General features: G+C 39.6%; 3 protein-coding genes across 3 annotated transcripts; all 3 read right to left on the bottom strand.

Moving 5' to 3' along the window:
* Nucleotides 1–8,530: 8,530 nt before the first annotated feature.
* On the bottom strand, nt 8,531–9,279 carry cmlc1 (cardiac myosin light chain-1). The gene has a single exon (XM_081365927.1). It carries the CDS (start codon nt 9,238–9,240, stop codon nt 8,650–8,652), a length of 591 nt encoding a protein of 196 aa, XP_081222053.1. The 5' UTR covers nt 9,241–9,279; the 3' UTR covers nt 8,531–8,649.
* Nucleotides 9,280–11,335: 2,056 nt separating this feature from the next.
* Nucleotides 11,336–24,731, bottom strand: ak5l (adenylate kinase 5, like). The gene is made up of 8 exons (XM_081365922.1): nt 24,632–24,731; nt 16,370–16,556; nt 15,206–15,391; nt 14,827–14,999; nt 14,158–14,271; nt 13,666–13,857; nt 13,411–13,497; nt 11,336–13,323 (listed from the first exon to the last, which is right to left on the bottom strand). The coding sequence occupies exons 1-8, from the start codon at nt 24,689–24,691 to the stop codon at nt 13,303–13,305; spliced, it is 1,020 nt and encodes a 339-aa protein (XP_081222048.1). The 5' UTR covers nt 24,692–24,731; the 3' UTR covers nt 11,336–13,302.
* A 4,341-nt stretch (nt 24,732–29,072) lies between these two features.
* On the bottom strand, nt 29,073–40,444 carry gpsm1a (G protein signaling modulator 1a). The gene is made up of 3 exons (XM_081365926.1): nt 40,169–40,444; nt 30,039–30,369; nt 29,073–29,917 (listed from the first exon to the last, which is right to left on the bottom strand). Exons 1-3 carry the CDS (start codon nt 40,342–40,344, stop codon nt 29,732–29,734), a joined length of 693 nt encoding a protein of 230 aa, XP_081222052.1. The 5' UTR covers nt 40,345–40,444; the 3' UTR covers nt 29,073–29,731.
* Between the last annotated feature and the right edge of the window lie 25,407 nt (nt 40,445–65,851).

Genomic DNA, 65,851 nt, shown 5'->3' with positions numbered 1-65,851 from the left:
ATATAGAAATTACTAAAATCCATTTCAATTAAAATCAAGATTATTCTAGGGGAAAATGAAATCCGATACCACATTAACAGATTTATGCATCTGAACAGCTGGCTAATGAAAGGTCTGTAATCTGGATCTGTATAAAAGGTGTTTATTGTGTTTGAACTGGTTTTGAGAATGACACACTTGGCATTTCTCGAGGATCTGGCGAGAGATCCGGCATATGTTTGACGAGAGTGATGAAAGGCTGTAAAGGAACGGTTCTGCGGAAAGCCCTTATATGAAGATGGTTTGGACATGATTTATGCAAATGACTATCCTTGTGCAGGTAGCCGCTCATTTAAAATACTACAAATTCACCAACATTAGAACGATATTACGAATAAATTCATGTGCGTAAGTGTAAGCACGTGTTAGGCCGAGATTTTTCATGAGAAGTTCTCCTGTGCGTACAAATACGAAATAATCCACACAATTATTAGTGAATGAGACCCAATACCTGACAGATGTGAGTGAGAAGATATAGAGATCCCTTGTCCACCCTGATAGAGGTCAATCAATGATCTCCCTCGCTCATCCTGAAGGTATTGTTCATGACGCTTAGTCAATGGGTTGAGGTTGACATCAATAAATGAATTAATTTTACTGCAAATTGCATTTCAGGCCGGTATTTATATGCACTTTTACTCCTCCTGAATACTTTGCATCCCAGCATTACGTCATTTTTGTATGCCAAATTGTGATACGTCGTGCTTGTTTAAATGTTGCTAGCTACTATATGTTTCCAGCACCCTGCTTTTACGCAAATTTTAAAGTACTGCATCAGAAACAAGTGATGGAAACGCCAAATTTAAAAATAAATAAATAATCCACAAAAAAGTTTTTAACGCTCGCTTGAGGTGGTTTTTGACTTGTGCGAAAAATAGTTAATGCGAAAAGATTTGCATCACATTTGGATGAAAACACAGCTACTGTCATTTTCCTGCTAGTATTGGTAGCTTTTGATTCATTATGTGATTATCTATACAGCTATAAAATCAGGGGACTGCTATTCTCCATTGTTTCTGCTTCTACGTTGTTCTTTACATTTAATGCTCAAGGTATTTACCCCAGGTGTTAAACAGATATTTGACTCAAATGTAAACATTTTATCATTTACTCACCCTTATGTTGTCCCAAAAATATATTTACTTTCTTCTGTGGAAAACAAAAGATATTTCAGTAAAAAAATAAAATTATATATATATATATATATATATATATATATATATATATATATATAACAATGTTTTGGACCCAATTGACTTTCCTGTATGGACAAAAACAGAAAGAAAAAAAAAAAAAACTTCAAAATATCTCTTGTGTGTCCCAAGAAAGTAATACATGTAAACGATGAGTAAATGATGCCAGAATTTTCAGTTTTGAGTAAACTATCCTAAGATGTGAAATCAATGTCTCAAAAATTACTCAATCTTGTGGTGACAGCTCCAACCCTCCACCTCATCCCATCGTCAACCTCCCAAGATGCTCCAAATCCCCTCCTCCACTCTTCCACTGACTTCAGACATCATACATCCATTCAGGTTGACCTCTTCAAATTGATTCTTGTCTTTCTTTTGTGCTGGAACTACTTTCAAATATGGCTTGGTGTGGGCAACAGCAACAATGTTCAAGCTTTGAGTACTAGACCTTATCATATTTTAAACCATCCACAAAGTTCACTCTTTGATATAATTAATGTCTTAGCAGAGAACAAATGCAATCAAATATATAATCTTTTAAAATTAAAACATTTTAAAAAATGTCACACTAAATTTAAATCAATTACATCAGATGGCCATGGATTTTTATACTCATTATCCTATAGGCCTCCTCTTATTAAGCTTCTATACTTTGTTGAATATATGGTATGTGATTTTAAATTTTTGGATTAAAACTTTAATTTATCCAAGCGTCTGGATTGTTGTTGTCAATGTTTCTCCATATTCCAGGATGTTTTGATGTCTCCATAGTTACTCCTAGATTGCATCCTAATTTGCCAGGCATTCTCATGAGACCACCCACTTCAAACACCCCCCTTCTGCATTTTTCCAGAATATTGACCCCTGTGCCCCACTCCTCCATGTTGGCCCCTTCTCTTTCCATACCCCCATTACCTTCCGCTCAGACATGAGGCTTGACATGGGATGTCTCATTTTCAAATCAATGGTTTCTGGCCCTGCCCACCTTTAACGTTTGAAACAAATGCATGAAAACAGGGGTTCCCCTCTCCCACACCCTAAAGCCACTGATCAAAACAAGGCCTTCAAAGTATTGTACTGCCAAGGCAGACTAAATCCTAACAAGTGGCTGAAAGTGAGATTTTTTTCTAGCTCCAACTTTAGTAAACATTAATTTCTTGGCTTAACACCATAAAGGGATAGTTCACCCAAAAATGAAAATGCTGTCATCAATTACTCACCCTTGCCTTATTCCAAACCTGTATGAGTTTCTTTCTTCTGTTGAACACAAAATAAGATATTTTAAACTTAAAGAATGCTGGTGATGATCAGACAGTTGATGGTAGACATTTGCCTTTCAATTGTATTATTATTATTATTATTATTATTATTTTCCTATGGAAGTCAATGGTTACCAACATTCTTTAAACTATCTTCTTTTGTGTTCAACAGTGAATTTTTGTGTTCAATCAATTGTGAATTGTTTCCAATATGATATCAGCAAATAGTTTTTTTTTCTACTTTTTCTACGTCTTAGTTTTCTAATGCCATCAACATCCTTCAAAATTTGACATGGTTATCATCACACATACTATGTTATTGGTTTTCTGTCTGTCAAAAAAGAAAATACAATTCTGACTGACACTGAAATATGAAACTAAATAAACAATACAGACAGAAGACTGATTCCTTAGAAGCTGTACTTCCTTGTCCATGTTAAAACTTGAGAAAATTATATGTAATGATTAACAGGAAGAACAAATAACAGATTTTAGGATAGAAAAACAACTTGTTAGAAGGAACATAAAAATATTAAATTACAAATACATCTGATAGGATGACTGACATCTACATTAATTAGATTCTTAAAAGCTCTTAGCAAGCTAAACTTTCTGGCTAGCTGTCGGCTGGAAAATATTGCTCAGCTTTCTGGAATGAGGGCTAATTCAAGTTCAACCAAAAATTCTGTCATCATTTACTCACTCTCATGTCATTACAAACCTATTCGAATTTTCATCTTCTTCAAAACAAAAGTAACTGTTATTATTTTTAATAATACCTGAGAGATTTCTGTGCCACCATTGAAAGTCCATTCTACTAAAGCTTTGACGTTTCAGAAAGAGGCATGATCCCTTTATATGATTTAATTTAGGAATTTCTTCACAAATAAACATTGATAAACGCACATACATAGAACACATCAAATAATGGTAAATGGAAGCTTTGAGCTTTTGCTTGAATGTGCATTGATCCATGTTTAAAATCCTAAATGAAATCTGTTCATCATAAAAAGTGATCGTGCCTCTTCAAAAGACTTTTTGAAGCATTCGCTGGATCAGACTTTTCAATGGCGGTTAAATCTCTCAGATTTTATTAAAATATCTTAATTTGTGTTTGAACAAAAGTCTTATGGGTTTGGAAAGTTTGGGGAGTAGTTAAATATGACCATTTTCATTTTTGGGTTAATTATCCCTTTAAAATAATACTCAGTTTTAGTTTAAATGTCTCTCAATATCAAATTGCAAGGTTTTTCACTAACCCCACTCTGGACTGCTTCTACAACATCATAGTAAGCTATCAATCTCGTGCTGCTTGTGTGGGATATTATGTCATTGAGGATACAACACCTACTAAACTGGAAGTCCACATATGGTTTGGCTTAGGGGGTAAAATAAACACTGTGATCTGTTCTTGATCTCCTGTGAACATTAATTCACTAAACTATATCCAAATAACCATATTCAGCTGGCATTTACTGTAGGTGGGGTCCCATATCAAATAAAAAGTGATGAATTACTCTAACAAAAAAAAGCTAAAATTGCCACTGAACCTGCATCGGAGGTGGTCAAAACCGCCAAATATGCTACGCAAAACAAGATTAAACAAACTTTAGCATAAAGCAAAGCTTGTTCATCCATCATTCCCCTTTACCTCAAGCACAGGAAGCTCAATGAAGCAGCTGCACCATCATATCTGTTTAAGAACTGACTTTGACCCCCACCCAAACCTGCTGAAATGGCACAGCGGGCTGGAGAAACCTGTTTCATCCTGGATGGTAACATAACATATCGATTGTTCTGGGAGCAGAGTGCATTGGCGGTGAGCTGGAGGACCGTGTGTAGAGAAGCAGAGGAGACACCTGACTGGGGAAGATTTTAATGGACTCTGGCAGGTTCCTGTGGCCATGTCATTGTGCATAAAGTCAGCCTGCCGAACCGCTCATCTCCCCACAGGAGCAACACTAGACTCCGAATCTGACTGACTTTAACCATCGCTCTGTGCAGTCTTCAAATGCTTGATTCATTATGCTCTGTGTGGCTTTTATCAATTGGCTGGCCATAATTTCTTCAGGGTTTGAACAGAGCATCTCAATCATGATACAATGAGTCCTAGCAAGTTCCATATACATGACAGTGAATTTATGTAGGTCATGACCAGGATGGTCTACCAAGAAACTGTAAATCTTGGTGCAAATGCTCTGTAGCCCAGGTTGTAGCTCAGCCTGACCGAGCATCTTGGTTCAATAATTTTAATTCTGGTAACCAGATGCCTGAACTAATGTAGAACATGTGCATGTATGATTACTGACAAGTTACACAATGGATATTGTCAGCACAATCCCAGAAGTTATGTAGAGACAGAGAAAGAAATGTTTTGATATTGATGCCCCCTAGTGATGCTCTAACAAGTAATTGTCTGGTACTACAACATTGACATTTCAGCTTCTTAGTGCTGTATTTCTCTAGCTACCGATTAAGGAAATGATCACATATTCTGTATTCTGCTGTATATTGCTTATATAAGAAAGCATCTGCCGAGTACGTACACTATCATACATACATACATACATACACACACACACACACACACACACACACACACACACACACACACACACACACACACACACACACACACACACACACACACACACACATACATAGACACAGTAAGTGTTGGGGCAGTAATGCCCCCTAGTGATACCACATGCCACCACATCAATTTTAACACCGAATACGTGCGTCTTCAAAGTGTAAATGGATGTTTGTTCTTGTTTGTATCACAATATTAATAGTCGAATTTGGCTGCAAGTCATTCCTCACGTGGTTATTAGAAAAATTTCGACCATCTTACAAAGCAAAATCTCTGCAACACACAAGCACAGCACACAACTCCAGCCGATGATGTCATCTTTCACTGACCCATCCCCCATCAGTGAAGAAGATTCAGTGCAGATCTGAGGGCTTGTGCACTGAGATGCCTCAATAGTACTGATTAAGGTAGGCTGGGAACATCCTCTCCTCATTTTCACAGTAAAAGGGGCCCAAAAGGCATTTATTTTAAAAAGACTGAGGTGTATGTCGCTTAAAAACAGAGCTCTTATAAATGACTTTTGACATTTTATTTTGACATATTAATGTAAAATATGCTAAATGTCATAAATATGAATGTAAAATATACTGTATATAAATATAAGATATAATATCAAAAGACATTTGTAAGACAAGGGAGGCTTTGATTCCATCTAAGCTTTCTCTCTCATCTCTCTCTCTATATATATTTTTTTGTTATTTATTATATTATATATTTGTATTATAACCCTAACCCTAACCTCATGTCTCTCTTTGGGCCGTCTGAGGAGAAAGTCTCGCCCGTGAGGGGTCTCTGCTAAAGGATCCTTTTGTTATTTCTCGGTGAACCCATGCGCTCTGAAAGAATAAAATATACGTCTGGACATCAATGAATAATAAACTGTTGTTTGAGATAATAAAGATGCTCGAGCTCAGTCTTGAAGGCCACCATTCCTTGATCATGTGCCAAACATCCCCCAGAATCGACTACAGTTTCATGTCTATAGGTTTCTTGTGAACTTAAACTCTTCTGCCATATGTATATCCCAATGTGAACCTACGTATATCCACATACACACACAAAAAGAGTCATTAGTTGTTCAGACGTTGTCTTTGGATCCAAACTCAGCTAAAACTGTTATCTCTGTCAGTGGTCTTTATATCTTGAAAGAACATATAAAAACAACCATACACATCTCTAAAATAAAACATACTTTGTCTCTTAGGGATGAAACGAGACAAAGCTGGTTATAGCTCAGTCCAGCCAAAGAAAACAGCCTTTGTGTGTGACAGATTCACTTTTGGGCCTATAGTCCAACCTAGAGAATCAAACTCTGCTGTTCAAATCTGGATAGATTTGTCAAAATGACAAACTATTTCATCCGAACTATTCGACAAACAAGAATCAAACTTTGAGGTTTTGTCTCACACTTTGGAAAACTGGCCACCTAGAAGCGAAATAAACCAAATGACTCACAGGATATTTAACATGAGAGATGTGGCATATGAAAATGGAAAAGGACACATGCCTGACAGACATAATGTGTGTGGTGACAGGAATGAGTATCTGATTGATGGGTGGCTGCTTTTCCTGGGTTTGTTTGGGATGTAACAGAGGGGAAGTACAGATGTGGTGTCAACCGGGCCTGCCAGGGCATTACCTGTCACCATAAACAAACTCTCCTCTCATAAACAATGAAATAAAATCCTTCCTTGGACTTACCTGCGGTTCTGTTTTTGCTCTCCTGATTGAGCATAGATGGGGAAAATCCAGTGAGCTTCAAGCTGCCAAAGCTGTAAGCAAATGGGGGTTGGTAAGCTGCCATTATAACTGCAAGCAGATATAAAAATCGCACGAAAGGCGAATCTCATGGATTCACGAGCATTTGAATCTTGGCGAAACTTCTAAGCATCTAAATTACTCAATAAATGCAGTTATAGATCATGAAGAATGTAGTTATGCAGAGAACATCACAAAAATGTCAGATATGGGAAGACCGTAGAGGAATCCCGCCAAACATAATGTTATAATATGAACGGCTTGTGTTTATTTTCACAGCATCAATATAATGAGGAAAAGGTGGATTTACAAGAACAAGATGCGTGACAAACACAAGGAAAATGGCTCAGGGATTTTTATGAGGTTCAAAGCCGCAAAATCTGCCTTCTTTATCGCTCATAAAGTTAGTAATGACCCACTCGCCCCCCTCCCAGGAGTATTACACACTCATACAGATTCAAGTGCAACATGTACAACATGTCTATCACAAGAGTGCTGTTTTCCGAATATTGGTTGTGATAGCCAACACTGCGACAAACAAACAGCCGTGGTGCTAATACAACAGCAGCATGATAGCAACTGTAATCTTGTTTATTTTTTTTACAATGGTTAATTTTTTTTTTAAATGTTCGTTAACTTACCTTTTAGACACAACAACAGTGCCAGTAACTTTGACTGTTTCCCTCCTACAACTGCGTTGTATCTTCAAGAAACACGGGTAACTTCACTAAATGAATCAGTGTTTTTTTTTATTCAGTGATTCATTCATAAAAGCAGTCGCCTGTTGAATGAGTCGACGAATGAATGATTTTTGCTATTTATTGCACTTTGTTATTCTTCTAGTTATTTACCTATAGCATCTAATCGCACATTCACAGAAAAAAAAAATAAATAAAATAAAGTGTAGCCTATTTGAAGGCCCGCACATGACGAATTTGAACAATTTCCCTAAATTAACAAGTGGGAACGAATTTGTACAACTTGGCCACGATTTAGGCTACCTAAAACGGGGAACGAATTATTCAAAGAATTCTTAAAGGGATAGTTCACCTACATATGAAAATTCTGTCATAATTTACTCACCCATATTGTTCCAAACCTTTACGAGTTTCTTTCTTCTGTTGAACACAAAATAAGATATTTTAAAGAATGTTGGTAATAAAACTGTTGATGATCAACTGTTTTGTTACAAACATTCTTCAAAATATAAAAATATAAACTCATACAGGTTTAGAACAACATAAGGGTGAGTAAATGACGACATATTTTTTTTTTTTCTGGGTGAACTATCCCTTTAATTCATGACCACAATATGTTTTTGTTTTTTTTAAATCTGTTTGGCATGTAAAACAACAACAACAAAAAAACAGACAAGCTGAGTAATACAAACAGTATCCTAATGTTAGACTTGATATCTCCTTGAACGCAGCTCAGCCAATTACATTTGAAGTAGGCCTAACTGTTGCATAAGGTTTTTAGAAATGCTTTTAGAAAACTAAGAATAAATACTTTGCAAAGGGCATCTTTGCCAAAACTCCTTTTTGCTCTTTTCTCCCTCCTTTATTTTTAAGGGTATACTGTAGAACCAGTAGTTAAAGCTGTAACTTCCTTCTCTATAACATCTGAATTTGACAACTCTACAACAAGATTTACAGAACAGAAAAAAAAAATCTCAGACGAAACAAAATTTGGATGCTTTTTATTTGATGCTTTCCAAGACATACAGACAAGACATATTTTCTTTCCAGTGTTTTGACAGTTGCCATTTAGAGTTCCAATTTCATTCAGCAATCTTTGCAGCTTCAGCTCACCCAGAGAGGATGTGCTTGATGAAGGACGTGTAGTTAATGCAGCCGTTGGCGTCTTCTTGTCCGGCCATCAGACGGTCCACCTCATCTTCTGTCATTTTCTCCCCAAGTGTTGCCAAGACATGACGGAGCTCAGCACCCATCACTGTTCCATTTCCTTCTTTGTCAAAGACTCTCAGACCCTCAACAAAGTCCTCAAATGTCCCCTGGTCTTTGGCTCTTGAGATATGCTGCAGCATGGGCAGAAACGTCTCAAAGTCCAGGTATTTGGTGTTCATATCTTCAGCCTTGGGCTTCCCCAGCACGGTCAGCACGTCAGCATTGGTAGGGTTGTGACCCAGGGCCCTCATCACGTCTCCACACTGGGAATACCTTATCTTCATCTCGCCCGTTGGCGTCTCATCAAAAAGAGTAAAGGCATCCTTGAACTCTTCGATCTGGTCAGCGGTAAATTCCAGTGGGAGACTCTTCAGGTCCAACTCGGGCTCTTTGGGTGTCTCTGGAACCGGGGCAGGAGCTGGGGCTTCTTCTTTCTTTGGCTCTGGTTTTTTAGGCTCTGGTTTCTTGGGTTCAACTTTTTTCGGTGCCATAATGCCGATGCTGAGAGTGGAGATGGGAAAAGCTGGGAAATGTGTTGTAACAACCCCTTGTTGGGCTTTTATACTGACATGTCAGAGAGTGTGATAAGGCTTATCAGAACTGGAATAGTGGCAGACTATATAAGGAAATGAACTGGGTTAGGGTTAGTGTTACTCATACCATGCTGAAATGCCTTTGTCCAGTAGATAAGACCAGACGAACCACCCCTTTACCCCAGTAAAAATGAACAAATGCCTTAAATGTTCTTAAATAGAGCAGGAAAATGATGTTAGCTTACACAGGAACAGACTTCAAAGTAATGGTTCAACTAAAAATGAATATTTGTTTATTCACATATGATAACTTTATGTGAGGAACAGACCAAGATGTAAGTCATTGTTCTCTGATAATGTTCACTTTCAGGTTGTTGACCACTGGATGTGACTGGATTGAGTCAATGAGTGAGTTGAACTTGAGAACTGGATAAGTTTGATTCGTGATTAACGAATCATTCTGTTCAATTTTGATAAAGGGATAGTTCACCCAAAAATGAAAATTCTGTCATCATTTACTTTATTTGGAAGAGTATGGTTAACCAAACAGTTGATAGTCCCCATTGATTTCCACAGTATGGAAAAATAAATAAATAAACAAACAAACAAACTACGGATGTCAATGGGGCCCATCAACTGTTTGGTTACCGACATTATATAAAATATCTTATTTTGTGTTCAGCAGAAGAAATACATTCATTCAGGTTTTGGAACAACTTGAGGGTGAGTAAATGATGACAATATTTTAAATTTTGGGGTAAAATATCCCTTTAACTAGATCAACCAAAAAGATTAGTCTAAAAATATTCATAATCAATTTCATAATCATGCCAAATTCAGGGTGAATGTCAAGTTTTTCAGGAAATACCAACTTAAAAGCAATCCAACCTATTAAATGATAACAGAGTTTTCATGTGTGGGTGAACTAACTAATCAAACAGTTTTGGTCTGATCATTGACATCAATTGTATGGAATAAAAGCAGTGTGACATCTCTCAAAATATCTTCTATTATGTTCCACAGAAGAAAGAAAGTGTGCAAAAAACAAAACAAAAATAAAAATAAAACAAAAAAATAAAAACACTTTTAAAGGAGCGTTATAGTCTCAACCCTATTTTAGAGGAAAGTTCAAGACCTTTAAAGTGGATAAGAATTTTGAGAGTAGAGAAACATACCAAGGTTTCAGTGTTCAGCGACAAGAACAACATTCAGAACACAGTGCATTTATGTCATATGATGCAGAATTCAAAGCTGTACATTTCAAACCTGAAGCATGTATTTGTATATGGAGGAGTCTCCAACTCGTGCCACTAAGAGCTGCAAGAAATTTGCCAGACAGGTGATAAGCTTGAATCTATTCTGAGAGCCAGCACATGCATCACTCCGCCACAGTGATGCTGTTTATAACACAGTATTTTAAGCACACTAAAGATACCATTTTCTTTTTATGGTAAATGTTATTAAGTCTAGTTTAAAGCATCCTCAAAGCTCACGTTTTTTCCAAGCATTTTTTATAATATTACAAAGCTTAAAAATTCAAAATATTAATTTGTTAAAATGAAATAAAGTATTTTTGCAAATGGCTATGACATAACTTTCCAACCAGTGAGGATAATGAACAAATGATTTTTAAAGAATAAAAGTCTGCCATCTAGTGGCTTAAATGTTATTTAGTTTTTTTAGCCAGAAGTGAGTGTAGAGATTGTATTGCTATTAAATGATACTTAACTTTACCACTTGTTATTCCAATGTGAATCATCTTTCAATAAGCGTGTTTGAATTCTCCTCGGTATTTAAAGTAACAGCGTTTTGGCACTTGGTCAAGGTCTGTCAACAAGGGCAGAAAGTCTGTATTCACTGAGGTCCCACTGTGAGAATGTGGCACAGCTGGATTGAACATCTATTAATGAGAACACAGCCTGAGGACACGTCTGTTGCATCTCTATTATTTGTCTCTGTCCAGTGCGTTCATACTGTGGTGTAAGATGAAACCATGTCCTCAGAACAGCAGAAACACTTTTATTTATTAATCAGTTGTCATTTAACCCATTTTAATGCTTGTTGTAGGAAAAGGTGAGGTAATTTGTTTGAAAACAGTTGATGTTGTTGCATTTGACATTGATATTGTATTTTACTTTGGTGCATTTTTTAACAACTCACATTATTTCTGGCTTGACCTCTAAATATACATTAATAAAATCAGGTCAAAACAACAAACGTCTCTGCTTTAAAGTCATTACTGCAAAAGATGTACAGAGAAAATTCACAGTGAAATACAAAGAGAGGCAACAAAATAAGTGTAAGTGTCCCTCAGAGCCAATCCTGTCCTCCCTGGGGCCCTAAGCAAAATTCTGTTAAGGGGCCCTCCTACCTGACCCATGAGCCATGTAAACCATTTGCCATTGCCACACAGTCACACCTGACACCACAGTGCTCACGCTACAATCCTCCATCCTTTAACCAGTACTAATGAAAATGCAATTTCTGATATCAGAAATATACATATTTTATATTAATATCAAGAATTCACATTTTAAATAGTACAAATGTAATTATTGATATCAAAAATGCAACCTGTGAATTAATAAAAAGCTAAAATGGCTTGCCACTGCATGTCACTGTGTTTTAATTGCAATAAAGCAATACTTGATACTTGATGGCTATTATTTACTGAGGGATGTGCATCCATATTGACCAGTTTGTCCAGCCAATCAACATTTTAAATGCAATATAGCCTATAAATCAATAGTCAATGTCAATGCATTGCTTTCCATCTTGCTTTATTGCAGAGTTGTAATTAAACTGACTTGGAGACTAGATCATCATAGTCTTGTTTTAAAAGTATGTGCGCCTATAATGAGGAGTGCCATAACGCCCATATTGTACTAGTCCCCACCGATGTTTTGCTGGAAAGACGCAGTTATCTTTTCCGAGCTGCAGGTTATAAACAAAAAAACGTTGCCCTTTGTCGTTTATCAAACGTAATAAATAGTTGTATTTAACTCTCACTTTGTTTTTCGTCAGACACAAAGTCACAGAACACAGCCCTGAAAGTGGCAGGAGTTGTGCCGAATTTTGACCCCCGCCAAATTATTACCCCCCTAGCATTGGTAGGTTTAGGATTAAGCCGCTTGTCCACCAGCGTCCGATCAATTTTTGTTCCGACGCTACGCCTGTGACGTTTTCGCTGCTTGCTTAAATATGAAACCATAGCAACGTCCATACACAAATTCTCGCCGCCGAGTTTCCATTGGCTGCTGCCCCGCGTTTTGACGCTCTCATTTGCATAAAGTATCCACCGAGATACTTTTTTGCAGTGCCGCTGTTGACCAAATCGACGCGACGCGACGCGACCCATCATGCTTTGCGGGGGCGTTTTTGCTGCCTGACGTAGTTCCATAGGAAATGAATGGGCTTTGGCGTCGCGTCAGAAATCGAGACGCTGGTGGACAAGCGGCTTTAGTTGTGGGGGAGGGGTTAGGATTAGGGGTGGGGTTAGGATTAGGCAATCAGTTACTGACTTCAAATTTGGCAGGGGGTCGAAATTCGGCACAACACCAGAATTAGCAAGCAAGACACAGAAAGACCAAAAGATACACTGCCCAGCTAGGTTAGACAGACTAGAGATAGATGCACATCAACTTAACTTTACTGTTCTTTGCTTACATCAAACTTGGAGAGGAGAGAACACAAGTCTACCTGATTGCTGTTCCCGCAATTCACTCTCATGGTGTTTTGTTCTCTCTTTTCGTGACCAGAAGTATAGTTCCGCTTAATTTTCTCAACCATGTTGTAAACTTTGATTGACACGCTTTGACACGAGGGGAAGGCGGGGCCATGAGTAATTTGCGGGGCCCAACGCATCTTCTGTAGTGTGCGTATAGGGCTGATCGGCTCTGGTGGTGTCCCTTTTCACTGATTCTGACCCTCGAGTTTATTGATGAAAAATAGTGGAAAATTTTGAAATTACATTTAGGATTTAATAGGAGCAACTGTGGGTTTGGATGTGTAGACGTCCCTCTAAAGATCCTCAGTACTGCTCTGCAGGAAGAAAATAACTTTTATGAAGCAAAAACAAAATTTTAAAACAAATTGTAGAATATAGTGTAACTTTTATTCAAAACCTACTGCATTCGTGTCACTAGGGAACAATCTTTCCTCTACAATGGCACAAATATCTGTGAAAATATCGTCTTCTTCTCGATCCGCATCGACCTGACCAAGCAGAGTGAGAGAGAATTGTGTTTCACAACCTTAAACTGGAGATTATTATTATTATTATTATTATTATTATTAAAAAAGCTGTAATCAGAACAGCTTGTGCTTTCAAAACCAGTTGAATTCAACAGTTAACATAAAAATAAGAAAAGAACATCATCTTACCCTTACAATAAGTCCTCTCTCCTGGTAGTACTTGGCTATGAGTGTGATATTGTGTTTGAAAGTATCTAGTCTCTTCTCAATTGCACGAGTATTGTCGTCGGGACGACCCTGCTGGGACGCTCTTTTCTCTAAACGCTGCCGGAGTTGCTGATTAGAGCAGGCAAGCAAGATCACCAAGTCTGGAGAGCCGATCTGAGGAACCATGAGTGTCATTTATTGTACATCAGACATTGTCATAACATACTAAGACATGTATTATGTAGGTTATATACACTGTATAGATCCTGGAGGGCCACTGTCCTGCAGAGTTTAGCTCCAACCCCATTTAAACACACTTGAACTAGCAAATCAAGGTCTTATTATGCATACTAGAAAAATGTAACTGCAGGTGTATTAAGGCAAGCAGGAGATAAACTCTGCAGGACAGTGTACTGTACCTCCAAGAGCAGGTTTAGACACCCCTGGCACAGACCATCAGGAGGAATATCTGACCTGCTCCTCAAAGGTAAACGTCTGTGAGATCTCTCTGGGGAATCCATCCACAATGAATCCTTTAGCATCCTGCTTCTTGATAAACTGTTGTTTCAGCTCTTCAATAGTCGTCTCCTAAAGGATATCATGTCAGAACAAGACGAAGCATGAGGTGACCTTCTTCATTTAATATTGTAAGTAATCTACTCAAAAGTTTGAGACATTTATTTAATCAGTAAAACAGTAATATTGTGCAATATAATTACAATTTAAAATAACTGTTTTCTATTTCAATATATTTTATAATGTAATTTATTCCTGTGATGGCAAAGCTAATTTTTCAGCAGCAATCATTCCAGTCTTCAGTGTCACATGATCCTTCAGAAATCATTCTAATATGCTGATTTGGTGCTGAAGAAACATTTATTACTAATATTAATGTTGAAAACATTCTTTTCAGGATTCTCTGATGAATAAAATCTTCAAAGACATTTATTTGAAATAGACATCTTTTGTAACATTATAAATGCCTTTACTGTCACTATTATTTTTTCACATTATTTCTTTAATCTTGCTCATCTCAATCTTTTGAACGGTAGTTTATGTAAAAATCAACATTGACAATCAAATCAGATGTGAATACACCATAGCTGCAAAAATTCACATTGTTTGGTGGTCAGATTTCCAAACCTGAGGTGCCAGTTCTCCATTGGCAATGATCTGAGCAATCAGTTCCCATTTCCTGTCACTGGGGGCATGATGCAGCAACTGGTTCCTTAAAATTTCCCCAACGGACACATGCTCGAAATCATAGCGATGTGCAATTTTAGCTGTCTGAGTGCCCTTCCCACTGCCGGGTCCACCTGGAAAATATTATAGCAAATCCCATTTTACATCACAGAAACAGCACAATGGAAATGTTAATTTCAAATTAATTCATGTCAAGGTCTACTGAATTTGATTTCATCCAGATCAAAGAGTTGGAATTTAGAATGAGATGAATTCAGAAAAAGATGACTGAAACAGACTGAAAATGAGAAATGACCAGCTGACAGTGATGATCACTCACCTATGATGAATATGATGTGCGGTTGTGGTTTAGATGGGTCAAAGACATCATACTCCTGTATGAGCCCTGAGGACTCAGTCATATCGGAGTCACTTTCTATGGAGAACTGGGCTTGGATTGGTGGCAGCCTGTCATATCGACGGTAAGGCCCGGGACCAGGACCAGGACCAGGACCAGGAGCACTGTCTGTAGAATGAAACAGATTACATTCATCAGTACTATATGACCTCAGATTAATTCTTAAGGCCAATTCACGAGTTCACATGTTAATGAAATCTGATGTAATATTATAATGCGTATTTGGCTTGCTGTCCGGGGGGAGGGCTCCGAGCTCGGAATTCGGCCCGACCCCAGAGTACTCCCCCCTATGAATGTATAGATCATGGGTATCTATGAGCAGACCCATCTGAATGTGAGGTGATGGGGTGGTGGCGGGATGCTGAGAAATTTGTCATGAGACAGGAGGTAAGGGAAGGCTTTATTTATACTGGCTTCTTCTTGTGCTGATTGGATGATTACCTGAACATGCTCCTCCCGAACTTTGTTACATAAAACTTCATTTAACAACACACCGACAAACGCAGACAGGCGGCAGCACACACTTCGTCAAGTTTTGTCGTATCAGTGTGTTACCCCTGCCGGAGTCTGTCGCCGATTCAAACACTGCATTTGTCGGGTCTTGGAATGTCTGAGAAACTACGTACTGCAAAGACTTTCGGCATTGATCAGCGTTTGTTGGTGCAGTGTGAATTGGCCTTTAATTCACTCATTTGATAAGAATCCACACAATACTGTGATTTTAGACTTTCATTATTGAGATATTTGAGATGGTCCACACTGCAGAACATGAAATCTCCACCCCCTGATCCCTAAACCCACCCCTAAACCTACCAATCTCCACCCCTTAGATCTGGATCCAACTCCGCCCCCTGGATCTCATGTACTGCAGTGAGGTGCTACTGAGATATTTGGTTAATTTGAACAGTTGAACCATCTTCAACCCTCCTAAATTTCTTTGCAATGTTTTCATTTTCACAGCTGTCCTTCAGATTCAAAATAATGGTTACTTAACTGCTGGCTTTTTATCTAGATAATGTGGTTATTTTTGTGATCATGTATATCCATCAAGTACACAACTAACTGTTTTATTTCTAGCTAAATTACCGAGTTTGCAGGGGGCTTTCTTCCCCTGTGCTGGGGTGATTGGTGGTAGAGGTTTTCGATCAGGTGTAATGAAAGTGTCCCAGGCCACACATTCAGGACCGCCGAGGTCTCTTGTTTTCTGCAGGCAACTCTCCAAGAATGTCAGAGGGTCCTCAGGCTTGTGGTACATCAGCCCTGTTAACATGCTCTGTGAGATGCACACACAGAGTTCATATCATTGTGTTATATGAAATGCTTAATTGACACAAGTGTTTCACAAATATGAATCTGTATTTCTTGTAAAGTGTATAATTCCAGTACATCTATTTGTGTAAATGACTTCTTTCATCATGTCAAAATGTTATACAGTATCACTGACAATTGTGGCCTTTGAGATATCAGAGTCTTTCCTTGTTTTTTCACCAAAAAAAAAAAGAAGAAGAATATGAGCACATTTTGCGTTTACAAGCCAAACGCAGCTAAACGATTTCTGGATGGAAAGACAGAGGGAAAAAATGATTAACAATCTAAGTGGGAGACAATAATAATTGCAAATTGTTGTTCTATTCATCCCACACGTGTTAGCAGTTCATACTCCGGACCATTCAGAGGGACAGGGAATGGAAAATCTGAGCTCTAAATAATCAGCTGTTTGCTTCTTTTGATGCAAATAAAACTGCTTGTGAATTTACATCTCAATCCTCACGGGTATCAAACGGCTAAAGACACATTCAACGGCTGAATAAAGGAACAGTGTCTAAACAGAAACGAAACAAAAGGCTGAATTTTCTAAAGGTATCCGTTTAATAATAGACCACAGCATTTTTAAGGACTAATGCAGTATCCATACGGATAAAGAGCATTAAAAACAAACTAAGCTTCACTGTAAAAAGTAGCAACCTAAAATTGTCACCTTCTTAATTTATGACCTTTTCATTTTGTTGCTGTAACCTTATGTATTTTGGTTGACTCGATGACGTTAAATAATATTTCGGATATAAAAAAAATATTAATTTAAAATGAACCCTAAAGCATACATAGTTGATATGCAAATATCTAAAATCTCTAAATTATCAACATGATAAAAATTTGCAGAAAAAAACTGTTGTACACAATTTACCACTGTACATGCCTTCTGTCACCTGATAGATTTATACGTTACTGATTTTTATGAAGTAAACGAATACAGTAGGAATAAATTGTATGTACTATTTCAAGACAAAAACTTGCTGGACTAAAAGCAACTCAGGTTTACTTGATTATTCATACATCTTTTTATTATTATTATTATTACAAAAAATACATCAGGCTATTGAGGAATATATAATATAATATAATATAATATATATAAGAATATAAAGAGCTTTGATCATAAAACTTTTTATATTACACATTATACCTTAATTTCGTCATTTAAATATCAGCGTACTTATACATATTATTGGGAGATATAGAGTGATAACTGATATTTTCTGATTTATCTGCATGTTAAGTTAGTAGTCTGCTATAAAGATCTCAATCTCTCATTTCATCTTAATTTTTGGCCATATAAATTTCCACAACTGCACCGAATTGCATACTTTTGCTCAGGGCCTCTGAATAAAATTGAGATTTTTTTGTCCCCTTGCCCCCCTGCCCAACTTCTTATTAGTTTTATAATTAGGTGTGTTTTTACATTAAACCTCTGTATTTCTTGATACAAATATAACTAACTTTTTATTACACGAAACCTGTACCTAGTCTAGCTGTTTTTAAAGAGTACAAAGCTGCACTGCTCTTTGGGATGAAACTTTCAGGCCTACTCAACAGTTCATCCAAATTGCTTTACAGAAGAAATTAATGAATAGAGATAGAGATGAGAAAAGCACACATCTCTACAAGCTCAAACTGCCCCAAAACTATGAACTACTCAGTGCATGAAAAGGAGTGTGTTAGAGAAACCCTATACTAAGACATTTGAAACTAGAAAAAGCAGAACATGGAGAAAAAGGTCTGAAAGAACTGGAATGTATCCTAGCATGCAATGTGTGCAAAACACACATTCAAATATTTAGAATTGTCAATTTGTCAAATGTGCATGTCTTTGTATTGTGGAAAGATCTTGATGTGAGGTGACAGTATTTACCACTGAGCCATCATGCTGGTGAGAAGTTCAACATTTTAAGTTTACATTGTCCCATTACACGAATACTATAACGAATCACTGCAGTCAACAGCTTGAAGTATCTATGCTGTTAAATAAAAGTCAATAGGCAAATGTTGTAACTTGTATGCAATTATGTCAGTGTTTGCAAATAAATGTTACTGTGGACAGAGGATTAACCAGCAGGTTGTGTGACACTGCAATACATTTAAGGGCCAGATGCAGAAAATGCCACAGTTATGTGCACAGCTGGCATTCAGGCATAAGAGTGCGGTCTGAATGAAAGGTCAGGGATTTGTTAAAATGCAAAAGGGTCATTACTGGTCATGTGAATGTAACTGTAAGTCACAAGCATAGCCAAACCTGTTCACACACACACACACACACACACACACACACACACACACACACACACACACACACACACACACGATTGCCGTGATTTTGCCAAGTAAGACATGTATCAGAGAGAAATGATAGATTACATTTTTTTATAGTTGCAACGCTATTTGCGGTCTTGCCGTGTTGCTTTGAGCGTGATTGGTTAATCTGACCATTATCCAGGAATCTGGCCAATGACAAGTGTGCGTGCCTTATTTCGGTCAAGTTTGAATATGTCTGTTGAAGTGGGCATGTGCTGCTGCTCGGCATCTGCAGTAATACTTCAGTTGGTCCCCTTTTTTTTAAACCCCAGATGCACCAAGGATCCAGCTATTTGAAGGAGTATTGCTCTTTATCTGCTGTGTCTGTCACTTCTGGTGCAGAATCATGGACCTTTTGTATGTTTTGATTTGACTTATCATTATCATATAGTTGACTTAACTATCATATAGTTAGGATTCTGAATTTAAAGACAATGTAATATTTGTCCACATATATTATCAGAGTTATATGGAGCCCACAGGGGTCAGTAGAATATTGTGGAAAACAATATAAAACTGATTTGGCAAATACAAAGCTAACAGCAAACAGCATACTTTGTTTCTTTCTCCACCTGTTTCATAAAATCATGACCTCATCATGATAGCAACCCTAACTGATAAGAACATGGAGAAATGCCATTTTTAGTTTTTCAGTTGGGGGCTCTGAAGAACTGTTTGGGAATAATTTGTTGATAATGTAAATATAATGTAAATATAATGTTTTAGGATAATATGGTGTGATTGAATCAGTGACAATCTCATAATCAGTTTTGTATTTCAGTTTAAGAATTTTAATTGAAGAATTTCAGTTGAGAATATTTCATTAAACTTTTATTACATTTTGTGAACTTCAAAATGTAACTTTTATTACACAAGTGAACTTCTTCACTTATAAGATTGATAATATCAGGGAGAAAATTATAACTATGCAACCGTCTACTACAGTATCGCATCAGGCAGTGCATTGTAGTCTCCCTGAGGGAAAATTTGATTCAATCGTTGCTATAGGAGAGGAAGAATTTACTAAACTCGTTAAATCATCTAAATCTACAACATGTATGTTAGACCCTATACCGACTAAGCTACTGAAAGAAATACTTCCAGAGGTCATAGATCCTCTTCTTAATATCATTAATTCATCTTTGTCTCTAGGATACGTACCAAAAACCTTTAAGCTGGCTATGATTAAACCGCTTGTTAAAAAAATGTAACTTGATCCTACAGAATTAGTCAATTACAGGCCGATCTCGAATCTACCCTTTCTGTCAAAGATACTAGAAAAGGCAGTATCTTCACAACTATGTTCCTTTACTGAAAGAAATGATATCTGCGAGGATTTCCAGTCAGGATTTAGACCGTACCATAGTACCGAGACAGCTCTCATCAGAGTCACAAATGATTTGCTCTTATCATCCGATCGTGGTTGTGTCTCTCTATTAGTGTTACTCGATCTTAGTGCTGCATTTGACACCATCGACCACAACATTCTTTTAAATAGAATCGAAATTATGTTGGCATTAGTGGAATTGCATTAGCATGGTTTAAATCATACTTATCTGACCGTTATCAGTTTGTAGCAGTAAATGAAGAGATGTCTCATCGATCACAAGTTCAGTATGGCGTACCACAAGGCTCAGTACTAGGACCGCTGCTGTTCACTCTGTACATGCTACCCTTAGGAGATATCATTAGGAAGCATGGCATTAGCTTTCACTGTTATGCCGACGATACTCAGCTGTATATTTCTTCAAAACTTAACGAAACTTACCAATTCACAAAACTAACGGAATGCATAGCTGATATAAAAAATTGGATGACTTGTAATTTCCTACTTCTAAATTCTAAAAAAAACTGAGATTCTAATTATTGGACAAAAAACTTCCTCATGTAATAACCTAGAATACTGTCTAACACTTGATGGCTGCTCTGTTAAGTCTTCGTCGTCGGTTAGGAACCTGGGTGTGCTCTTTGATACCAATCTTTCATTTGAAAGTCACGTGTCTAGTATCTGTAAAACTGCATTTTTCCATCTTAAAAATATATCTAAATTACGCCATATGCTCTCATTGACAAATGTGGACCAATTAGTTCATGCGTTCATGACCTCAAGGCAAGATTATTGTAATGCTCTACTGGGTGGTTGCCCTGCACGCTTAATAAACAAACTACAGCTGGTCCAAAAAACGCAGCAGCTCGAGTTCCTACCAGAACCAGGAAGTATGACCATATTAGCCCGGTTCTGTCAAAACTGCACTGGCTCCCTATTAAACATTGCATCAATTTTAAAATATTGCTGATCACTTACAAAGCACTAAATGGTTTAGCTCCGCAGTACTTGAGCGAGCTCTTAACGCATTATAGTCCTTCACGTCTATTGCGATCTCAAAATTCCGGCCAGTTGATAATACCTAGAAAGTTCAAAGACTGAATCAAGAAAGAATCAAAGTCGACTGCTGGCGGTAGATCCTTTTCCTATTTAGCACCAAAACTTTGGAACAGTCTTCCTAACATTGTCCGGGAAGCAGACACACTCTGTCAGTTCAAAGCTAGACTAAAAACACATCTCTTTGACCTAGCATACACATAACACATTATAGACTTCTATAATTCAGTGTTAGGCTGCATAGATTAGGTCAGCTGGAACCGGGAACACTTCCCATAAATCCTGTTGTACTCGTTACATCATAAGAAGAATGGCATCTACGCTAATTTTAGTGTCTTTGTTTATCCCGAGGTTTTCCCACAGCCTGCCGAATCCAGGTCGTATCCAGATCTGATGAAGGACCTTCGCCTGGACCCGATCCAATGCAGTGCTGAAGTGCTAACTAGTCTCTCCCTATGGAGGATCCCTTTACCACTCTACAGATAAAGCGTCGTCGGGAAACTCAATTCGCGTATCTACCCCGAATTGATAAAATAAAATAAAATTCTGTATCAAAAATTATAAGGAAACACCAGTACTTTGTTTAGGCTTGGTTTGTAGGGAATTCCAAACTTGCGCACATTTAAACGCACATAACTATAGAACCAATTCTTAATGCGCATGTGAACGCCATCAGCGTTTCTCACAGGTTCGCGTTTAAAGTCTGTGTAGAGAGAATGGTTATAGAAAGCGGCCCCTAATTTAATAACAAATGATTGTTGCGACGGAAGCGAATCAATCAAAACTAACTTTAGCTGGAAAATAACTTTATTAAAGAACCGCTATAAAACCAAAACAATCTCTGTTACCTTAGATTATACGTTTATCTCTGTAAAGCTGCTTTGAAACAATCTACATTGTTAAAAGCGCTATATAAATGAAGATGACTTGACTTGACTTGACATTTTGATGAAACTGTTAATACGTACAGTATTTTAAATGTGAAACGTATTTCATTCAAAATTTGTACTGCATTTCTTCAAAAACAGAATTCTTAAATTTAGTTTTATACAGTATTTGTATTTTTATTTTGTCTTCCAAAATAAAACTGTTAGTTTACCATCCTCATTTACCACTGTTTAAGTTTGAAGGAAATTTTCACTAAAGGTTTTAGGGGAAAATTCTGTAAAATAAACCAAAAAGTGTTTTTCTCTAAAACCTTTAAAGGTATAGCGGAGGATCTTTCCGAATTTTAGATAAGAACCGCCCTCTCCACTTTTTGAAAAAATGCACATGCGCAACACTCTACCTGCTCCCGAGAGGGAACGCCTATTAAACGTGTGCGAGGTTCTCCTCGTGCACGCTCTGTTTACAAGTTGCTGTCGGCATCGCTCATACAAGATTACTTTCCAAAAGAAGATTTGCACTTTTTCTCCAAATAGCATGCCAAACTTTACCTGTCAAGTAGAAACTTCGCGACTGAGGCATCAGTGGGAGGCCCAACCTGTGTTTTCAGCGCACGCCATCGTGTGAAACAATCTCCCAAAAACACTCTGATCTTGTTTCTCTCTTCTGAGGCCTTTCTCTTCTTCTCATACAGTTCGTACAAACTTTTTCTCTTGCAACCCTCAGACATTTTCAAAGGACCCGGTGAAACGGTGAGCTTCAATGAATGGCTTAGCTCTAGCTCACCACACATAAACACCTGAAAGTGCGCATGCGCAGAAAGCGAAAACTAAGGGACGAGCACGTACGACGGCCTTACGTAAACATATCACCAGAATGATTGACACTTAGGTGGACCAATAGTTTACACTACCCACCCGGAAAAAGAAAATCCTCCGCTATACCTTTAATGATAATTTCTGTAAAATTATTGTTTTTGCACTTTATTTGGATAAGATATTTTACTTTAATTGTACAGTTTTTGTTTGGCAGCACTGCTGCCTACGGAAGCCCTGAACCGCAACTTAAAAAAAAAAAAAAATCCATAAAAAAAAATCTAGCATTTCGAGATTAAAGTCGAAATATTTTGAGATTAAATTAATCTTTTTTTTGACAGATTTTTTTTAATTTATTTTTTTATGTTGCGTTTCAGGGCTTTCGTAATGTTCTACTGTTATTCATATGATATATCAGGCTTACATTTGTTTTATGTTTAGTCTAATTCAGTATATTTCGTCTGGTTTAAATAAAATAAGTCTGGTTTAAAAAAAAAATAAAAAAAATGTAGGTTTAATTTTAGGTTAATGTTTTTTTTTCCAGTAAATCTTAATAGCAAATGCTGAGACTAACATACAATAAAAACTATTACCATCAAGATAAAAGCAATACAGGGAAAACATATATTTTAGTAATATTTTATTGGAAAATAAACTTTCAAAAGAATACCGTCAACTTGGCTTTGATAAGTTTAAATACTAGTTACAATTAAATAATTACCAATTAACTACAATTAAATAATAATATTAAGTTATATACTTTACTTCCACCTAAATCCTTGCATATGCCATATTTTTACGTGAATTCGGTCACAGAGGAGTTTCAGAGATGTATATCTAGAGGTATGCACATGAACTCATGTTTGCATTCCCCAGTGAGCTGCGTGTTCGGGCACATGCATGCAAGAACAGGACTTTTTCAGTCCTTCGCTCCCCTTTGCTCTCCATTGCCCACATTTCCCAAGCCACAAGTAAATATAAAGTATAGCTTGTTGCCTTGGTGACAGCCAAAAGTGTTGATGTGCTGAAACTCATTTTTACAACCTTCATTCTTTCTGCCCTGCCTATATGTGCTTCCTTATATGTAGTATCAATTTGGAGATGGAAAGCTTATCAGAAGTGTGTGCAATGATCCTCCATGGACACAGTATTTTGTATGCAACAACATATCTCCCACACAAGCACTTGTTGATGCTGTCTGAGGAGAATCTTCCCTATTTCTGACAAGCTTGAGAGAGACCCTCTGCTTTGCCATTACAGCACCCTACTTGAGGATCACCATAGTGACACTTTCAAGTAGGCTATTTAATTTACCTCGTAATTGTGCATGCTAAATAGACACGAGTTTTTGATTAATTCATGTTATCAGTTCAAATCTGATGTCCATCTTTAGTGAGGCCAGTTTCCCAGATTATTGATGTAAAGAGTGTTGACAGTAGAAATAGGTAACTACCAGATATATCAAATCATATTCTCTGTAGAACTCTGAGAAGAACTGAAAGGTACAGTGTCACCTTGAAAACACAGACATAATCAGATTTCAGACACGCAGATGTTTCCAGATGTGTTATCTGCTATATTAATATTATTAATGCTATATTAATATACAAGGCTTCTCTTCTGGATGATCCTTACCTCAAAAAGGTGTGGGATCTGTCGTTTGGAGAGGTAATCCTTCGCGTCGTTTGTGTTCATTCTTTCCGGTTGTCCAGAACAGCGTTTGTAAGTCAGTAGAGCAGCAGCTGTGTCTTGTCTATCTGCTCATCTGTTGCGTTTAACCCTCAGAGCAGCTGTGCTGTGTTGCACCATCGTATCGGGCTGCGGGCTGTTATCCGCTGCTTTGACGCCGATGACCTCCGGCGATGTGTTTCTATTCAACAGTAGTCACGCTCACGCTCAGCATGCTGAGCTCAAAGTGACCCTTTACCAACGCTGCGTAGTCGCGAGTAATAGTCTAATCGATTTCGAGTAGCCCATCTTTGTAGCTATACCGCAATACAAAAGAGGGTTATCAGATGCCACAATAACTTTTTTTTTTTTTTTTTTTTTTTTCAGTGTGTTTGATGTGACACATTATTTATAATTTATCAAATTTGATAAAATATAGCATCACCCAGCACAGTTACTTTTTTAAAGCTGGCTGATTATTTAAAGATCCCCTGTGGTGAAAATCAAGTTTTTAATGTTGTTTAGGCTATGTCTATGTGGTATTTTTTATATGCTTTAAGACAAAACATGTGCAAATGCATAAGTCAACACCACTGTTGAGTATTTTCTCCTTACAACTGCAGTGAAATCACTTCAACGTACGAGCGGGCTTTTCATCATCATTATTAGGCTACTATGATGCGAAGCAGGGAATCTCAAGAGAAGATGTTATAGCCAGTGGCGGCTGGTGAAAAATATCTTAGGTGGGGCTGTGTCATATTCAAACCATGGGAGTAGGCTATTAGGCCTACTTTCTGCCCTTGGTATGTGTATTGTGTTTGATGTTTATTTTGTTCTATTCCTTAACCCACTCCCAGTGGTTCTCAAACTTTTTAGAGTTGTACCCCAAGAGGCTTAATGTCCTTCTGCGTACCCACACTCGTCACACCAAGGGACAATATTTGCCCCCTTAAATCGATTTTTTCAAGTGCATTTTTACCTTTACACATACCTTTATAAAATAAATAATGCTTTAAAAAAAAGTTAAATAGATAAATATGCAATGATGGTAAAAACGAAGTGATGCTTTTAAATATTAAATTAAAACCGCCAGTAGGTGGTGAGTCATCGAGTCATTCAGAAATGAAGCAAGTGGTAGTATTTATGAATTAATCATTGAATCATTGACTCTAATGATTCGTTCAAAGTCGCAGATTCGTTCTCAAACACTGCTGTGTGCTGCAGTTCTGCTGTGGCTCTGGAGCTATTATTTTATTGTAAAAATAATGACAACTGTGTTGAAAATGAACATCACTTAATATTAATATTTCGTTTGTTGAACTGTTGTATAAAATCAATGTGACATTTGCAATCGCTAACGCACATGGTCGAGAATGGCAGTATAGCGCGATTTGCCGAGGCAGTAATCTGCACGAGACCTGTCATATAGCAGCCCACTACACGCTGCTTAAATGCAGACAGTTTTGACCGCAAAAGATGAGGTAATTTGATCGGATGTCATGTATTTACAGCATTTAACCTGAGAGAAATGCATGCTCAGTTTAAATCGTATTTTAAGATGAGGTAGTATTAAAGGAACGGCAAAATTCAGCATTTTGTTCCCGCACCACCTTCTGTCACCTCACGGTTTGAGAACCACCACAAACCCAGTTTGAGAACCACTGCCTTTACATATCTTTGTAAAGCGAATAATAATAATATTACAAATAATTATTAGTATTAACACAAACTGCACGATACCAGTGCTCTGTCAAAAAGTCAGTAATTATTTAATGCCATATTACAAGGCTGAGGCATTCTTACACAAAAAAAACAAACAAATTGCTCAAACTTTCCATTTGCATTTGAAATTTAATTAAAACAGTAGTTACTTTCTCAGACAGGTCCCTCGCTCCGGTAACTGTCCATGCTGGATCTATCGCTGTTGTTTTAAAAAGTAATCACGGAAAGCAAAACAAGGCATTAGCATGACGCATCCAGCTAGCCAGCCCGATAGACAGCTGTCTGATAGAGATGGGCGTGCCTCGGCTCGGGCTCGCGCAGCTTTGGGCGCTAAACAGAAGCGCCCATAGCTGACTAGATTTGAGCTCGCTGATTGGCTACAGTTTATGTCAAACATGTCAAACTTAAATCAGCAATTGGCTAAACTGATCCACAGACCCGCCTCTCTGGGGCGCCTCTCTCCAGCGCCCCAGAGCTGATCGACGTGCACGCAGGTGGAGGAGACGTGTTGAAAAAGCAGATATTTTGAATTTCTATCATATTTTTCACATATACTGGGTGTATTTAATATCTCAAACACACAAATACTGACAATTTGTATGTATGATTTATGTATATATTTACTTATTTATTTAATGAGTGTGGCTCATAAACTGTGGTCTGGCTCATGGGGGGGCGGCGCCCTAGCGCCCTCTATTGGCCAGCCGCCCCTGGTTATAGCCTACCATATTTTTCTCTTGATATGAAAAATCGTGTAGGCTACATTTAGCAATATAGCAGGTGAATTATGTATTGGGCTACTATGGTGTATATTACTATGTTATGGTGAACTATGCCTTTCTCCACTTATGTTCTAAGTTGTTCAAAGCGTTTGTAAGGATACAGATTTTTAGAAGGCAGCTGTCTGACTCTGACATGGCAAACGGGAACATGGTTTGCAACACATTATTAGCTGTTTGATAACGTAGTCACGCAAAAGGCTAATCATATTAATTACTGTTATGTGTCCGACTTTATAAAGAGCGATACCATTGGGCAGTGATTACCTCAGTAAAGTTGACCAAGTGAATCGCTGAGCTGGTTTGAGTGAGTGGAGGCAGGGCTAATTTCCATAATCAAAATGAAGCAAGGTTGTAGTTACATTCATGCTATTGCAAGGGGCTGTTTACATGACACAGTTTTCAACTAAAAGCGTAAACATTTTTATTTCATGTAGCCTACACGACAATGGCGTTTTGGCTGCTTGAAAACGGAAACTTTTGAAAACGGGTTTAAGTGCAAGTTTTTGAAAAGGTCTCTGTGTAAACAATAAAAAAACGCGAATCTCTGAAAACGATTATGTGCATATTACGTGTTCAATTTATAGTGTTTCATCACCATCTAATGGCTTGGCGGCAGAATACAGCGTTTTTAGTCGTTGTCACGGATCCTTGTGAATGGGGATCGTTTTGACAATGGCGTCGTCTGTATCCGGGAAAACTCAAAGGAAAAACTAATACGTTTTAAGCTTATCGTTGACGTGTACAGGTAAATGTACCCTAAGGCATGAATTTATTTTTTTATTATTAAAAAACAAAGATGAGTTTTAAGGGATACAATTATTGACTACAGGGGGAATTTAATCAAAACGATGTTGTTGGGATAGGCCAGCCTATATTTATGAGAAGTAGTAGGCTAAATCTTTAATCAAGTGAAAAATAATGACATTGACAAATCATCAAAGAATTTGTTCCCTGATTCATCCCTGAATTAGTAGAAGGAACAAATTCTTTGTATTAGTAGGCCAAGTTGTAGCCTACTAAATCGTTGCCTCAGTTTGAGTTAAATCGCGGCCACAATTAAACTAAATTATGGAACAATATGCGAACAATGTGGCCACAAATTAAAGGGATAGTTCACCTAAAAAAAAAAAAAAAAAAATCTGTCATCATTAGGCTACTTACTATCATACGTAGCCCATAAGGGGAAATGGTGGTGGAAATTTTTTTGAAGAATTTTGGTAAAATTCTGGCCCCCACTGACTTCCATAGTAGGTCTATATTTTTTTTCTATGGAAGTCAATGGGGGCCAGCAACGGTTACCAACATTGTTCAAAATATCTTCTTTTTTGTTTAACAGAACAAAGAAACTCATACAGGTTTAGAACAACTCAAGGGTGTGTAAATGATGACAAAATATTTATTTTTGGGTGAACTATCCCTTTAAAAAATATTATTTAACTAAGGGGATTAAAGGCACACTATGCAGTTTCCATTCTTCTCAAACAGCGACCCCTAGAGTCACTGTGGAGTACTTGTATTTAACGTTACTGTCGTAAATACCACTCACGCAGAGCCGTCTCTGCACTCTTCCGACCACGCTTTCTTCGTTTTCTTCGTCGACTCTGCCATGATTCACGTCTGAAATGCGTGCTAGTGTCTACCATAGAGGCTGCTTCATATGTTGTTGATGTATGTGACGTCGTGCCTTAAAGCAAGTCGTGATTCTCGCGATATTTGTCGGGGCGCCACTTCTCAAACTTGCAATGGTAAGATTTTGTAATTTTTACACTGTTTGAAGGAGATCCTTAATTCATTATGATTTTGCTGTAATAAAAATAACCATAAACAAATTAAAAACATACTGAAATCATACTTAAACATCACTTTTATTCCAATGAAACAAAAATCCATGTTAAACAGTGCACCTTAAAATTAGTCTATCCACTTTTCACTGACTATGCACTTTTTAATATTAAAGATGGATTTAGCCTGTCTTAAATATTCTAAAGGAAATCTATTACTATTAGTATCATTTATATTACTTACCACCAAATGAACTGATACATGAGCCATATAACTTCAATGAAATTGCTCCCATCTGTTGGGAATCAGTAAATTCATATTCAGTGTATGCTGAAACTCACTTTCCACTTGAGTTAAATGAACACACACCTGCTTGAGGATTATGCGCTGCCGATGTTTGTCACACCGATCTATATTGTGGTGTGTGACAGTAGTTAGTAATATTATCCTTGGAAAGCATCAGTGTGTTAATCATTTTCCATGGTGTTGTTTTACTTGAAATCTGCACAAACATTTTTGTGAAAGAACAATTATTGGAACATGCAAACAGGTGAGTGTTTCCATTCCCTTTAATCACATCCTGAGGCCACATTTGGACTCACCATGACCTTAGGGTAAATTGACTGCAAAAATATGAAAAAATTCAACATCCTAATAATTAAAATAAATCTATATTACTCCCAACTAACCCCATCTGTGGAAGATCTCACAAAATGTGCAGCCAGAGAGTCAGAGTTTGCAGAAGAATTTTGTGGAAGTCACATCAGAAATGCCACAGTCTCTAGCTTGAGCCCTCAGAGGTTTTGGACTTATGATTTAAGTCTGTTTCATCCTTTTCATCAGAGTGAAAAGAAACCCGTTGTTCATCCATGCGTTTGGATTGCACTCTCTGAATTAGGCTGAAGAAGTCTTCATCTGGGTCTGGCGCTGGGGGCAAAGAGCACCTCTGATCATTGATTCTGGAGGACTGGAGGAGGGGAGAGGTGATAAAGTTCACAACATGCAAACAGAGGAATTCTGAGGAATGTAAGTGTAAACCACATTTGTACATCTTGCATTTGATATTTCATTTCAATTACTATCGTTACCTGATACTTTATGAGCATGTTGAAAAACTCGTCACTAGGTTCGCGTGAACTACATGCCTCACACAAGTGTTCCACATTGTTCTGTGCTATCCTGATGCCCAGTCGGTCCCCTATACTGGCTCTCTGGTCATCCAGTCTGCGGCTTTGGGAACTGGCTATCAGGTCAAAGAACTCCTCTGTCTGGGTAAGTGAGATGAGGGAGGAGGCTCCTGACAGTAAAGGGGACTGAGGCATGGAGGACTGGGGCCCAGTCGAGGCCGCTTGGGCCTGGGCATTGGGCTGTTGAGGGAGCTGGCAGCGCCGGTTCTCCATGCCGCTGCTTCTGGGGTCTCTAAGCACAGTGAAAGGGCAGACCTCATTAGAGGTGACTGGGACTTACCCTTAAAAAAGAATACAGAGCAAAAGATGAAACATTTAATGAAATTACTAAAAATCTCTTAATTTGAAGCACATGGTGACCAATCTCACAACACAATAAACTTGATCAAAATGTCAGTAACCATTTCAGCAAGTGTGGTTACGTTTGAGGTCTACCCAAAATGATGTAAATATATACTAAAAACTATACTGAGATTATGAGACACATGTTTAAATGTATCAACTTTTTCTCAATTTCTGAAAAAATTGTTCTCTAATGTGTGAAATAGGTCTGGGATAATAACTTATTTTAGAGTTAGTATGATGAATAAGCTGCAGTCCAGCAAAGTTGGAATGAGTGAACAATTTAAATTAAAAACAAATTTTATTTCAGTTTGTTCCAGGTGTTAGAAGTTGCACAAAAGAATAATATTAAATAGTTTAATCTAAAAAAAAAAATATTTATTTATATATATATATATATATATATATTAAAAAAACATATATAACATGTAACCACATAGAACAATTTAGATATTTTATTATAAATGCAGTATTTATATATGACATATTTCACATATGACAAAGTTTTAAAATGACTTACAGTTTTATCCTTTTCAAAAAATCCAAAACCAATAAAGTTCACAAAGGCGCTTTCTACAGGGACTTCATCTGAGAACAGCCATACACCAATTGACACAGCCTCTGGCACTGAATAATTTTCTTGGCAGACATGTCAAGCAGACCTTTCTCTCCCAAGATTGAAACGTACATGTTACTGAACAGCGTGCAAATCTTCTCTAACATAAAAAGAAAATAAATTCAAGAAAAAATGCCTTATATTCCAGCAAGAATGAGGATGAGTTCCCTATCTTCTACACCCAGGTTTCATATGTGCAGGGCTGTCTGTTTTTCGAGGGAGAGAAAGGGAGAGTGAGGGGGAGAGATAGAGAGAAATGGGGCGCAGTTGCCCCTCTCCGCTTACATCATGGTTGCTATAGGAACTGGAAATCGGCTTCCAAATCTCGCTCCTGTTGTTCACTCAAACACAGACATATGCACACCAACAAAAACACACACTGTCTGGTGCACACACACACACACACACACACACACACACTGGCTTGCATTCCTGCATTGTTGAGTTCCATTCATTGCCTCCTGGGGGATCAGTTGCCTCTCTCTTTCCATAGTCAGGAAAACTAGAGCACAATTATACCAGGATACAGTGTCCAAGATTACTGATGTATCTGTCATTTTCATGTCTTTGTTTCAAGCGATGCTGAGCCACTGTCAGCAGAGCACAAGGAGGAGGGGTTGCTTGGAAGCTACCATAAGGAGGAGGTAATAACCAATGATTCTGGGATAAACCAAAGCAACATAATATTGCCTGGGGCCCTTCGCCTGAAATGAATGGATGAATTCCACTCTATTCAGAATTCCCCTAGGGGATAGAGCAGTCTTTCTTGGGATTCCCTCCAGTCCAGCTCCATGTGCCAGCCAGCAGGCAGCTACAAGAACAAGTCCAGATCATCAGTGTTCTGCACCTCTCAGCTACTCTCTACTATGGTCCTCCACATGTGCAGTAGTAGGCAGTTTACTGACAGAATATATATATATATATAGAATAGAATGCCTTAGAAAAAAAAAAACATTGCTGGTGTTGTACAAAATTCCCTGCCACATGCATGCGCAAGTCAAACTTGTTCAGACTTGTCTGGTGAATGTGCAGAAAGTTTCATTTCGGCAGCGTCCAGTAGCAGAGTTATAAGGAGTTTCCTGGCTTTGTTTATTGCTTACAATTTTGTTTTTCCTTGTGTGGTGTTGTTGTGCATTAATAACTCCAAACCACATTTATGTGAATATCCAAGCAAACCTGTCTATGCCTTGCAATGTTATGGCCTAATAAACTTTTAGATCGGCCACATTCACTCTGGAGTAGCTGCAGTTCTTTCTAACCGAAGAATTAGGCCAGTTGAGTTCCAACCATCCAAATTTGTGCAGAATATCCCACAAGTTGGTCTTTCGAGCAAGATTGGGACATCAGCTCCGCTATGGCTACATCCAGAGATTACTACGGGGGAGAATAATGTGCCAGATCCATGTCCAAGTCGTACCCGGCAGGTGCCCACTTAATTGGAGGATTATGTGCTTGATTATCCAACTCCATGGCATGGCCATCGTTCACCAGCAGATGGTGCTCAAGGAATATCTCATGCAAGCCAGGACCCTTATAGGGGCTATATTACTCCTGCTCCTAGGGACAGAGACTTTGAAAGTGAAAAGCTGCATCACTTAGAGGCCCGGTAGAGAGATTTAGGCCATGTCCACAATAATATGTTTTTGTTTGAACACTGAAACGGTGTTTTTATTAATGAAAACTAAGCTTTTTTGAAAACGCACTCCAAAGTGGATACATTTGAAAACGGCGTTTTCACGTTGTAGTGTGGACTGTGAAACCAGTGGTATTTAAAAACGATGACGTAAATTTAGTCATATGACGCATATTGTACCAATAGATATTCATGTTTATACCAGTATTGTGCCTGTTATGTGCTATTCACTTTCACGCTGTTGCTAAAAATATTCTACATTGCACACTCTTTATATCACAGTCCTGCAAAGATGACAGAATTTACTCACATTTGCTGTCCTGCGGCAATACATGAAAGCAGTTGCGTTTTAGACCAAACATATGGTGACTGCGTGCAAACCTGGACCGCATCAGTGAATGGTGAGATATTTTACTAAAATGATCCTGTCAGAAGAGTTGTGCGATAACTATTATTTCCATCTGAATCATATCAGTGATCTTTTGTGGGGTTTTACGCATGCGCAGTAAGGTGAATTTAGCGTTTTCAGGCGTTTTTCAAAAGTTTCTCATCCACACTGAAACGTCCGAAAACGCCTGAAAACGCTAGTGTGGACAGAGAGCCTTTATAAACGAAAACGCCGTTTTCAAATGTATCCGGATTAATGTAGACGTAGCCTTAAGCAGTGAGATTAAAGAGCTTCAAATCAGAATGGACAGTGCTAGACAGACTTCTTTTGCATCTAGATCTCCTGCTTATGAACACTACAAGAGTCTTCCTCAGATTGAACTAAGTAATACTGGATTAGAACCCTCTGTGACTGTAGCATCATCCCCACAATATGAGGAAACACGTTACCTCGAGTCCTCTATGCAACGGCAGCAGCAGTAACCAATCATGCAGCCACCTAAAATAGCTAGGGCTTAGAGCCTCCGAGGCCATTTGCCAAACTCTGACGGTCAGACTCATGGCCCCCCACAGTTGCTCAGCCTGTTCAGCCTGCCTCTCCTCGGGTACAGGCACAGCATCAGCTGACTCCAGTGCATCCTGCACCAGCCCGCATGCTGCCACTGCATCAATTAGCTGCTGTACAGTTCACATTCTTATGTGCAACCTCAACGTCAGTTAGTTGCTGTACAATCTGCGCCAGCCTCACAGCAGCAACAGTACCAGCAGACGGTGGCAGCCCCAGTTCAGCCTGTACCAGTGTAATCAGCGATGGATCCTCAACACACTTATCAACCACTACCACTGCCTCCACCTCCTTGGCCTGGACCACAACCACAGTATTGTTATCCTGTCAATCATGTGGCACCTAGACCGATGGAAATGGCCATTGTGTCCTCCTATGGCATACCCAAACCAAGGCTGGCAGTCTTCTCATCAGGAAAAGAGAGTGATTTCCTGCAATGTGGCTCCAAGTTGACACTACTGATCAAACTGCCTGTCAGCTATAGAGACTCATTCATAGAGTACTGTCTCAGCCAGCAGTTCCAGGACTTACACATTGCCAGAATTTGCAGAGTGGATGGAAAGGAAGATATCTCGACATGTAACAGGGCCAGTGCATACAGAACCCTTTCGACGAGAGCAGAAACCTCTTTCTCATCCCAAAGCCAAGTCTGCCATGATTCTCACTGGTAGCGAATTACCTACAGCCAATAGTCCAGATAACAGTGAGGGCAATGAAGATGTAGTTGAGTCCATCCAGGAGTCTTTCTATGTGGACAACTGCTTGCAGTCTCTTTAGTCTCAGCATCAGGCTAAGAATCTCACTGACAAAATGAGACCATTGTTGGCGACTGGTGGCTTTGACAGTGGGCTGGCAATGTTCCCAATGTGATTGTGTATCTACCCTCTGCAAACAAAACTGACTCCCAAGAGTCGACCCTTGACCTAGTGTGGTACTGTTCCCAGGACACTTTAGGCTATAAGCACAGGCCTATGTCAACAATTTGGGAAACCTCATTGAGAAATGTTTTTTCGCATTCTGGCAAGCCAGTATGACCCACTCGGATACATTATCCCTTTCACCACAAGGGTCAAAATTATGGTGCAGAAACTATGGAAGAGAGTTCAAGGCTGGGATAAGCTCATCTCAGAATGACAAGCATGGGAAGGAGAGCTTCCAGTCCTGCTGAGCATGACACTACCTAAGTGTTACGTGACAGCAATCGATGACATCTCTTCTATAATCGACATGCATGTCTTCTGCGATGCTTCAAAACAGGCATATGGCTCTGTAGCCTATTTACAAATGGAAACAGGTTAGGAAATTCAGGTTGCTTTCATCATGGCTAAGTCCCGAGTGGCACCAAAGAGACAGCTTTCCATGCCACGTCTTGAGCTTGTGCAGCATTGTCTGGGGCTCAGTTGACCAAAATACTGAACACAGAGTTTACTCTTGATAGGCAGACAGTCATGTGGTCCGATTCAACCACTGTACTCCACTGGATACAGTCTGAGTCATGCAACTACAGTTTTATGGGCAAGTCTCAGAGATTCAATACCTTGTGGAACATGATAATTGGAAATACCTGGACTTGGATAACAATCCTATGGACAATATCACAATATAATTTCTGCGCCAATCTCCTCACCACTGGCCAATCCACCCTTCAGTGCCAATTGAAGATTCAGAAGAACTTTGTAAATCCTCATTTTGCGGTAATATCTCAATCAGCCACACCTCTTTACCTAATCTAGATGACTGCAAATCATGGGATGACCTCATCATGACCATTTATCAGTCTCTGCATGGGGCCTATGTCTGCCACAGAATGAATAGAGACTGAGACGGCTGTACTCAGACGTGCACAGGCTGAAAGTTTTCCTGATGAAGTGTATGCCCTTAAAGCCAATAAACCAGTGAATTCGAACAGTTGCTTAAGTACCCTTGATCCCATGTGGAATCCTGATCTTAATGTGATTCAAGTGGGTGGTAGATTACGCAAAACTGCAATCCTACCAGAGGATGCACTTCACCCTATTGTATTGCCGCCAGAACACCCCATTAAAAAAACTCTTAATTCAAGACTTTGATAACCGCCTGATGCATGCAGGACCAGAGAGAGTCTTTGCAGAGTTTAGACAAACCTACTGGATTCTCTGAGGGAATCAGGCCGTCAAGGGACACCAAAGACAATGCGCTGAATGTAGGAAGTGGCGCAGCAAACCTATTGTACCCAAAATGGCAGACCTGCCGGCTGCCCGTCTGGTCCACAGGAGTTAATTGTTTTGGTCCCAACACTGGCAGAATTGGCAGACGGCAAGAAAAGAGATAATATTTAAATGTATCACTACAAGATGCGTAGATCTCGACTTGTTATGCAGCATGGATGCAGATTCATTTTAGTTGGCCCTCAGACGCTTCATAGCAAGGAGAGGCGTCGATACAGACACAGCCAAGTCTTCTGGACCCGGTTCCTCAGAAAACACTGTGCCAGTCTTCAGCTTTGACAGAAATGGCAGAACATCACACCAAACTTGGCAGTCAATCAGGTTGTATTGATTGCAGACTCTCAACTTCCCAGAGCCCAATAGCCAGTCAGTAAGATAACCAGAGACCTACCTCCGCCGAATTCAACTTTCAAAAGGGTACTAGAAGAGGGCACGTCATCACCTTGGAGAGAGGAAAGGCGCCAAGCACTACTCCCAGCCAGTTTGTCAAGACTTACCTGGTATCACCAAAAACCTCAAGACAAAACTGGCTCCATTCGGAGATTATAGAATCTCACGAAGGTGTTGGGTGTAGCCCAGCCCGCAGCTCCGCATATGTCTGCAAGTGATGCACCGTGTGCCAAGGCCGAAGTGGCAGCGACACTGCGAGTGGAATGAGCTCTCACTCCCAGCAGGCACAACACACTTTGGGCCTGATACGCCTGGAGAATGACTTCCACAATCCATTGGGCCATTCTCCTTCCCCTTCTGCTGTCCTCCAAAGCAGACAAAGAGCTATTCAGATTGTCTGAAACTCTGTGTTCGGTCCAGATATATGCGGAAAGCGCACACAACAGGGACAAGGCTGGGTTACCATCATCAGGAGGGAATGCTTGCAGGTTCCCCACTTGGTCCCTCAAGGGAGTAGTGGGAACTTTGGGCCTATATCCAGGCCGGGGTCTCAGTGAGAGTACTGTAGGCCGGCCCAAATTCCAGGCAAAAATCACTAATTGAGAGGGCTTGTAGGTCCCCCACCCTCTTTAGCGATGTGAGCGCAATCAGGAGGACCATCTTCATAAAGAGGGCACTAAGCTCCACTGATTACAAGGGCTCAAACGGATCTTTCTGCAGGGCCTGCAGGACCAGAGAAAGATCCCAAGAGGGGATGAGGTGTGGTCTCGGGGGATTCAACCTCCGAGTGCCTCTCAATAACCTAACTATCGGGTTGTGCTTTCCTAAAGACCTGCCATCCACAGTGTTGTGGTAAGCTGCTATTGCAGCCATGTACACTTTCAGAGTGGAGGCAGACAGGTGTCTCTCAAGGCCCTGCAATAGGAAGAAAAGCACTGACCCGAGGCCACATCTTCATGGGTCCTCACCTCCGGAGGAACACCATGCAGTGAATATGCACCACTTTAAGGCGTAGAGCTCTCAGCTCAATCCTGAGAGATGGTATCTATCACTGCTGGCGATAGTCCCCTTAGTTCCTCCTCGTCCCATCCAGGGACCAGATGTGGAGGTTCCAGAGGTCTGGGCGTGTGTGCCATATTATGCCCTGCCCCTGAGAAAGAAGGCCCTTCCTCAGGGAGAATCACCAGGGAGGGGCCGACGCCATTAGCACAAGCTCTGTGAACCAAGTCTAGTTGGGCCAGTAAGGTGCAACAAGGACTTGTTCCTCATCCTCCTTTACCTTGCACAGAGTCTGTGTGATGAGGCTCACTGGGGGAAACGCATCCAGGAATTAAACCGGAGGAACTGAGCGTGCTGGGGAATTGGAGGTTTGCGGGGACTTGGCGGAAGCACTGCCATTTCGCCCCCCAGATCGTCCTCAGTGCTCGCCGCCAACGCCTAGTACCTGGAGGTAGAAGGACCAATCCCATATGTAGGTTTGGACACAGGTATTTCGTAGGTTTTTCGTAGGTTTCGTTGAAGTGACCAACAGAAAGGGAACCTATATTATGTTAATTCATATTCAATTTCCGTAGTATTTCTTACCTGAATACTACTGTCAGACATATACCTGAAAATCTAAAAACCTAAAATCGTTTGACAAATATATACTGTATCTATGTGTGTGTGTGTGTGTGTGTGTGTGTGTGTGTATGTGTGTGTGTCTGTTATACATATAACATTTTTGATGAAGTTGTTCTGTATGGGTTAAGTGAGACCTGCACATTTAAAAATGTTCTTCCTGTGGTTTGGCTCTCATTAAATGAATATTTGTAAAACCTCATGTTGCTTTTAAGCCAACAAGGTCTTTACGGTCTTTAGACGCACTGCTGGAGTGAGAGTAAACATCACCCTTCTTTGTAAATGCACTACCATAAGGAAGCTTTTCAACCCTCCATTAGGTAAGTGCTCTGCCAAATAGAAAATCCATCAGCTTTTGTCAAAGCCATTAAGTCACACCTGTCCATTCAGCTATCACTCTCCATTCATACATAAATGTATCATAGATAAACTTTCCTGTTTGCACACAATATGTGATACAGTATGTGTTGCAGCATTGTGCAAATAAGTGCCTCACACAATCTATTTGAGAGCATGTTCAGTTAGTGTATCAAAAATTAGAAAGGCAAAATGACTTGGCTTACTATGAAAATAGATTCAGTGCTAATATTGAATAGGCTGTAAGGGCAAGAACACACGTTTGTTGAAGCACCCAGCATGACTGCAAGCAGGATGCCTGCATTCGTGCACCTGGGTTCTCTCTAATTAGATGCCTTTTATATCACTGAAGTTCTGCCAGACAAATCATGTTGTTTTAGTGTTAAAATGGTTTTATGTCATCTCAAGCTAAATTAATCAGCCTGGTTAGGAAAAATACTAATCAAAAGCATCCCAATCACATTCTCTTACCCCTACTTTGCTCTTTAAGCCCCACAAAACACAATTTTATAATCTTGCATATAATTGTTCATATGATTGCAGATGTGTAGCCTTTATGAACGTGCATGTAATGAGCGCTAGTTAAACACGATCACACACTCGAATATTGTAACTAAATTCAAGTGTGTGATCGTGTTTAACTAGCGCTCGTTGCATGCACGTTCATATATGGTGCTTTTCCACTGCATGGTCGGCCCTACGGCTTGGCGCGGCTGGCTTTGCTTTTCCACTGCATAGTACGATTTGGCTCGGCACGGCTCGGCTCAACACGGTTTGCTTTTCCACTGCAGTTTAGTACCACTTCAAAGTGGGTGGGATTAAGATGTCCTGGTCGCAATATACAGCTCTCGCTGGATCTGCTCCTCGGTACCAAAAAGAGGAACGTCTGCACCTCGTTTACTGACCAGTCACCACGATTCAGCCACTTTTTTTTTCACGTTTTTTTTTTTCTCAAGCAAGTCGTTTAAGTTGTGTTTGGTGTCTCATGTTGCAAATTCAATGACGCAGGTAGTGACGATTCTCTCTGACCAATTAGTGATCTGTAGTGTTTTCACGTCACCTTTTAGTATCGGTATGGGATGCTTGGAACCTCAACAGAGATGGTACCATTTAAAGCGAGCCGTACAGAGCCGTACCATGCAGTGGAAAAGCGCCAAAGTTAGCCGTACCAAATCGTACCAAGCAGTGGAAAAGCGCCAATACACATCTGCCGTCAGATTATGCGATTACTTTGATTATACTGCTGTCATATTTTATGTTGCTATAGATTGTTGTTAATTGTTTTAGATGTCTGTAGTAAATTGCAAGTATAAGTGTGAGTTGACGGAGATTATAGTTAAATGGTTTATTCAGATGCTAACATGGCTAATCATGGAGCTAGAGTATTTCACACTTCTTGCAAGTAATATTCCACACTGATTGTATTATTGTTTGTTATACTGGATTGTTAAATAATTGGATCTAAAGTCTGTATTTACTTATTGTAATTGTTATTTATCTTTTGTACAGACCACACAAACATATTTCATGCATCAGTAAAGTCATCAAAGGAAAGAACTGTGGTTGACTGAGTTCCTGGGTTCTGACAGGCCCAGCAGGGCGAGTGTTTCTTATCCAACAGTCCTTAAGAGATCAATTCTAATTTCCAATTCCAAGTCCCACAAATGGTCCTTCGAGCCGGAGTTCACTTCCCTGGATTAAGATGTCAGTCACTTCTGCACCAGTAAACCCTTCGGTTCGCCCAAAGCACCATCCAGCCTATTTACAAGATTATGAGGTGGATTTCCCGTGCCTTCATAAATCAGCAGTCACCAGTTAGTATGAGAGAACAAACAGTGGAGTCATCTGATTATGATTACTCTTCATCACACATGGGAGTATCTGGTGAAAAACCTAGAAGAGCACACAGTTTACCTGTTTTTTTCTCCCGCTTTGACTGTCTGACTGTCAGGGATGAACATTGTGCCCTCCAAACCTTCTACAGCAGTGCATTTCCAACTCTTCCCGCCAGTCATAACCACAATGTCCGAATCGACAGCTATGGTCAGAATCCAATGACCCTCAATGAACATTTCGGTCAGCCTCACCATTAAGAAGAATTGCTACTATTCTTGATTCTCCTGATATAAGCCACAATGACACATTAGCATTTAAGGTCTCCCTTCAAGTGCAGTCTCTAGTTGATCTGCTAAAGACATTAGGCCAGGCGAGGAGCATTGAGTTTCAGTGTGGGTTGCTTGTTGCACGCCTCCTCAGTAAGCTGCCACCTGAAAGACGGGCTGATTTTCTCTGCAACATGTTACATCGGCCTGGGGGGACTCACTAAAGCTCAGCTCTTAGAGTGGATACACACCAATAGGAGATGCTGACGTTGTGGCCTTGCTCATGAGGCTGCCCACTTTCCCTTATGAAAAAGAAGTTTATTCAAGTGTTCTATTAGTATACTTCTTTTAAACTAAAAATAAGAAAGTATACTTTCAGTCTACTTTTTTATGTACTTCTCAGAAATATACTTCAAATTCCACTTAAGTATACTTGACTTATAAGTCTAAGTATATTTGGCCTATACTTGTTGATCGAGATATACTTAAAAGTATAATTAAGTATTCTAAGTATTCTTGGCTTGTACTTGTGTTTATTATTTTGATCGAGCTTATTTTAAATACTTTTTTTTTAAACATAATATTACACACTGTCTTATAAACTAACATGTTCAAGTTTATATAGTAACAAGCTTTCGGGTGGAATAGCTTATAGAGTAAATAAAATAAGCATGGAACTGAATCTGATCTTGTACACAGCGATAATAATTCCCTTACGAAAAATATGTTTATTCAAGTGTTCTATTAATAAACTTCTTTTCAACTAAAAAGAAGAAAGCATACTCTCAGTCTACATTTTATATACTTCTCAAAAATATACTTTATGTACTTCTCAGAAATATATTTAATTACACTTAAAGTCCACGTGAACCGGAAGTTGTAAATAACTGTTGTGACTAAAATGGCGTTCCTTTTCTGATGACGTAGGCTTGACGGCTTGGGTTGAAAAACGCTTAAACACTCCCCTCAAACCGTTAATCTGCTATGAGCGAGAGGAGGAGAGGAGGAGCGCTGACACTAAAACCCTGCCCTCTGTTCAATATTCCGTTTCACTTGGAAATACGTCACAACAGTTATTTGCAACTTCCGGTTCACGCGGACTTTAAGTGTACTTGACTTATACTGAGAGAAAAGTCCAAGGATATTTGGCCTGTAGCCTACTTATACTCAATCTTTTGATCGAGATTAAAAGTATAATTAACTATTCAAAGTATACTTGGCTTGTAGTTGTGTTAACTCTTTTGATCAAGTAGCCTATTTTTACATAGTTTTTTATAGTCTTTACATTTACATTTATATAGTCTTATGAATCTTACATTGTTTGAAAATATTGATTAAAATATTGATATAAAACAGATATGTTTCTAATTCTGCGTATCTGAATTTTTGTATAGGCTAGTCCACTGGTAGTGTATAGGAATTTAATTCTACTTTACTCTTTCCCCACCATTGACTGAATATTCCAGCTATCCACGTTTTCACTGGTATACGGTAGGGGGTGCTATGACACGTCTTCTAGTACAGAATCTCCGGATCAAAACACAGGAGAAGAAAAAGCTGAAACAAGTGATAGAAGATTGCTCACTCAAATGTAAAATAACGTGATCATTAAACATTAAACAGCTTGTAAATCAAAACTGCTTAATATTACCAAATGAAATGAAGCGTAACCCATGAAGAGAAAACGACTGTGAAGCTTTGGGGGTGTTGGACTCGATCTACTCCATCTGTGTTTTGATCTTTTTTGTTTAAAATGTTGCCTTTCTTTATGAAACTTACCAACATTCAAGTGTTGATAAAAAGGATGCATGAAGCTAATACAATGTTTTTAAAATTAAAGAATAGTTAAAAGTATTTTTCAAGTATAAAAAATAACATTTGAACATAGCTAGTATAGGCCTACTGCAAGTGCGAAAATTATATATAAATAGTAAATAATGTTAAGTATAATGTATAAAGTATAATTTTAAGTTCACTTAAAGAAAACTTGTAGTATAAAACTACTAAACTAGTAGTTTACTGAGAGTACACTAAAAGAAAACTTGCAAGTATACTTGCAGTATAAAACTACTAAATAGTAGTTTACTGAGAGTACACTAAAATAATAAAAATAATGTATAAATAGTAAACTATAAGTATGATGTTAAGTTCACTTGAAGAAAACTTGTAGTATAAAACTACTAAACTAGTAGTTTACTGAGAGTATACTTCAAAGTTGCTACAAGTATTAAAATAGTGAATTACTAGTATACCCATAAGTTCACTTGCAGTACAAATGAGAAACGTAATTATGAACTAGTTGTGCACTTAAAGTTTACTACTGTTACACTTATAGTAGCCTACACTTTTATATACTAAAAGTGGGCCAATTTAGTCCCAAGCAATACACTTACAAGTTTACTACTAGTACATATTGACATTAGTATACTTACCATATAATGTATACTTAAAATATACTTGAACATTACTTAAGTATACATTAAATATTGAAATATTATAAGGAAACATGGAATTAGTTTCCATTGTTATGCTGATGACACTCAAATCTATATTTCATCACGGCCAGATGAAAACGCTAAATTATCCAAATTGACAGAGTGTGTTAAAGATATAAAAGATTGGATGACGCATAATTTTCTTTTATTAAATCCAGACAAGACAGAGGTACTACTTATCGGTTCAAAAAACCACCCACAAAACCTCTCACAATACAACTTTAACATAGTAGGATGTCCTGTTACTTCATCCTCTACAGTAAAAGACCTGGGTGTTATATTAGACTGCAACCTGTCTTTTGAAAATCATATTTCATATGTTACAAGAACAGCCTTTTTCCACCTTAGAAACATTGCTAAGCTACGTAATATGCTATCAGTTTCTGATGCAGAAAAGTTAGTTCATGCATTCATGACCTCGAGACTAGATTACTGTAATGCGTTATTAGCCGGTTGTCCTGCATCCTCAATAAACAAGCTACAGTTAGTCCAAAATGCCGCCGCTAGAGTTCTAACTAGATTAAGAAAATATGATCATATAACACCGATTTTATCATCTATAAAGTCCCGTATTAATTACAAGGTATTGCTACTGACTTATAAAGCCCTAAACGGCTTAGCTCCAGTCTATTTAACGGATCTTCTATCGCCCTATAATCCATCGCGCTCTTTAAGGTCACTAAATTCGAGGCTTTTGGTCATACCTAGGATATCTAGGTCCACCAAAGGAGGGAGAGCATTTTCACATTTAGCACCAAAACTCTGGAATAGTCTTCCGGATACTGTTCGTTGCTCAGACTCGCTCTCCCAGTTTAAAACTAGATTAAAGACGCATCTCTTCAGCCAGGCATTCATATAATACTTTTAATCCTACAGTTAAATCCGACCTCTAGTTCATAAACGCCAGAGGAGAACTGGCCCCCGACTGAGCCCGGGTTCTCCCAAGGTTTTTTTTTTCTCCATTAGGTCACCTGATGGAGTTTTTCGGTTCCTTGCCACTGTTGCCTTTGGCTTGCTCAGTTGGGGATATTTGGGGATATTTAATTGAATTAATCAATCAACGATACTATTGATCAGCATTACCAAACGTAGACGTTCCACTAGAAACAAACATTGATGTATTGTTATAATTTATTACTGTGAAGCTGCTTTGATACAACCTGTGTTGTGAAAAGCGCTATATAAATAAACTTGACTTGACTTGACTTGACATTACCGCAGTAATATAAAATTAACTTGAAGTATACTTCTTTTTCGTAAGGGTTTGTCTAAAGAAACCATGTCTGCTTTGTCAGAAAAAGCATCTACGAATCCTCCATGAGGTAAATGAGAGGCCTGTCATAGAGGCATCCAAAACAGAGGCTTGCCTCCCCTTACGAAAAAAAAGTATACTTCAAGTTCATTTTATGGAGTATGCTTGAGTAATGTTCAAGTGTATACTTTATGTAGTAAGTATACTAATGTCAATATGTACTAGTAGTAAACTTGTAAGTGTACTATTTTAATACCGATTGGGACTAAATTGGCCCACTTGAAGTATATAAAAGTATATGTTTAAGTGTAATACAAGTGTAACAGTAGTAAACTTTAAGTGCACAACTAGTTCATAATTATGTTTCTCATTTGTACTGCAAGTGAACTTATGAGTATACTAGTAGTTTACTATTTTAATACTTGTAGCAACTTTGAAGTATACTCTCAGTAAACTACTAGTTTAGTAGTTTTATACTACAAGTTTTCTTTTAATGTACTCTCAGTAAACTACTAGTTTAGTAGTTTTATACTACAAGATTTCTTTTAATGTACTCTCAGTAAACTACTAGTTTAGTAGTTTTATACTACAAGTTTTCTTTTAATGTACTCTGGTTCAGCTTCTTCTTCTCCTGTGTTTTGATCCAGAGATTCTGTACTAGAAGATGTGTCATAGCGCCCCCTACCATATACCAGTGAAAACATGGATAGCTGGAAAATTCAGTCAATGGTGGGGAAAAGTTTAATTAAAGTAAATATGTACACTTCCAGTGAACTAGCCTACACAAAAATTCAGATACGCAGAATTAGAAACATATCTGTTTTATATCAACATTTTAATCAATATTTTCAAACAAAGTTTCATAAGACTGTATATGAAAAACGATGTAAAAAAAATATATTTAATAGGCTACTCGATCAAAAGAGTTAACACAACTATAAGCCAAGTATAAAATTTTAAGTATATCTCGATCAAAAGATTGAGTACAAGTATAGGCCAAATATACTTGGACTTTTCTCTCAGTATAAGTCAAGTACACTTAAGTGTAATTAAGTATATTTTTGAGAAGTATATAAAATGTAGACTTGTTCTTTTTAGATGAAAAGAAGTATACTAATAGAACACTTGAATAAACTTATTTTCCATGCTTATTTTATTTACTCTATTAGCTATTCCACCCGAAAGTTTGTTACTATATAAAGCTAAACATGTTAGTTTATAAGACGGTATGTAACATTATGTTTTTTAAAAAAGTATTTAATAAGCTACTCAATCAAAATAGTAAACACAAGTACAAGCCAAGAATACTTAGAATACTTAATTATACTTTTAAGTATATCTCAATCAAAAAGTATAGGCCAAATATACTTAGACTTTTCAGTCAGTATAAGTCAAGTATACTTAAGTGCAATTTGAAGTATATTTCTGAGAAGTACATCAAGTATATTTCTGAGAAGTATATAAAAAGTAGACTGAAAGTATACTTTTTTATTTTTAGTTTAAAAGAAGTATACTAATAGAACACTTGAATAAACTTCTTTTTCGTAAGGGTCAGCTTAGCGACACAGACATTGTACCTAAACAAACCAGTCAGCAGTAATAAAGTTTTACTCAAAGTTATTCGAGTGCTCCTAGTGCTTCGACTCAAAAAAGCTTAGCTCTGAGAACAATCTGTCATGATGTGCAAACCCTTGATGGAGCTTCAGTCTCATTCTACATTTCTCCATACTCCAATTCGAAGAAGCGGTATCTCATTTTCAGAGCCTTAACTTCCCCACAGCTTGATCTCGTTGATCACTCTTACCCAAATCCCAAGCGGCAGAAGCAGTACAAACACTTGGTTGGACTACCACTGCGGTACTTTGAAAAGGCAAACCCTCTTGTCCTTGTTGGTGCAGATCATACCCACATAATCTCATCAAACGAGTCAGTAAGACTTGGTCCACCTGGGGGTCCAGCTGTTTTAAGAACCAAATTAGGATGGACACTCCAGGGCCCTACTAACCTGTTGGAGCAGAGACTTAAGCCAAAACTGTCTCTCCACATATCCATTCCCCTCAGCATCACAGAACTGTTCAAGAATGTTGAAAGGCTGTGGCAAGTGGATGTTTTGCCATTTCAGAATGAAAAGGAGTGCAGAACAAAAAGGCCATTACGCTACTGAAGACAGTTTGTGTAGAGGTGTATGGAATACACTGCTATGCAACACCCTTGATACGTAAGTGTGAAATGCCCTTATGGAAGGGACAATCTTCATGCCACCATGGAAGCTGTCATGCCACGCCTACGAAGTACTGTGAGCAAACTTGCCAAACAAGTTGAAGCTTATTCCTTGGAAATCTAAAAATTGGTTCAGTCCAGAGCTATCAGAAGGCTCATACCAAAAGAAATGGAAAGAGATGGGGAATCCTGTTTCATTCCACACCACATGGTGCACCACAATGAAGAGAATTGTGTGGTGTTTGATTGCTCCTTGTAGATTAATGGCCTCAATCTAAATGATTCGCCCATCACTGGCCCTACCTTGGCTTCATCACTTCTTGGGGTCTTATTCGGATTCCATGATATTTCATCAGGTCCGCCTTCTTCCAGAAGAAAGACCACTTCTGTCTATGAATGGCAAGTTCTGCCATTTGGGACAACCTGCAGCCCCTGCTGTGCTACCCCTGCCTTACAATGGCATCTGAGAGAACATAGCCAATCCAACGAAGATGTGAGGTTCTCAATAGAATGATGCTTCTACGTTGACAATTGCTTGCAGAGCTTGTCATCACCAGAGAGAGGCTAAGCAATTGGTTGACAAGCTGAGGAAACTGTTAGCTGAAGGAGGCTTTGAAATGAGACAATGGGCCAGCAATGTTCCAGCTGTCATTCACCATCTTCCACATAAAGCCAGATCGCCACACAGTTCTTTGGACAGACTCCACCACTGTGCTGTTCTGGATTCAATCAGAGTCCTGCCATTTTAAAGTTTTACTTGGTACCAGAGTGACTGAAATCCACGAGCTTACCAACCTCACTGCCTGGCGATATGTGGATTCAGGTCAAAAACCAGCAGATGACCTTACAAGGGGAAAGACTTTAAAAGACCTTGCTAAGCCCAACAGATGGAGTCAGGGCCCCTCATCCCTGCTCCTTCAACCAGAAAGCTGGCCAGCAAACCCTGCAGAGCGCCCTGAGATTGACACGTCTAAGCTTAAAAAAATCTGCATTCTGTGGAGTAGTAGCTGTAGATATACCAACTGGCAATGAGTACAGGACATGGACAGAATTGATAAAGGCCACTGCACAGTAGCTACATGGGGTGGCTGGACAGTCAGGAGAACCTACAGCAAACTAGGGATGTCATGAGAACCAATACTTCAGTACCAAGTCGGTATCAACATTTTAAAATCCTGACGGTACTTGTTTTTCTATAGTACCGTGAGTACCGATGGTACCGAACATTTATCCACTATAGCGTGTAGGTTGAACCCAAACAGATTATTAGAACAAATTAGTAATTTTAAAACTTTATGTGAGATGTAATTTCACAAACAGTGAGTGATTCAGCTGTACCGGTACTCACTCACTCAGTCACTCACTCACTCACTCACTCACTCACTCTCAAAATGCGCAAATGGCTTCACATCCATAGTATCCACATTGATTTTGCTCTGCAAGTGAGCTGCACAGTGCAATACAAGACTTTAGCGCTCATCGTTTTATATCATGTCAATTTATAAATTCAAGCAATTTTAAATTGCTTGAAGTGCTTTGCACGCTCTCTGAGACGGTCTTCAGTCAGTGCCCGCTCAACCAAAGCGCACACACATAGCCACCTCTCACAAGTATTTTTTTGCTGCTTATTACACATAAACATTCAAATACACACACAGTTATGTCAAAATGCCCGTCTTGGCGAATATTCACGTCGGTTATGTGAATTTGAACAGCATGTGTAACTGATATTGTCTCCATCCATTATGTCTTAATGACAGCAGCCTTAAAACCTGCTACTGTCTACTATTGGCTGTCTGTATTATTAATGATAATCAAACAACAAAACAAAAGTTTTAATAAGAATTAATTTATATATTCAACTGTATTTAACTATATTTAACTATATTTAAGATGGTGTTTGGGGGGCGTGGTTGAACTTGGTCTAATAACTTACATACTAGTAGACAGATATATTGTTATTTGAATGTTACTGGATTGAGCAAATTATTTATTTACCAATAAATTCTGGCATACATAGGATCTGAATTATGTGGATATTCAAAACCTATGAGTTTGGTGAAAAATAAAAAAAATACAAAAAAATAAAAAACAGTAAAATGCCTAACTAGAATGTACATTTCCTGAAGAAAATGTGAGTGGTGCTTGCAGTGGCAAAACTTGGCACAGTTGCTAGGGTTTTACTAGGCGGTTGCTATGGTGTTCTGGGTGGTTGCTAGGCAGTTGCTAGGGTGTTCTGGGTGGTTGCTATGGTGTTGCTAGGCAGTTACTAAGGTATTCTGGGTGATTGCTATGGTGTTACTAGGTGGTTGTTAGTTGTCACAGATGGTTATTATTGGAGTTCTTAGCATTTTCTTGGCATGATTTAGCACTTACCTAATCTCTATTAGCATGTAGCTATTCACAGCTAGCATGTGTAGCATGTTGGAAATCCTGTTTGCTAGCATGAGTCAAAAGAGCCAACCCCCATCTCTATACAATGTTCTGATACAGAGATATAGGTCTTGCAAAATTGTTGCTAGGGTACTCTGTTTGGCCGCTAGGAAGTGGCTTGGCAGCTGCCAATCATGAAAATCCAAAGGCTGCTTGTCAGTATGAATGATATAAACCAACTCCCATGCCTCTGTGACATTCAGAATGGAAGATATCCCTCTATGGATTTTGGTTGCTAAGGTGCTTGACAATGGTTGCTAGGGAGGGGCTAGGAAGTGTTGAGGTGATTCATGATTGGCTGAATGATTCTTTTTCTCTGGTTTCCATGGAAAAAGTGGTACCGATTTACCATCTGATATAATGTCTGTATGGGGCTAATTTTCAAATAATTAATTATACTTTATTTATAGACCCCTTTCTGTAATGGTTACATTCTCATTCTGTAGTATAATGTTACAGTTCATTTGTTAATGTAATGCAATCTAGATATTCTTTCAGAAACACTGCATGCAGACACTTCAGTGCACAAAAAAAGCCATCTAAAAACAACCACGTATCAAGCTCTTTAGAAGTCATTACAGGTGAATGTTTGATTTTTATACTTTGATTAACGTTTAAAGAATCTCACTTTTTTATTGTCCCTAAAATGTTTTTTGTATGAAATGTTTAAATCCCATTTTCAGTCCACTTAGGATCATGTCAGTGTGTGACTCGTCCGCCGTACCACATCCAGGACTCTTTGAATAGTTGATCCAAAAAAAAATCTGTACAAAAAGGGATTTTGCAAAGAGCATTTATCAGACAAATCCAAACCCAATGCATCAAAGACACCTCAACTTCCGCAGACTATGAGTCATTCCCAAAAGTTTCCACAAGATGACACTCTTTCTCCAAAATTAGACTCACTGTTTTGTGCAGAGCTTTTGAAGAAGAATTTACCTACATCCAAAGCCTTAGAAAGTCTGCGAAGATCCAGCAACAGAAACTGTGGAGAGAGACTCGAACTCCAGCATCTGTGGAGAAAGATCGTCAACATCTTTCCAGAAAAGTTTGCAGGGTGACAAACAAAGGTCTGCATTGTCACTGAACATTACGGTAGCCTCTTGAACATTTACAAAGCACTGACAAAAAGATATAGAGGAAAAGATGTCAAATAGATGACTTAGAACTTCTGTGTTAAAGTCTGTGTTAAATTAAAATTCAATATAATTTGAGGTAATCTATTTTAGAAGCATCACCAGATACAGGTAGAGACTGCCTGTTAGGAAAAACCCTGTAGCCTAAGCTGTTTTTCACCCAATGCCGACCACCAAAGATCTGATCTCCGGGGTGAGACTATTTAATACAATGCTTTCTGACCCAGAATATAATATAAAAATGTCTCAGAGGTTTCAAAGCACCTTGGCCTACTAAACAGAATATAGCAATTCAATTAAGCATTAAAACTACAATCTCAGAAAAAAAGAAAGAAAAATTGCACAACAGCTTGTCACATATATAGGACACTCAAACGACATATTTGTCCCTTATTTAAGACAAGTCAAGTCATATTTATTTATATAGCGCTTTTACAATACAGTGTTTCAAAGCAGCTTTACAGAACCAGCTTAAGTAAGTTCAGTGATGTTTCATTTTTGTTGTAAAAAAAGTTATTAATTTAGTTAATTTATATATATAGCCGCTCTGGAGAAAACAGTGATGCCATCGTTCAGCTCAGTTCAGCAAAGAATCAGACTCTGCATCTTATGCATGCTTATATCATATTTGCATCATTTTAAATGTGTCTAGTTCTCATGCACTTCCTATACAGATCAGAATGAGTGGTCAAACAAAAGGGCTCCTCAACAGCCTGTTTTAAACGCTCAACCAAATGGAGACCAGTGTTCAAACCAATTTAAAAAGGAAGAGATCATCTGAGAAGCATGCCAACCCCTTGAGAAACTCAAGTCTTGTGCATCAGCCGTGCAGCTTCTTCATGCCCGGTAAAAGGGCATCACAAAATCCCACCTTAAAAGACTTTGTTAAAAACTGTGACATTAAAAAGACAACAAGACCACTGGCAGGTAAAGAAAATGTAGGTCAAACAAAATCAAAATAGGCAACCAAAACATAATATCCAAGAAGTGTGTGAATACATGCATCACAAGGCCATTGAGAGAAGGAAAAAGGGGCTGCAAATGAGGAAAGAAGCAGAGCGAGAGGATGAGAGGTATAAGGAATATGCATGAAGTAGTAAGGAAACAAAGGCAAGCGCTCCACAGGGCCAAGAAAGAACAGCAACAGGAGTACAAGGTATGTACATGAATGTTGTCTGGAAAAAGCCATAAGCAAATGTTCTTATCTAGACTATTTAAGAACTCAAGGGTTACCACTTTCATGCTGTTAGAATAATGGGATAGAAATGTGCACTTACAAAGAACAGAGGCGGTTCTGAGGAGAAGAAGAGATGTGCTCATGTAGCTGACACAACTGAAGAACAATTGCCTGCCTTTCCTAGAAAGAACCAAAGTGTGACAGTGTGAGTCTACTGCAGAGCCCATTGCTCCCTTTCTCAAACTCAAGAGGGCAGTGTTGAGTCAGCAAGTAGTAAAATCACAGAAATAGACACTGCACACATACAAGGTCAATGGCACGTGGACATGAAACACCACACCCAAAATAAGCCTGTTGAACATTTCATTTGACTTTCATTTACCATCACAAAACTTTTCAATAGATGTTGGAATATGCTGTGGGGATTTGCTCCCACTCTGGGTTGTGTCCAATTCAGAAATGAATTGATAATGCCTTTTTAATTCCAATTCAGTTCCTTAAAGGTACAATATGTAAGATTTTTGTAATAAAATATTCAAAAACCACTTTCACAGTGTGATATATTTCATGCAGTTGTGTACTTATATTATCCCAAAAGCACCCAAGGATTTGTAAATCCATAGAAATATCATTACAATTTGAAAGAACTGTTTTAAATGTCATTTATTTTACTCACGTGATGGCAAAGCATTTCAAAACATTTCTTATTATTATTAGTGTTGAAAACAGTTTTTTTTAACATATTTTTGTTATTGTGTAGATAGACAGTTATTTGTTCAGCTCTGGAGGTCACATGGCCATATACTGGATTTATGCAACAGTGTAATTTTATTTTAGCTTAAGTTTTAGGAATTTTGTTATGTGCTTTTTTCTTAATTTTTATGTGTTTGTTATATTTCTATTTGTCTCTATTTCAGTTTTAGTCATTTTAGTATACTTCAACTTACACTTGTTTTATTTAAGTTATATTTAATTTTATTTTATTGAAAGCAATTTTAGATAGTTTTAGTTAACCATAACAACACTGTTATGCAATTGTTTTAATGTGTGATTTATGCATGTTAGCATCGCTCTTTCTCCTCTGTAATCATTCTGATCATTACACATCTGCCATCTTTGAACCAGCAGGGCTGAGCAGGTGGACCAGACTAAGAGCTCAGGCACACTGAGTGAAGCTGGCAGTCCTGTGAGTGCAGCTGATGTGAGCTGGGCCTAAAACGCTTTGGCAACTCATAGACACAGAGTAGAAGCTCTTAGGAAGACAATCGGTGCTCTGGAAACACACATGGACGATGAGGCAGCCTGGCTGTGAATCAAATACCACAAAGGGGCTCTGATACAGTCACGATCCGCTGGACAGGGCATCAGTGGAGCCGAATCAAGGGAAAATTTGTCTGATTTGTGTCTCTGGATAGAGATAAAGAGACAAACCACAGACAAAAAAGGAGTGTCCATTAGAGATTAAAGAGATCCCATAAGGGATTAAAGATGAAAAGGATGAAGTGGTTATGTGCCAGTTTACAGAAACAGTTGACCCTCATTAAAGCATTTAAGATCCTTGGAAGATTTTTTTTTATTATTATTTTACTATATATTTTCTATATGGGATTGTGTGCTGCAGATACAACATTTTTACCAAAGACTGACCAGACAGAAAAAGGACAAGAGGAGCAAAGTGATAGCAGTGAGAGCATCGATTCAACCAGCAAGGTGATACACATTGAAGGAACTGTTTATCAATATAATATTTTTCTTTGAGGACATATAGGGTAAGATGACCTCAACCTTAATTTTTACAGTAGATTTTTACATACAGTAGATAGCACAAAATCTCATCTTCTTATTTATTTTCCCACATCTAAATATTAACATTTGTGAAATTACTCAGTCAAAACCGATCTATTTTCGTGTCTCTGGAAAATAGTGATCTATGACACTGTAAAAAGTTGAATATCAAAATGTTATATATTTTTTAATACATTCAATATTTTTTGTGTCTATTTGATAATTAAGGATTTGTAGACACAATCATGTTTTTAGTTTGAAGTAAAAAGATAAAATTAGACCCTTTGAAGTAAAAACCTAAAATTAGACCCTTGGGGTAATATTGCTCAACAATCGGCACAGAAGGGCCAGAGTGGCATGTTGTTCCTTGTGCTATTTATTTATGTATTTATTTATTTTAATACTTAATAAAAATTCATGGAGTAATTATTCAATAATTCCATGAGTTATTTCCTATTCATTAAAGTCCCCCTGCAGTCAATTTTATCCTTTAAAACTCACCTTTGATCACCAAAATTAAATATTTAAAAGTTTTTTCCTTGAATTGTTTTTGTCATGCCTTAAAAATAGTTTGAATGTAACTTTACACCCGTGCCTCATTTAGCATATGTAGTTCTATGAAAATGCAAATTAGCCACGCCTCCACTCACTCACACCAGCTCAGAGATCCACTCGTTGACGATCACACGTTGACGTAATTGGTTAGGTAAAAAAAGGTAGTTTGTGACGTCAGAAACACCAGCGATTTCAAAACGCGTTTTTGAGACTGTCTTTGGTTTACTGCAGTTTTAAGAAAATACTTAGCAATGGTGTTGACTTGTGAATTTGCACATGGTTTGTCTAAAAGCATAGACATATAAACAACATTAAAAGCTTGATTTTCATCACAGGGGGACTTTAAACATATAGGCTAATAGAGTGCAATCATTAAATTTGAATTTACAGTGTTGCTATTATGACATACCATCGATGTAGATATACATGTGTCTGTATGCAAGTCATTGAATACATTTACCTTTCAGGTAAATCTCTCATTTCTCTGTCTTTCATTGGTTATTCAATTTTCCAATTAAATTGTCAAAACACAATTTTAAATAGAATAGATGATTTTTCAAACTTTTGAGTATAAAAGAGAGAATACATGGGAGTACCAAGCAGATAAATGATTACAAAATGTGGTAATCATTTAGTACCACAGTATTTATTATAGTACCATAGTACCATACTATACCATCACTGTACCACAGTACTTTTTATAGAGTATACTGTAACAGAGTTACAAACTGCAAATGTGTACTAAAGGCTGTGCATGGCAAGTGTATGTCAAAGTATTGAATGCATATTTATGTCTGGCTCCTCTATTAATGCAATTTGTAGTGGAGTGAGCTGAGTGAGTTGTACTGCCAGCGGCTCCACAGCCACCTTTCTCTGGCCAAGTGCCAGCAGTTCCTAAGGGAAGAGGAGTCTTCAGGCTTAGAGAGAATGTGGTTCTGGGAGAAGACATAAGCTGAGGAACCTGGGTGTGCTCTTTGATACCAATCTTTCATTTGAAAGTCACGTGTCTAGTATCTGTAAAACTGCATTTTTCCATCTTAAAAATATATCTAAATTACGCCATATGCTCTCATTAACAAATGCGGAACAGTTAGTTCATGCGTTCATGACCTCAAGGCTAGATTATTGTAATGCTCTACTGGGTGGTTGCACTGCACGCTTAATAAACAAACTACAGCTAGTTCAAAACGCAGCAGCTCGAGTTCTTACCAGAACCAGGAAGTATGACCGCATTAGCCCAGTTCTGTCAACACTGCACTGGCTCCCTATTAAACATCGCATCAATTTTAAAATATTGCTGATCACTTACAAAGCACTAAATGGTTTAGCTCCGCAGTACTTGAGCGAGCTCTTAACACATTACTTCACGTCTATTGCGATCTCAAAATTCCGGCCAGTTAATAATACCTAGAATATCAAAATCGACTGCTGGCGATAGATCCTTCTCCTATTTAGCACCAAAACTTTGGAACAGTCTTCCTAACATTGTCCGGGAAGCAGACACACTCTGTCAGTTCAAAGCTAGACTAAAAACACATCTCTTTGACCTAGCATTCACATAATACATTATAGACTTCTATAATTCAATGTTAGGCTGCATAGATTAGGTCAGCTGGAACCGGGAACACTTCCCATAAATCCTGATGTACTCATTACATCATAAGAAGAATGGCATCTATGCTAATTTTAGTGTCTTTGTTTATCCCAAGGTTTTCCCGCAGCCTGCCGGATCCAGGCCGTATCCAGATCTGATGAAGGACCTGCGCCTGGACCCGATGACAACGCAGTCCTGAAGTGTCAACTAGTCTCTCCCTATGGAGGATCCCTTTACCACTCTACAGATAAAGCGTCGTCGGGAAACTCAATTCGCGTATCTACCCCAAATTGATCAAATAAAATAAAATTCTGTATCAAAAATTATAAGGAAACACCAGTACTTTGTTTAGGCTTGGTTTGTAGGGAATTCCAAACCTGCGCACATATATTCAAACACACATAACTATAGAACCAATTCTTAATGTGCATGTGAACGCCATCAGCGTTTCTCACAGGTTCGCGTTTAAAGTCTGTGTAGAGAGAATGGTGTCGTCTTAGCGGCCCCTAATTTAATAACAAATGATTGTTGCGACGGAAGCGAATCAATCAAAACTAACTTTAGCTGGAAAATAACTTTATTAAAGAACCGCTATAAAGCCAAAACAATCTCTGTTACCATAAATTATACGTTTATCTCTGTAAAGCTGCTTTGAAACAATCTACATTGTTAAAAGCGCTATATAAATGAAGATGACTTGACTTGACTGAGCTTGACTGGTTGGAGCATTGCAGAAGGTGAATAACGGAAAACTTGTAATGATGTTACATAATCACAATACAAACAAAGATTCTGTTACAGTTACATTGGATAATTATTGTGCATTGTGCATTGAATGAGAATGAGATTGGGTGACCAGTATAAATATAAATTGTGATTTGAACAGGCACATAACAGACATCTTACAGTCATTTTATTTTGGTTTCTTGTACATTACATTATACACTATATTCTAATTAGAGTAGTTTTCTTGCTTTTTTGTCCGCTGCGTTTTTGCAAAGAAGAATGCTTATTTTTTTTCCCCACATTAAAAATTACTAAGCTTTTTAATAAAATGAGGAACTGCTGTTGTGTTTGTTAACCAGATGAGACTTGGAATTGAGCTGTAGGTTTAATTAGATTTTTGCGGTTCTCTGAGTGTTCAAAATTTCAGACAGCTGCCTTGACAAGTGGGAGCTAAAAGACTGAAGTCAACGGGATGACTGCAGAAAAACAAAAGAGGAAGTGGGCCTTCAGCTCCCCTGCTGAAAGAGGAAGCTGACACTTCTGAGGGGTCAGCCATAAAGAGACAGTGCAGGAAAAGGTGAAAATTTCACTTGAGACTTTTCCTAAGGACAATTTTGCTATACATTACGCAATTTTGTGGCGGGATGGATCAAAAGCCAGACCGAGGAAAGAAACAACGGAGCCCATACCAGAACACCAGGCCTTTGAGTTCCATCACAGCCTGACGATCCAATGTATCAGCCCAACAAGTTCAACAGAATGACAATCCACACAGAAAGACTTCCACCCCCTCCCTTGTAAACCAGGTGCTACAGTTTCAAATTTAGTTATTATTAACTTGATTATTTTTGGATTATTCACTGGTTTAACAGCAATGCTTCATATTCTCTGTTAAACTAACACTCTGAATCTGCTTTCAATAGGTACCAGTCCAGCCCTACTGCAGGAAGTTCAATAGCAGAAGTGGGCACCAATCAGTTAAAACTGGGGCTGGATTTGGCACTGAGGGTTATGACATTAACCAACAGCATGTATTTATTGAGAATAGAAAATACATTATGGCTATAAAAGCAACAATATTGGTCACTCCATTTCATTAAAAGGTAATTTTGCGGATTCAATAAAAACAATGAATATGATTCTAAACTTTTGAAATCACATGCTGTCATCACCAGGGGTACGAGATGGAAATATTATTTTCTTGTTGTCCATGGATCCAAGATTGTGTGAAGATCTCCAAATCTTCTTTTAAATAGCTTATGAGCAACAACAACAAGTTTGAAAATTGAAATTGTGCAATGAATGACAAATTGCATTTGAAAAATTAAAACTGGCTCTCTCAACTGCAACTGTAAATACAATTATTATTTTAAAGTGTTTAATCTATTTGATTTTGAAAAGTTAGGTTTACATTTACTGTGTTAAACTCAAACACATGGCGACTGCATCAGACAATTGAAAATTGATATCCTAACGTTTAGACACTGTCACAAGGGGAATGCCACAGTGTGTCTACATTCAGTAGCTTTTGTCGTTGGCAAAGTTACCATTCAGAATTTGGTGGTATTCCACCCCAAATAATATATATGTTACCCATTCAGTTCATACACTGCTGACAAAAAGGCAGACAAAAAGGTATGATTCTCAGGTCAGAGGGGGGTGTGAAAGTGTGTGAAAGTGAGTGTGTGAAAGATGGTGTTCTGTGACACACCAAGACAAATAAATTATGTCAATCAAAACAGCTGCATCTAAATTTATTAAGTGGGCCCACAGGGTAAAATATGCCCAATAAAATAACGGCCATGGATGATTTTGGCTAACTATCCTGAGCTGGGTTATTGTTATTGGCAGAAAGAAACAGTGCCACTCCTGCGCAGCACATAACTTTGGGAAGGCAGAGAGCAAGCAAGCTTGCCCTGTCCACCCCATAATTAACTTTTTCCTTTTGCAGGGATGTCATGATGGATCCCATCGAACAGAACTGATTCTGTTCCAAATGTATAAAAATATTATCTTGTTACTGTTTAACCTGAAATTTCACAGGTCTCATCAAAAGAGGACAACCGGCCAGACAAGCAGATGAGTTAATATGTTGTCACTAACAAAACTACTTAAGATCTCCATTAACGGACGAAAGCAGCCAGAAAATTGTTCACTCCCCAAACAAGGTCCAGTGGGGTGCGGTTGTGATCTCAGGAAAAATCTTGCAACTATCAGCAAGGTTGGAGAGTGTGACACCTGGGTCCGTCCACCTTAAACTACACCAACCAGCCTTAGCAACCCCACACGCCAAAGGCAACGCACAGCATAAAGTGGGGGATCAAGGACGTGCTAGCTTCACTTTGTAAATCCCAGTCAGCGGAAGATTGTGCGCACATGCGTCTCCTCCCCGAAATAACCATATATGGAGCTTACAACGCCTAGTTTTACTATGCAGATCCTCATCTGCATATCATTTGCATATGATTATTCATCCACGTGATAACGTTTAACGGTACAAGACACATTACATTAATAAAAATCATGTAGTTGCATATCCTTGCCTTGTTTTTGAATACATAAATCAAATAGTGTATAAAATACATTTCAGAGAAAGTTTTTCTCACTCTTTCCCACTGGCCGAATTGTATTTTTAATTGAAGCAGATAGGCCTTGGGCATTACTTGCACGAAACTATTTTCTCAGACAGTCTGGTATTATCATGATAAGCAATTATCTCTGTGGTTAAAACATTTAAACACAGCACGCCACAGGAAAAGTGTTCAAAAACATTGCATCCACAACAAATATTTCTATTGATTGAATTTGAATATAAAAAATGTTGTAACTTCTCAGTAATGATTTCATGTTTAAGTGTTTAACTCCATTAATTTGAATGGCATATTTAATCTAAATGTTTATATCAGAAGTAAAACATAGTTTAAATCATTTTATTTATTTAAACTGGTATTTGCGTCAGTTTCACTAAACGGCCCAACGCTCTCGCTGGCGCGGACATTTAAGATGGGATGGATATTTGCTTCAAGTGATAGGCTTGGTGAGTGAAATTATATTTGTATTATCTTTCTGTATATGTTTAATTTTCTTTAGATTTTCTGTCTAAAAGTGACCAAAAAGAAACTTAACTCCAGCTCACCATCGGTGTCGCCAAACTGCTCCATCTCCAAAACGTTCGTACGCATGGGTCAGAGTTTGCGTGCAGGTGCGCAAATTTTCCCGTTAAGTTTGTTTTTATAAATCACAACTTATGCGTCGGAAGTGGCGTACGCCTCTTTCAGGGCCTGTTTTGTGCGTACGCAACGGTTATAAATGAGGCCCCTGGTGTCACTGTCACTGTCATCGTCACTGTCATCTGTTAGTCACCCAGCATCCTCCTTGGCCCACACCTGCACCTCCTTCACCATTACCCGCACCTGCCAGCTATCATCATCGTCTTCACTCATTGTCTTCAGCTGTTGTCTCCATTGTTCATCTGTGTATTTAAGTTCCTCCTTGTTCATTGTTCATTGTCAGTTATTGTTTGTAGTTAGTGCACACTGTTTGTGTCTCACACATACTGTTTCGCATCTTGTATTATAATCGTGTTTGGAATAAATCATCTTTTTATTTGTATTCTCGTTGCCTCTGTTGTCATTTGGAACCCAAGCGTGACACCTGGAGGAAGATGTGGACCAACTAATGGTTTAAGCTTAGCATAATAATCAATTTGTGTGATGTTTATTGATGTTTTATTTGGTTCAATCAAACTAGGACTGACTGAGTATTGAGTATTTCTCCAATCAATTTATGTCATCATATCCCTAAATTTAGAAACAATTTCAGAAGTGATATATTTTTAATGTTTACCACATGCATAGAAGCATTTGAGAAGCAATAAAATATAATAAAATTACCGTACCTTAAATTTGATTGGCTGGACGCTGTTACAAGAGTGTTGAAGAAGGGGGGCGCTATTGAGTACCGCATGGAGTAGACGTGTTCTGCTGAGCTATCTCCATATTTCCAATTATTTGTTCATTGTTTTAATTTCTCGGGGCTTTTTTTCCACCGGCATTACTTTATAATTGTCTTTGTTAAAGGGCTGTATAATGGCTAAGCCAAAAGCTGAAAGGGGAAAGAAGTTAGATAAAGCATTGAATGAATCCCCTGCTCAGTCACAGTAGAGATGACAGAACAGGCCGCGGCATCCCCGGGGTCGAGTGGTGTAGCTGTCGCGGAATCTACCAGTATTCTTCTGGCAATACAGAATATGAACAAAACGATGACTGATCGATTTGATCTTCTGGAAGCATCTTTGGCGTCCACTCAAGCATATTTAGTGTGCCTCTGGGATAGAATTAAGGAGGTGGGGAATGCTTCTGCCACTTATGACCGCCACCTTTCCCTCATCGAGCAGAAGTGAGCAAAAGTACAGTCAGAGAACAAATCGCCTCGGTTACGACTGTAACCTCGGTTCCCTGAAGAGGGAACGAGCGTTGCGTCGAGAATGACGCTATGGGGAACGCTTTGCGTGATGACGTCTTGAAGCACATGTAAAATCAGTCCAATGGTGTGGCAGAACGTCAGAGGCGGGTGACGTCACGTACCAGGAAGCTATAAAAGCCGGCCCGAAACAGAAAACGAAAGCTTCGTAAAGTCTGAAGTCGTGCTGACAGGCATGAAGGAGATATGGCAAGGCGATGCAACGCTCGTTCCCTCTTCAGGGAACCGAGGTTACAGTCGTAACCGAGGCGTTCCCTTTCAAGGGAACTCGTGTTGCGTCGAGAATGACGCTATGGGGAACGTCTATACCAACGCCTCCATAGCTACAAATGTCTGTCCTGTGTGAAATCTGGAGAGCAGCACTAGGAAGACAAAACATGAGACCCTGGAGCAGAGTCTAGATCCAAAGAGTAGAACCTGACGAAAGTGTGCGGTGAGGACCAACCTGCCGCATCACAGACGTCCTGTAAAGACACTCCTGATATAAGGGCCTTAGAGGCCGCCATACTCCTCGTAGAGTGCGACCGGACAGCCAAAGGAGAAGGCTGCCCAGCCGCCTCATAAGCAAGTGAGATAGCCTCAACCACCCACTTGCTCATTCTTTGCTTAGACACTGGACCTCCCTTGTTAGGGGACCCAAAGCACACAAACAATTGATCACTTTTTCGCCACAGGGCAGCTCTGTGGACATAAGCGTCTAACGCCCGAACTGGGCAAAGCAAATTATTAGCCTCCTGGTCCGCATTCTGAAAGGGAGGAGGACAAAAGGCCTGCAGAACAATAGGTCTAACCACATTAGTGGGGACCTTGGGAATATAACCCGGTCTCGGATGAAGAAAGGCTTTAACCATACCCGGTGCAAACTCTAAGCATGACGGAGCAACCGACAATGCTTGCAGATCCCCTATTCTCTTGAGAGAAGAAATAGCCAGAAGGAAAGGAGCTTTCAGAGTTAGAAACTTCTCAGGAACCTCCTCAATGGGCTCAAAGGGGGCCAGGGACAAGCCTTGTAGCGCAATGGACAAATCCCATGGTGGCACCCTAGAGCGAACTGCAGGCCTCAGCCTCCAAGTACCACGAAGGAAACGAGATATCAAAGGGTCTTTCCCCACAGACATTCCACCCAAAGGAATGTGGTAAGCACCTATGGCCGCCATATAAACCTTTAAAATGGACGGGGTCAGACCTGCCGTGAACCGGTCCTGCAGGAACTCCAGCACTGTACCAATTGGGCAGTTAACTGGGTCCAACCGACGGTCACTACACCAAGAAGTGAAGACTCTCCACTTCAGGGCATAAAGTTTCCTCGTGGAGGGAGCTCTGGACTGTAGAATGGTCTCAACAACCTCAGTTGAGAGACTTGCTTCTATGAGCTGGGCCCCCTCAGAGGCCAAGCCCACAGGTTCCACAATTCCGGTCGGGGGTGAAAAATCGAGCCCCCTGCTTGGGACAGAAGGTCCCTCCTGACAGGAAGCTCCAGAGGATGCCCGTCGAGGAGGGACACAAGATCGGGAAACCATACTCTGCCCGGCCACCGCGGGGCTATAAGAAGCAGGCAAACCCGGTCCCTGCGAACTCTCTCCAGAACTCCCGGGAGCAGAGCAACTGGGGGAAAAGCGTACAGACGTAGCCTCGGCCACGCCTGTACCATGGCATCCAGTCCCAGAGGAGCTGGATGCGTGAGGGAGAACCAAAGTGGACAGTGAGACGTCTCTCGAGACGCAAACAGATCCACTTGAGCTTGGCCAAACTCCCTCCATATCAGCTCCACCACCTCGGGGTGGAGCCTCCATTCCCCGGGCCTCGGCACCTGTCTCGACAGAGTGTCTGCTCCTATATTCTGGACCCCGGGGATGTAGGCTGCCCTGAGTGACAGCAACTTCCCCTGGGACCACAAGAGGATATGGCGTGCCAGATTGGATAATAGGCGCGAGCGCAAACCCCCTTGGTGGTTGATATAAGCGACTACCGACGTGTTGTCCGTATGCACTAACACATGGTGTCCCCTGAGATCTGTGATGAAGCTCCTCAGAGCCCGGAAGACAGCTAACATCTCTAGGCGATTGATATGCCAGGAACGATGATGGTCTTCCCACAGACCTTGAGACGAGCGACCCTCCTGGATCGCTCCCCAACCCGTGAGGGAAGCATCCGTCGTTAGCAGTTTGCGACGACAAGGAGCTCCCAACACTGGGCCCTGGGACAGGAACCAAGGCTTCTTCCACATAACCAAGGCACGTAAGCATCGCCGCGTGACCTTGATTGTGCGAAATGGGTTGCCCCTCGGGGAAAACCCCCTGGTCCTGAGCCACCACTGCAGGAGCCTCATGTGCAGCAGTCCAAAAGGTATCACGTTGGAAGCTGCTGCCATGAGACCCAACAGTCTCTGGAACTGTTTGACAGTGAGTAGCTGGCCTAGCTTTACACTTTTCACAGCTGCAAGGATGGACTCTATACGTGGTGGTGACAGGCGCGCCTGCATCGACACTGAATCCCAAACCACGCCTAAGAAAGTGGTCCTCTGGAGTGGAGAAAGCACACTCTTCTTGGCGTTCAGCCGTAACCCCAACTCTTTCATGTGGGCGAGAACAACATCTCGATGTTGAACCGCCATCTGATGCGACTGAGCTAAAATCAACCAATCGTCGGTGTAGTTCATGATGCGAATACCCTGGAGGCGCAGAGGCGCCAGAGCTGCATCCATGCATTTGGTGAAGGTGCGGGGTGATAAAGCTAGGCCGAATGGAAGCACTCGATATTGGTATGCTTTGCCCCCGAAAGCAAACCTCAGGAACTTCCAATGACACGGACGGATGGAAATATGGAAATACGCGTCCTTGAGGTCTATCGTGACAAACCAGTCCTCGGACCTGATCTGTGGCAAGATTTGTCTCAATGTCAACATTTTGAACTTGAGCTGCATGACTGACTCGTTCAGAACTCGAAGATCTAAAATGGGACGCAATCCCCCGTCCTTTTTCGGAATTATGAAGTATCGGCTGTAAAACCCGGTTTCCCTGTTGGAGGGAGGTACATACTCTATGGCCCCTTTCTCTAACAGAGTGTTTACTTCCTGTTCCATAACCAGAACCTGCTCGGGGCCCACCACTGTGGGCAGGACCCCCATAAACCGAGGTGGGCGTTTCTTGAATTGTATCTGATACCCTTTTTCCACGGTCTGCAGGACCCAACGAGAAACATTTAACAGTAGCTTCCACGCTGTCAAAGATTCTACTAGAGGTACCAGCCTCTCGAGACTGGTTTCTGGATTTTGTTGTTGTTGAGTAGTCAATTCGTCGCCCCGTAACGGAGCACCGGCAGGGAACGACCGAACAGACTGCTCTAACACCCTCCTCGGAGGGGGCGGGCATCCCGAGGCCACTACGTTTCCGGGTGGTCCTTGAGATATGTGCTCGCCGGAGACCGCTGCGCCCTGTAACACCGGAGGCGGCAGGGTTGGCAGAACGGTCCCCTGAGGGCACCGAAGAGAGACGGGCACCGTAAAAAGAGGTGTTAACCGCTCTGCTTCGGGGGGGACTACCCTCATTCGTCCTGAGCCCTCGGACATCAGGACTTTTTCCCAGCAGCCTTCTTGGCGGTAATAACGGTCCGCAGATCTGTTTTACCCCTCGAAGACTGCTGGGTTTGAGAGCGCCCTCCGTGTCCCCGAGATTTTTGTGGGGGAGCACGGGAGGACACACTCTGTTTTTGAGTGGCACGATGTTCAGCGCTCTTTTTAGAGGAGTGAGGCTGCTCCCGCTCAGAAGCCTCAAAGAAAGAACGGCGGGGGAGAAGTTTCTGAAGTGCAGCTGCCTGTTTTGAAGCTTCTTGTGACTTAGCTACAGCACTGTTAACTGCATCTCCAAATAACCCAACAGTAGAGACCGGAGCATCTATGAGAACATGTTTCTCTTTATCTTTAATGTCACTTAGATTGAGCCACAGATGCCTCTCAGTGGCCACCAGGGCTGCCATAGACCGCCCGATTGATTTAGCGGTTTCCTTGGTGGCCCTGAGAGACAGGTCTGTGGCTCTGCGCAGTTCGGCTACCGTGTCAGGACCAATACCCCCGCCCTCCTCTAAATCACCCAATAGTTCAGCCTGATAAGCTTGCATAAGGGACATCGTATGCAGACACGCTGCAGCTTGACCAGCGGCTGCATACGATTTATGAACCAGGGCAGATGTAAATTTAACTGGCTTAGAGGGAAGTGTAGGAGCCTTCAGGGAAGATGCCGTTGCTGGAGAGAGATAGCTCGCAAGCGTCTCCTCCACCTTCGGCATCTCCCCATAACCATACTCTTTATATTTATAAATGGATGAGTAGTGAGATGTTTGTGGTGTGTATACTCTGTATGACATGGGTTTCCCCCACGATCTCGACACCTCGGTGTGGAGATCGGGGAAAAACGGGAGGCTTCTGCGCTGAGGCTGTGCACGAGATGGCAGGAAGCGTTCGTCGAGCTTACTTTTCGAACGAACGTCCTGCCTATCCTCTGGCCACTCAATAGAAAGTCTCTCGACAGCTCTAGTTACAACATCGAGCAATTCCTCAAACGCATGAGACTGAGGTGGCGAATCCTCAGACTCAGCTTCAACACTAACAACGTCCAACTCCTCAGAGCTGGACAATTGCAGTATTGGTGCCTCTATCGGGGGGGAAGAAACCGCAACGCGTGCTTCCACACCCTGATGAGAGGCACTGGATCTATATATAAGAGGCTGAGATAAGGCAGAGCCCGTCTCAACATCCACTGATAGATCCATTTGCGAACCCCAGGTCTGAGATCGACGCCGTGCCTCGGCAGCGGCGGGACCCGAGCCTTGGGGAACGCGATCCTGGTTAAATAAAGCCAGGCGGGATCGGAGCGAGTGCAGACTGGGCATGCTCCTCACCCAAACAAACAACACAAAGAGTGTGAATATCACCTCCCATTAAATAACACGGGCAGGGATGAACACACACTCTAAACTGCTGCTTACTCGCCATAATTCTGAATATATATATATAACAATATAGACAGACAACACCAAATAACGTGGACAGATTTCAACACAGAGCGCAACTGAAGACTCAGAAAGCTTTTGTTTTCTGTTTCGGGCCGGCTTTTATAGCTTCCTGGTACGTGACGTCACCCGCCTCTGACGTTCCGCCACACCATTGGACTGATTTTACATGCGCTTCAAGACGTCATCACGCAAAGCGTTCCCCATAGCGCCATTCTCGACGCAACGCGAGTTCCCTTGAAAGGGAACCCTCTGCGAGAAAGTGATCGATCTGGAGGCTCGCTCCAGACGGCAAAACATTAAAATCGTCGGCTTACCTGAGAAGATAGAGAATTTCTGACGAAGTTTATTCCAGACCTGCTGGGCACTAGCAACTTCTCAAAGCCGTTGGAAGTGGATCGAGCTCATTGTCTGGGGAGGCAACTTTCTGGAGAAGACGCGTGGCAGCGTGTGATGAGCGTGGTCAGAGAGAAAAGTAAAGCACCATGGTACAACAATACTACGCGTGTTCTAAAGAGAGAAACCCGTAATTTAGAGCGTAAATGGAAACAAACCAACTTAGAGGTCTTTAGAATCGCATGGAAAGACAGTATGTCACGTTATAAAAAGGCCCTAAAAGCGGCCAGGGCTGAG

The sequence above is a fragment of the Scardinius erythrophthalmus genome, assembly GCF_964197995.2.
Source record: "Scardinius erythrophthalmus genome assembly, chromosome: 5".
In the NCBI taxonomy this organism is placed as follows: domain Eukaryota; kingdom Metazoa; phylum Chordata; class Actinopteri; order Cypriniformes; family Leuciscidae; genus Scardinius; species Scardinius erythrophthalmus.
Note: the sequence above shows the minus strand (reverse complement) of the source record. Positions and strands in the feature narration are given on the sequence as shown.

Bases quoted from the DNA above. Each gene is read 5' to 3' on its own strand.
- gpsm1a (XM_081365926.1), bottom strand. From the start codon at position 40,344: ATGGTGAGGCTGACCGAAATGTTCATTGAGGGTCATTGGATTCTGACC. The intron at 30,370-40,168 runs GTAAACTGTGTG...CACTGTGCTTAG, and splicing joins AAAGCGGGAGAAAAAAACAG to AGACCCCAGAAGCAGCGGCA. The intron at 29,918-30,038 runs GTAACGATAGTA...CCCCTCCTCCAG, and splicing joins ACATGCTCATAAAGTATCAG to TCCTCCAGAATCAATGATCA.
- ak5l (XM_081365922.1), bottom strand. From the start codon at position 24,691: ATGAACACAAACGACGCGAAGGATTACCTCTCCAAACGACAGATCCCA. The intron at 15,392-16,369 runs GTAATTTAGCTA...TTCATTCTACAG, and splicing joins GAAAGCCCCCTGCAAACTCG to ACAGTGCTCCTGGTCCTGGT. The intron at 15,000-15,205 runs GTGAGTGATCAT...AATATTTTCCAG, and splicing joins GCACATCATATTCATCATAG to GTGGACCCGGCAGTGGGAAG.
- cmlc1 (XM_081365927.1), bottom strand. From the start codon at position 9,240: ATGGCACCGAAAAAAGTTGAACCCAAGAAACCAGAGCCTAAAAAACCA.